General features: G+C 43.4%; 2 protein-coding genes across 2 annotated transcripts; one reads left to right on the forward strand and one right to left on the reverse strand.

Moving 5' to 3' along the window:
* Positions 1-27,818: 27,818 nt before the first annotated feature.
* Positions 27,819-43,476, forward strand: SNRPG (small nuclear ribonucleoprotein polypeptide G). Its single transcript, XM_061155112.1, has 4 exons — positions 27,819-27,956; positions 30,801-30,823; positions 31,513-31,637; positions 43,290-43,476. The coding sequence occupies exons 1-4, from the start codon at positions 27,925-27,927 to the stop codon at positions 43,338-43,340; spliced, it is 231 nt and encodes a 76-aa protein (XP_061011095.1). The 5' UTR covers positions 27,819-27,924; the 3' UTR covers positions 43,341-43,476.
* A 525-nt stretch (positions 43,477-44,001) lies between these two features.
* Positions 44,002-60,401, reverse strand: PCYOX1 (prenylcysteine oxidase 1). The gene is made up of 6 exons (XM_061155111.1): positions 60,218-60,401; positions 58,885-59,091; positions 57,685-57,859; positions 48,197-48,408; positions 47,715-47,867; positions 44,002-47,278 (listed from the first exon to the last, which is right to left on the reverse strand). The coding sequence occupies exons 1-6, from the start codon at positions 60,336-60,338 to the stop codon at positions 46,620-46,622; spliced, it is 1,527 nt and encodes a 508-aa protein (XP_061011094.1). The 5' UTR covers positions 60,339-60,401; the 3' UTR covers positions 44,002-46,619.
* Between the last annotated feature and the right edge of the window lie 547 nt (positions 60,402-60,948).

Raw genomic sequence — 60,948 nt, forward strand, 5'->3', positions numbered from 1 at the left:
CTTGCGTATACTGAGTACTGTCAGCCTTTTAACTAGGTCATCAGTTTCTGTCTAGGATATGCTCTTAATTCCTTTTGTCTTTTGATCTTTCCTTAAACTGCCTCAACATGAAAAGGACCAATTCTTTGGAAGTTAAGACAGTTAACAAACGTTTGCAAACATGGCAGACCATCTCGTACTCTTCGACGTGGTGTCAAAAGTCGAGGGAACCTGGCAGCTATCAGCCACATGCCTGACATTCTTATGGGATTGGTCAACCCAGAGCAGGAAGGGTCTCAGAGCAGGGTGACCTCTTCCTCATACTGGTGGCAGAAAGGGCAGGACATGCCCTGGTGCAGTCCTTCCAGAGCAAACATTTTACCACAGAAGTTAATTTGTTCACAAGGACACAGGCAGTCTTGGGCCTCCTCTTTCTGCCTTGGCCACCTCTGTGAGGTACATTAGGGCAAATGACCAATGAGCAGCCAGACGCAGGGACCCTGCAGCCACCTGGAGTCTTCCAGTAAAATTTCCTTTCACCTAACCCCAGGCTAGTTAACAAACAAGACCCAAAATGGGAAGGAACCCAGAAAGTCTCGTTCAACCTGTCCATGAGAAGTATACTACAAATCGCACCTATATTTTATTTATTCTTTTTTTGCACCTGTATTTTAAATATTCTAATAGCCACATTAGTAGAAAGCAACAGATAGGTAAAACTAATTTTAATAATACATTTTTATTTATCCCAATGTATCCAAAAATTATCATTTCAACATGTAGTCAATATAATTATTATTAATGATAGTTTACATTCTTTGGAACTGTCTTCAAAATCCAAGTGTGTTTTACACTTACAGTCTACCCTACCTACCAGTCACAGTTTAAGTGCTAGTAGCTGTTTGTGTCTAGTGGCCTCTGATTGAGAGCACAGGTCTAGGTAAGCCCTCTTATCACTAGAGATGAGGAACCTGAGGCTCTGAGATGAGAAGAGAATTACCTCAACAGGCAGATTAAAGCCCTGGTGTTTGCAACACCCTTTTGAAGTGAAGTGAAGTGAAGTTGCTCAGTCGTGTCTGACTCTTTGCGACCCCATGGACTGTAGCCCACCAGGCTCCTCCGTCCATGGGATTTTCCAGGCAAGAATACTGGAGTGGGTTACCATTTCCTTCTCCAGGAGATCTTCCCCACCCAGGGATCGAACCCGGGTCTCCCGCATTGTAGACAGACGCTTTACCGTCTGAGCCACCAGGGAAACATCCCAAACCAGAATAAAACAAATATACCCCTCAGCGGCAGATGAGGGGTTGGTTTATACAGTCCCCAGACAAAAGGCTAAGGGTACACGGGCAGATTACAAGAAGAAGTCATGTGACTTTTAAGTTCAAGCAAGCTGGGCATTGAGGGAATTTCTTCCTGCTCTCTGAGTGGGGTAGACATTTGTGCTACCATTAAAAGCCAAGCGAAGGCAGCTGCCCCGCAAAACAGACAGCTTCAGGCAAAAGGAAACCTGGAGAGCTGCCACTCAGCCAGCTGGCTGTGCCCACACTAGCGGCCACTGAATCCATTCACCTGCAGCAAGATGTTAAACGAAATATTGGTGGTAAAGAGAAAAGAGCTTGTTCTGGAATCAAGTTGACTCTAATTCCAGTCTCTGACCACCTCTACGAGCTTCTGCATTTTTCTCTGTATAATGGGGAAAATGCTGATGATATTTTAAAAGGATGGCTGCTAGGGAAACTGAACAGTCTGGTCCCACTAGTAGGCCCTGGGCCCACCGTCAGGCCTCAGTACCCTTTAGCTTTCCTTCCCTGGTGGCCCAGAGGCTGGTTCCTTACTGCAAATCAATGCCATTCGGCTAACTGCTTTCAGGAGAGGGGTTCTCTGGTTTAAGGGCCCCTCTTCGTTGGGGTCACTTAGCCAGCTATAAAGTACTTCTAACTGGACCTATCTCTGTGTCTTAACAGATGTCTCTGGAGCTTCATCCTAAGTCCAACCATGATGTGCACGGAGCATTGCCCTCCTAGAGTCACAGGTGGTCCTCCTGGCAACATTGTCACCTTGGGTTAGAGAGAAAATCAAGCTGGGATGTCACAGCCCTTTGTTATCTGTGACTTCTGGGGGCCAGTTTCAGAGGAAGCCAACCCCAGGAGGGAACCCCAGGACCATTGTTTGGGAGAGGAGCACCTCAGTAGGGGCATCAGTTCGTGCCCAGTTTGGATATGGGAGTGCCTCTCTCTCTCTCCCTGCTATATTTGTAATTCTAACATCAAGTAAAAATAGAATTTCCTGTTGATCTGATAAGAAATTCCTGTTTTCCCAAGGAGCAGGGCAGACTATATCGGGGGCATGGACAGCAAGGTTTACCAACTACTTCCGAGATGGATGACTACAGAAAGGAGGGGCCCAGTGGGCCCTGGTTCACATTTATTTATTTTTAAAGTGAAAAGACAGCTCATACCAAGAAGAATCACAGGGTGTGATTAATGAGTTCCTACATACATTGAAGACCTTGGCTGGCTTTGGAAAAGTTCTTTCTGCTGGTTCCCTGGAGCCTGGGTGTTTTTAGTTGCCAGATGCAATTTGGTCCAGATTCTCAGGCTGAGATGCTGAATCTCACACATGGAATGTGGAGTATCAGGGTGGCAACCTGCATAGGGTATGCGGGTACCAGGCCCCAGCCTTTGCCCCAAGCCTGTAGTCATCCCAACTTGTGCTCTACTCCTAGGGGAGCCCAGAGCCTACGACTCAGATGTCACCACTGCACTTGCTTCTGCATAAACAGTTCAAAGAGTTTGTCCCTATTGGACATTTGAGGCTCTGGGGTCTTCTAGCATCCACTTCCCATTCCTTCTGTTAATGGTTCACCCATTTCCACTTGGAAAATCACCTCTTCTCCCCAATGTGCAGCCTTGATGGAACTGTCAGTCAAGGATTCTTGCCCTCCCCTGCACAAGTGGCCCATCAATCAGACCCTCTCCTGGGGTTTGGAACCTTGAGTAGAGTGATGCAAAGACAGAAGAATGTCCATTACCCATTTACCCCAGCAGTCAGCCTCTGACCCCTAGACCCTGGGACCCTGTCTGGCACCTGCCCTTTAGAGTCTGATTGTTCATTCCTCCTGGGATTCCCAGGTGGCACAGAGGTAAAAGGTGATGCAGGTTTGATCCATGGGTCAGGAAGATACCCTGGAGAAGGGCATGACAACGCACTCCAGTATTCTTGCCTGGAGAATTTCATGGACAGAGGAGCCTGGCAGGCTAAGTTCATGGGGTCACAAAGAATCGGACACAACTGAGTGGCTAAGCACAGCACACACACATTCATTCCTACAATTCTATGGGCTTCCCAGGTGCCTTCTGAAGACCTCATTTTCTGATACTTATAAGTAAAGCGCTGCGATGAATGCACCAGTGTACTGACGGTGAGTCAGAGTTATCACTTTGCACATCTCCTAACAGGCAAGTACTAGTCACAGCACAGATAATGTGATCCTGGACTGACGTAGAAGCACCCCCACACCAGGCAGCTCCTCAGCCATTTAACAACTCCATGACGAAGGCAAGCAGCCATCACAGCACCTTTTGAGAAAGGAGGAGGCGGGTTTTCAGGGACCCACCCAGCAGCTACACAGCCTGGGAATGGCAGAGCCATCAGGTAAACGCTCGTCTGTCTCCTGCCCCCAACCTAGGATGTTCTCTGCCAGACCACACTCTCCCCCAGCCTCTTGAGATGAAGTGGAGCTATTTCTCCAGGTTGGGGGCTGCCTGCTCTTTAACCTCTTCTGCCTATTGATGCCAAGGTCCTGGCTTACCTGTAACTAAAACTGGGAAACTAACCCCTGAGATATATTTCCCAAAGTCTGACAGGCATCCAAGCAGAGAACCCATAAAAACACATCATCAAAGTCATCTTTAAAACATCATTGGGATCACATGTGCATGTTCCTATTGACTCTTCACAATAGCCAAAATGTGGAACAGTCCAAATTTCCATTAATGGATGAAAGTGAAAATTGCTCAGTCGTGTTTGACTCTTTGCAACCCCATGAGCTATACAGTCCATGGAATTCTCCACTCTAAAATACTGGAGTGGGTAGCCATTCCCTTCTCCAGGGGATCTTCCAGACCCAGGGATCGAACCCAGGTCTCCCACGTTGCGGGTGGATTCTTTATCAGCTGAGCCACAAGGAAAGCCCATTAATGGATGAACGGATACAGACACTTTGGTATATCCATACAATGAAACATTATTTTACCATTAAAAAAATAAAGTACTAATGTACTCTAGTGGATGAACCATGAAGATATACTAAGTGAAAGAAACCAGGCACAAAAGGTCGCATGTTATATGATTCCACATATATGTAATACTCAGAAGAGACAAACTCATAGAGAGAGAAGATGGTTGCCAAGTGCTGGAGGAGAGGCAAGGATGGGAAGAAACTGCTTAATGAGTACAGGGTTTTAACTTAAATGATAGAAAACTTTTGGAATAGATAAAGGTTGTGGTTGCACAACATTACGAATGTTCTAAATGCCCTGGATTACTCACTCTAAAATGGTTAGTTTATGTTATGTGAATTTTATCTCAATAAATCGTATAAATACTTTAGTGGAAAAAATGACAATAAAACAGATTTGAGCAAAACAAGAATATCATTGGAAGCCATCCCTTCCTTCTAATTCCTATTAATCTCCCTGACTCCTTTCCCTTCCTCAGTCAAGCGTTCACAGTCATTTGTCACCACAGGAATTCCTCACACCATGTTTTACTCACAACATTTGCGCTCTCAACAATGCCCAGTGACACTCCAGTGACTAGAGATGAAAACTCAGCTGGGTGTTCAAAGTCTTCCAACCTCCACATCTAAACTTCCAGCATCCCCTCGGCTTTAGCCAGACTGTTCTCCCCTCTGTCACTGGTCACTGATGTATCTGTGCTCTTCCTGATCCCAGCTCCCCTAAGAGAGATGATGTCTATGAACCTTCATCCACTATAAAAGTGAGTGATGATGATGATTTGATGATGACAATGAAGATGATGTAATTAAACCACTGCTGCTGCTATCAACAATAGCTTCTCATCTGCCCCAGCTCTCCTAGGTATTTTAGAGTGGAGTCTGGATTTGTTGTTGTTGTTGTTTAGTAGCTCATGTCTGCTCTTCATGACCCCACAGACTGCAGCCTGCCAGGCTCCTCTGTCCATGGGAATTCCCAGACAAGAATACTGGAGTGGGTTGTCATTTCCTTCTTCAGGGGATCTTCCAGGACCAGGGGTCAAACCCACATCCAGAAGGATTCTTTACTACTGAGGCACCAGGGAAGCCCAGGGTGAAGATGCTTCCCATCAAATTGAGACACTTCTCCTGAGCTGCTTTTGTGTGGGGTGGGCTCTAGTGTTAAGTGTTCTGGTGACTATTTCTTGCCTTTTTCCTTCTCCATTAGATATAGTGCAGCTTTCTCTCACTCTGCATTTCTACCACGATAACCTCTACTCCCTTTTGTTTTACATTTCCCCTTAACCTCTCCCCTGGTTGATATGTAAAATTCGGTATTTGTATGACTTATTGAGCCTGGACAATGGGGCATTGGAGCCAAGATACCAGGACAATCACCATCTATCAAGAATCTTCCTATGTGGTGGTGCAGTGTGTTAACAGGCCAAGAGGCCCTAAGAAGACGATAAAACAAGATCTCTGAGAACAAACATCTTTGATTTGTGGGCAAAGTGCCATGGATGGGCTGGCTTCCCCTCTCTGTTGTTGCTTGGAGGATGCAGCTGAATTAGATCATGGGAGGGGCTGGATGGAGCCAGTGGTGGTGGTGGTGCTTAGTTATGTTCGACTCTTTGAGACCCCATGGACTTGTAGCCCACCAGGCTTCTCTGTCCATGGGATTTTTCATGCAAGAATGCTAGAGTGGGTTGCCATTCCAGGGGATATTCCTAACCTTGGGATCAAACCCACATCTTTTGCATCTCCTGCATTTGCAGGTGTATTCTTTACCACTGCACCACCTGGGAAGCCCCAAATGTTGCAATGGGGGCATCACCAGTGGGGGTATGTAATTATTTGTTTGAGGTGTTAGCTGGTTGAATGGCTATATGTGTGTCTGTTTCCTCCTGATTGATAGCTTCTGTCAAATGTACACCTTTGCACAAGGCTGTGAGCTGCCCAGCCTGGGGTCAACAGGCATCTTGGAATCAAGGAGCACTAAGATTCTGAGAGCTGAATTTCAGGGACACAACCATCAAAAGAAGAAAGGGTATTCCAGGAACGCTTCCTATTCTCTATCTTGTATAGTATTGATAATAAGTGCAGCTAGAGAGAGATAAAACTCTCCACGTTAGAGGTGTGGAAACAGACTCAGAATTTTAGCCAAGCCACATACCTAGGGCCTGTGGAAGATGAACTGAATCCCAAGGTCTCTGCTCTCCCCTCCACTCTAATATCAGTTCCCCACTTCTCTATTTTCTTATTCATTCCTTGGAACTCTTTTGAAAATGATCTGGCCTTAGATTAGCTGCCCCACACGTAGGATCTCTTTTCAGGACTCCTAGAGTACATATAGTACAAGTGAATTGTGTTATTTACTTGAATATTTATTTTCTAATCTTCTAATCTATTCTCACCTGAGTCTCCTAATGAGTCAGAAAGGAAGAGGGCAGGGCACAACCTTTAAAAGAATGACACAGACATTGAAGACAGGACAGAAACTGGTTAGAACCAACCAGCCTCAAGCTGGCAGAAGATTTGACTTCCGGTAGATCTTGAACCTCAGTATATGCTCACTATAACACATTAGCATCTAAATGATATACCTACAGGTGCTGCGACAGTTCTGAAGTAAAACGCCAAGAAGTGAGACATGATGCAATTCCTGTAAATCCCTGCCCCTTCCCCAAAACTGTTGGAATAATCCTTCCACTCATTAGCCCCTGAAACTACCCAGCCCATTGAAACCAACCACCCCGTATTTCATGGCTGCTTTTTCTGAGACAGACCATACTCTCTGTCTATGGACTGCATCTTGCCCTCAATAAACCTGCTTTCACTTTACTCTGGCTATTTCTTGAATTCTTTCCTGCAGGAAGTTAAGGACCCCCACTTGACAGCTGGATCCCAGGGACTCACCCAATGCCTCTCAAACCCTGTGGTATTCCTACAATGTTATATTTTGTATTTATTTCAAGCACGTGTATCTATATCCTTGATAAAAGCACAGATTCCTTGAGAGGACAACTGCTCTGCTCCCCCCTACCCAGCCCTGCCTAGAAAAATACTAAATAAGTAGGAAATGATCACTCTGCCCTGGGATTGGAAATTTTAAATGGTCCTTAAAGATTGTTCTTACCCAGGACCAGACCACTCTAGAAACTCCTCAGTGACCACATGAGCAAATGAAGAATGAAATATATTGTTTCAACTGACTTCACTACCTCTAGTGCCTTTTGCCCTTAGATAGCAATCTATCATTTCTTCTAGGAGAAAAGAGAGTTATTCTTTACAGGGTTTTGACTCTCAAAATTCCAGAGTTGACAGTCACCACTAATGAAATTCATTTAGGGGACATACTGACTCTGCTTTTAAAAGCAATGGAGGTTCACAACCCTTTATCCTAAACTCTCAGAACCAGGTGTGTTTTAGAATTCAGAATTATTCAGATTTCAGGAAGGTGATGTGGTGCCTATACAGTATACCCTGTAATGACCCCAGCAGGCTCCAGAGCAGCACCTCATTAAAAGTGAAAGTGAATTGCTCAGTTGTGTCCAACTATTTGGGACCCCACAGACTGTAGCCTGCCTGGCTCCTCTATCCATGGAATTCTCCAGGCAAGGGTACTGGAGTGGGTTGCCATTCCCTTCTCCAGGGGATCTTCTTACCCAGGGATTGAACCTGGGTCTTCTGCATTGCAGGAAGATTCTTTACCAGCTGAGCCACCAGGGAAGCCCAGCACCTCATTAGTATTTCTAAATAAGGCTGTATCCCACGTCAGGAGAGGTTTTGCTTCCAATTGAGTTTTGACACCAACCACACAATTTTCAGAGCTCTTCAACTTCAGAATCATATGCAGACCTCTCATAGATAATAATTGTTCAGTGTTTATTATATGACAGACATCCTGCTAAATGCCTACTATGAGTTACTTCATATAATCCACCAACAGCACTAAGAGGTAGGTTCTCATTTTACTTCCATTCCACAGATGAGGAAACTGAAGCTTAAAGAGGTTAGCAACATGCCCAAAAATCACACAGAGAGTTAGCCTGGGAGGAGAGCCCCATGAGTCTGTAGTCCCCTCTAGGGGTGAGTAGGATGCTGGACCTAGCAGAAGCAAATGATTCCCATGGGTCCCAGGCTATGGGCCTAGGCAGATTTCACCCACAGGTCTGAAGAGGCAGAGCCTCAGGTCTTAAAAACAAAAGACAAGAGGAAATCAACCACCTTACTGAAATAACTAAACCCCAGCCTTGACCATAACTGAGACAAGCAAGACATGAGCCTCACCTGGCCAGGAGGGTCCTCAGAGCACAGGTTAAGAGCAGGAGGTCTGAGTTCAGCTCATGGCGGTCAAGCCCTGTAACTAGCTGGGGGATGCTGGGCAAACTTCCTTCCTTGTTCAGTGTCAGTTCCCTCTTTTGTATGATAAGATTTCGGGATGCTTCTTCACAAGACTGTTTGGAAGATTAAACGAAATAATTCATGGAAACAGAATGCCTGACACTGAGTGGGTCCTCAATATCGGCTTTAAATACAACCTGAAATAGAAGAAAATAGGATCATAAACTGAGATAACCCAACAGGATAGGCATGGATTCTCTGATCATTCATTATGCAAGTGCCCCACCTGAATCGTTTTGCTGCTAAAAACACCCTCGTTTCACAGTCCTTCACCACTCAGCCGCACTAGACTGAGGGTTTGAGATGGCAAGAGCAATGTCATGGGGGCCTCAGGAAGTCAAGCATATCCAGAACCAGCCACATAGAGATGGTGTGACTGTTTTACATGGGCTCAGGTGAAAGGTGGGAGTTACGGTGGCCTGGGCTGAAGCATAGCAGCTCCAGCCAAGACCTTGACCTGCAGTCTCTGAGCAGGCTCAAAGACAAATGGATCAGTCACTTCTCCTGTTAGTTCATTCTTCACAAACATCCTGGAAGTGGCCTTGATCACCCATGGTTTTCCTCCCGTACCCCTGAGCCTATCTGAAATAATGGTCAGTCGTCACTGATAAGCAGCTTGCCCTTCCCCCACCAAAGACAGGCCATCAGAAATGGCCACCTGGGGCAACACAGCCAGTTGGCCCTTCACCTGGCCCCTGAGGCACCAAGATTTGTCTAAAAGGGAAAGTGTTAGTCACTCAGTCGTGTCTGACTCTTTGCGACCCCAAGAACTGTAGCCCACCAGGCTCCTCTGTCCATGGAATTCTCCAGGCAAGATATTGGAGTGGGTAGCCATTTCCTCCTCCAGGGGATCTTCGTGACTCAGGGATCGAACCTGGGTCTCCTCCATTAGCAGGTAGATTGTTTACCCTCTGAGCCACCAGGGAAGCCCAAGATTTGCCTGAGGGGAAGCTAACAAAGCCACACTTCACGGGAGCTTCCAGAGCCAACCCTGACATCACCTCAGGGCCGGCCACGTTCTACAAAATGCTCACTCACTCACGGAGACTCTGTGCCTGAGAAGCCTTCGGCTCACCCACAAACTCACAGCCAGACATAGGCAGCAGGCAAAGTTCCAGGAAGGCGGGGCATTTGACCACACACCACTGGGTCCCCAGGGAAGAGGGCATTTGGCAAATGATACAGATGCTTAACAAATGTGTGCTGAGTGAATCAAGAAAAGGACACGCACCTTTGGACGGTGCAGCGTGCGGCTCAGCGTCCCCTCAGGGGGTGTCTCTGCCTGATCCTCTCCATCCTGGCTGCAGCTCCTCCTGGCCGGCCTGGGAGCTCTTCTGAGCACAAGGCCCCACACCTGAGGCTGGAGGAACTTGCACCAAAGCCGGAGGAGTCTGCCCCCACTGGCCGCTCTGACAGCTGGGGCCTGTCAAGCCCCTCTTTAAATCTCACAATGTCTCTCTTGTTCCACAGACAGACCTGCCATTAGGAGCATTCCAGACCAGAGCTCAGCTGCTCCGAAGAGCAATAATTAAATCAGCAGACTGTGACGTCTGCTTTGGGTTCCTTTCACACCTGTCTGTCAGCGGGATTACTGGCTAAAAGAAAGTCTTGGCTGGGCCCGGACTGGTGAGCATCCGACAAAAATATCCAGAAAGCCTGGGGCCAGTGGGGAAGGAGGCCATGTGCGGGCCAGCTTCTAAGACCCACAGAGCAACTCACTGACATTTCTGGGGGGCTGCCCTATGGCCCAGGGGAGCTGCAGGTGGGGTTGGAATGAAGGAAGAGAATCGCAGTAGGTTATGCATATAGGCCGGGAATATTTCTCCCTTCTTGAATATTTACTGGGTTCTCCTGAGTGCCAGGGCTGCACCGGCTTCTCTGTCTCTCGGTTTCCTCCTCAAGTGGCCCAGACTTCAGCAATGTCTACAGGCGGACGAAAGCACGGTGTGTGCCCACAAGAGACATTCCGGAAATACCTGCCAATTGGGCAGGGGCGGAAATGGGTTACAGCCCAGGTTAGGGGCTCTGCTGCTGAGTTCCCTCCCTTTCTTGCACAGCTCAGTGACCCACCCTGGACAGTGTCCTGGGTTTGGGGCAACAGGCTCGGGGGTGTGGTGAGCCAGAAGAAGCCTCTGAGCTCCCAGGGACTATGGAATTGGGGGTCAGCTTATCGTTTTCCTCTCTCAGGCCCCCATGGCCTTCTGTAAAGAACACTGTCAACTGAAAAAAGATGCACAACTTGAAAGTGGGTGAGTTGTTCTATTTGGGGCAAAATGAGGACTGCAGCCCAGGAGGCAGCACTTCAGATAGCTCTGAGATTGCTCCAAAGAGGCAGTGGGGGAAGATCAGTATATAAGATTTTGGTGAAGGGGGAGTTCAGTGCAATCAAGCACTCACTTTACAAGAGGTTTTCTCCTAGTCATGAGAATCTGATGTCATCATGAAGGGATTTAGTGGTTTTCTAGATATGAGGACATGCAAGGATCCGGATCATAAAATCAGTTCCTGAAAATATCCACCTATCTAAAGACCTGTCCCACCAGCTTCCCTGGAGCACAGAGTGCCTCACTCCACGCTGAACTCCCTCACGGGGTGCTGAAGGTCAACAGCTGCAGCAGCACAGAGTTCAGTTTCCACAGAGGCAGAGGGCAAATGCCCTTTTCAGTCATTGGCAGCGTGCTTAGCAAGAGCCAAATTGTGGTTGACAGTGCCCCCTTGTGGTCATAAATTAGACCATACTTGGGGAGGAAATTACATTTTGTCCCAAGTTGCCAGGAAGGCTCATTCCCAGCTCCGAAGAAGATTTTAACAGATGGGCCACTCAATGTGCTATTACTGGACTAGGTCTTAATTGTCAAAGATCTCTCTGGACACCTATCTTCTAGTTATGGTCCAGGAAAGTATTCCCTCTCGTTGCATCTTCCCATATATAGAGTTAGACAGTTACAATCATTGATCACATCAGTTCAGTTCAGTTGCTCAGTCGTGTCCAACTTTGCGACCCCCATGGACAACAGCAGTCCAGGCACATACTGAGCTATATATTTGATCAACTGTGTCAAGCCTAGTCATGATTATTTTCATTGAAGGCTCAGTCATACACTTGGTAACACAAGAAACAATAATCTTGTAAAATAGGCAAAATACATACAATATCGCTAATAACATTTGTGGAATTATAAGTAATTATTTCAGCCATGAGCCTCTCACGCCAAACCAGTTTTTTAAAAGGTTATCGAGACTAGGGAATGGGTCACTTAAGGCAGAAATCTGATTTTTTTCATATGGCTCATCAAATGTGTTACATTAAGTAAAAGTCACTCAGTCGTGTCCTACTCTTTGCCACCCCATGGACTTTGGCCCGCCAGGCTCCTCTGTCCATAGAATTCTCCAGGCCAGAATACTGGAGTGGGTTGCCATTACCTTCTTCAGGGGATCTTCCCAACCCAGGGATTGAACCATGTCTCCCAAATTACAGGCGGATTCTTTACTGTCTGAGCCAAGATTCATCAGGTATGAAAACAGCATTCAGTTTGAATTATAGTACAAGTACCTCCCTGAGATGCTGTTATGTGTTAAGGGTCTTGCAGTTTTGTAGCACTGCCTTTCTCATCATAGAGGTCTCAGAATTCGATAGGCTAATAGCCTGGTTACTACCATCTAAAACTTATGAAAGTTGTTAAGGTTTTGATATGGCCAATTGCATCCTCCAATCGCATTGAAGGAACAATAACAATAAAAAAAATAGCTGCTAAATGGTCTTACTGGTAGAATACAGATGTCTTAGCTCATCAAGCTCATATCAATGTTAAGATTGTCTCAAGTTACCTCTAACTTGTTAGGTCTACGACCTTGAGTACATGGGAATACCAGGCTACACCTTCCTATCCATCCTGTTAGAAGCCAAACCATAAATGAGTACCACAAATCCACTGAGTTCCTTACCACTCACTCTCTCTAAGGGTTATAGTAGGCATAGTTCATAAGGCACTCAGCCTAGTTTCATAATATTACTAGGGTGATCATTCTTGGTATGATTTAATTGCTCCCAACACAGAGGAAATATTTTTTGTTGTTTTGTTTTGTTTTTTGGTTTTTCCTTTATTTTTATTAGTTGGAGGCTAATTACTTTACAATATTGTAGTGGTTTTTGCCATACATTGACACAGGGAACATTAAGCACAGAGGAACTTTTAAATTTAAATGACTATAGGCCTAGTGTTAACCATATAGATCCATCCCAAAATTGTGGGAGTTTTCCTTTCAGTAGATGGGAGGTTACAGGTTTTTTTGATTGAGACTCAGCTTGTCGCTCTGATTGAGTTCGAATGTCCCTAAGAGAAAACTTAAATCTATGGCCAGGGTCAAAGCAGGTATTATCAACTGGCCACGTGAGAGAATCCCATCTAGTAATATCTTGAATAGACAGAACAGAACTAAACTCTCTTCTAAAATACATTTCCTAGGCGGGGGGTATCCAATCAGAGTCCTGGAGGGGAGAAATCCACCAAGGTAACCCAGAAGTACTAGACACAGGTAATTGGTCACAATGCAACAATTGGATTGAGTTTTAAACTAGCATGGAATTGTGTCCATGATAGAAAATATTTGATTGCTATGCAGATGTCCAAGAAATCAAGAAAGCATTATAAATGATCATATGAATCAGGTACAGCATCTTAGGCAAGTGGTCTACTCTTGATGTCATCTTCTCATCCTAGTGTAGTTCAGTTTCCTCTGTTTGAGCATCATTTCAAGGTGAGATTGAGGTCAGCACTCCTCTCTATAGACCAGACTGGTGTAGGGGCCTTTGGAAATGGGAATTAATCCAAGAGTCAATTTCCCTTCAATTTCACTGTTCATGAGCTAGTGAAGAGTATCTGAATAAAAGATCCTTCCATCCAGGTTGGAGACAGTTCCTTAAATTATGTCTTTTTCCTGCATAGAGGCAGATGGCAAATGCCCTTGTTGTTCAGTCATTGGCAATGCTCTTGGCAAGTGCCAATTTGTAGTAGACAACACACAACCTGGAATTTCGGACAATCCCAGCTAGTAGTCCAGGTAAAAGGAAGAAAAAAAAAAAAAAAACCCACAGATGGCCCACTGAGCTCTGCCCCATTCCAGGTCCCATAAACACAAATTATCAAAAATACTTGGGGCCCTGGAAAGGATGACTTCTGCACAGGGCCCAAGGGTGAGGCCACAGGCTCTGAGACAGGCAAGAGCAGCACCTAAAAGGGGAAGTAGAGGCAATGGTCACCTCCCATGGGGGCCTGGGAGTCTCTGGTCTGGGGGCCTCTGGGGAGGAAAGCTGGGAGCAGAAGCATTTCTGGAGCTCAGAAAGGCCTAGAAGAAAATGACAGATGAGGCCAGCTGATTCTCACTTAGAAAGAAGTCCAACTAAGGTCTGTCATGGTTTTCCCTGTAGCTCAAAATTGTAATGAAATAAAAAGCAGAAACCCTGTCATTATCAAGGGGGTTTTCTAAAGGGGAACTTCTACCTGGGACCATGGAAGGGGTTCCATTGCACGATTAGCCGCAGCTGCCAGCTGGGCACATTGAGTTTTTGTGTCACAAGGCTGGGAAGCAAGGAGTGGACTCATTGCCCTGGCAGGGTTGACTGACATGGTCACAGGAGGGGGTCAGGCAGCTGTGACCCAGTGGGAGCCAGGAGGAAGAGGTAAGGGCACCAGGCCATTCCCTCAGGTGCCGCTTGGTACTCTGTGCCCCAATCTTGACAGTAAATGAAAAATGAAGTAGTCATGGTCTTTGACGAGCACGGATGAGACTCAGACATCTCAGGGATAAGGGTCTCTCTGGGTCACACCACCAGGGAGGCTGCTGAGACCAGCAGAAGAGCTGAGTGAGGACATGAGCAACTAGGAAGGAGATGTGGGCATTAGATGCGGCCATGAGATCAGCTAGGGTTTGTCTCATTTCCTCATGGAAGTGTCCCCAGGGAAAGAGACCACCAGGATTCCAGAGGATCTGCTTCCAGAACTTAACAAGTGGGTCTGAGTGGTACAAAGCTGGACCATTGAAGCTGCCGTGATGAGCAGCCCAGATGCCCCTTCAGGGCTAAAGGGCTTATTACCTCAGCTGCTACAAGTGCTACCAGCTGAGAACCCCCTTCAGCATCACCTAGGTGGTAGAGGGTTGCCTCGCCCCAGATCACATCCTCTCCCTGGGACAACTTGCACCCAACTTGACTTGACTCGGGAGGATAAAATCCTGTACCATCACCGCCACTCGGGATGACTCTGAAGGTCCGAGCTCCCCACGGGGTTGGTGCAGTTGGTGAGGGCTTTGTTACTGCTGTACCCACCCCCACTTTCCCCTCAGCCCAGTCCTAACCCTTCCTTCCACAGACGTCCATCCCAAGAGCACCTTCAATCAACCTTCCACTCTGCACGCTGGTCCCACCTCTGTCTGGTATACTGGCATACAGCCAAGCACTCCAACACATGTCTGGTAAAATAAATACAGCCCCTGAAGTTTGTTCACTCCATATGCATTACCGACTGATACTAAAAACTTAAATAATATTATTAGAGCAGATTGAAATGATCCCCTCCTCTGTACACACCAGCCTCTGGGGGAAGGCCTGGAGTCACCTCCAGGAAGCCCTTGGGGGTTCTGAAAACCAAGAGTTTAGGTCCTCACTCAAGGCAGAAGGGAATCCCATGGGGATACTGGCTCAATGCCATCGTGTCTGCATCTGCCCTCGCTTCTGTTCTGTTCCGTGAGCTGAGGCGTCGGCCTGCTCCTCTCACTGCCCCACCCTCATCCATGTGAACCACCCCGCCTCCTCCCCAGGTGGTCTAAAAGCGCAAGTGAGATCTTCAAATATTGTATTTGGAAGGACACTTTAAACTGCAAAGGGCTATGCAAAAATAAGAGAATATCATTTAGCAGATGGCCCATGAACTCTGTTCACTCACTGTGTGCACGGTTGATTCTGGACACTCATCCCCTAGTGCTGGATTAAACAAGACATCAATATGACCTGCTCCCAATACATCCACCATCTTCTTCATCTCGTTTTAAGACTCAAATAAAATAACAAATGTGAGTGCATTGAATATCATCCTAGTGTGTATAGGTTTGCTAAACTGTGGGTGGGTTGGAGGGCTGCTGCAAAGGGTGGGTTGGAAGCAGAAGGGAAGACACTGAGTTCCACACCTTCTCCACTAACATGGAAAGTGAAAGTGTTAGTCATTCAGTTGTGTCCAACTCTTTGTGATCCCATAGACTGTAGACCGCCAGGCTCCACTGTCCATGGATTTCTCCAGGCAAGAATACTGGAGTAGGTTGCCGTTCCCTTCTCCAGCAGATCTTCCCAACCCAGAGATTGAACCAGGGTCTTCTGCATTGCAGGCAGATATTTTTTACCATCTGAGCCACCAGGGAAGACCCCGACTGACTTGGTGGCTTTGGGCAAATCACCTAAGTTTGCCTCCATGATACGGGACTGGCGGCGCAAGCTTTATTGTCCTTGTGTGGTCAGTCGCTTCAGTCAGTTCAACTCTTTGGACAGTTTACAGAGGCCTGTGGACTGTAGCCTACCAGGCCCCTCTGTCCGTGGGGATTCTCCAGGCAAGAATACTGGAGGGGGTTGCCATGTGATGGCCCAAGCTTTACCGTCCTTACAGAGTTTTAATTTTACTTTTTTCTTTTTTGGAAAGTCAGTGAAAATATGTGTTTGGAAGCATTTGGGATAAATTGAGGCCAAAAGAGGCCTCTTACCTCTTATAAGTGGAGAAGTTAAATTGAATCCAGGGCCTTGACTCCCAAGTTCAACCTCTTTCCACACTGGGTCAGATCTTAGGACTAAAAATAACAATAGGAACGGCAATTACCACTGTGATCACGACTGACTTTAAAATAACCTCAGGCCACTTGGCACATCTGTGTTCATTAGATGGCCCCCCTGAGCTGAGGGAGCACAGCCTAGTGGGAGTACCAAGGTCTCTATTTCAGACCCCGCTCACCACTCACCCGTGCTGCAGGTACCCCTTGGGCAGGGCACAACGTTGGCAGCCCCCGTGGTTATCACCTTAAGTTTTGAGTTGTTTCACACCACAGTGGCTGTGTGCTCAACCTCTCACTATTTCAAAGGCTGTCCCCTCGCAGAGCAGTGAAATAAGTGAGCCAAGAGAGAAACATGCCAACCTCACAGACACGGTTTCACCCTTCATCCCTGCCTTTCCTAGGAGAGAACAAGGGAAAGGAGGGCGGCCTAGAAGCAGAGGGAGGTGAGGAGGGGAAAGGAGAGCCCAGCAGGTGGTCGGGACTTCATCATGCGTGGGAAGTTCTCAGCTTACGGACGCCAACAGGGCATTGTCAAACTTCCCTTAGGGAGGGAACATAGGGACAAGGGAGTTTTGAATGTTCCCTGCATTTTGAAAGGGCATCTCCATTCCTGTTGTGAACTTTCCCCCACAGCCAGGAGGTCTGGCCACCCACAGGGCAGCCTAGAAGCCCATTACGCCAGTGGGAAGAGGAGCCAAGTCTCTGGGATGAGACGGGAGGTGCCAGGTTTGCTTCAGAACTTCCCAGCATACAAGCCCAGTGGCCTCCCTTGCCGTTTCTCTCTCCACGTATCACACACCCCTTCGTTCTGGGTGTGGACCAACAACATCCTGCCTTAGCAGAGAATGACCTAAGCAAGACCTGTGACACAGGGTTCCATCCACTGCCAGCCTCAGATGGAATAACTCGACAACTGGTGAATGTCACGTAGTAATTTGTAGATGACGGTTATCAGCAGGGATGCCACCCTGTGTGTTTCTAGGTCAGAATGAGTTTCTGGATCAGCAGGGGGGTGGGTCAAGGTGTTATCTGAGAACACAGAACTTAAATCAAGTTCTGACTCAGCTACTCACCCATCCTACTCGTGACTTAAGTAAGCTAACCTCTTGAAGTGTATTTTCTTATCTAGAAAATGGGATTAATGCTCACGTCATAGAGTCACTGTGAATTAAAAACAAAAGTATTTGTGACGTACAAAAGGCTGCACTGAGGCAGGAAGGAGTGAAGGTGAAGAACATGATATTTGGGGTTAAAGAGCTCTGTGCTGGATCCCAGTTTCACTGTTCACTCAGGCTGGACCTTGGGCAGGCACTGAATTTTTTTTTTTATGTAGACTTTATTTTTCAGAGTTGTCTTAGGTTCACAGCAGAGCTGAGCAGGAATTATAGAGACTTCATGTCTCCCATCTCCCCACTCCAGAGCCTTGCCATCATCACCATCATTCCCAACGGTGATACACCTGTTAGAAATGATGAGCCTACATTGTCACCCAAAGTCATTATCACTCAAAGTCTAAAGTTTACATCAAGTTTCACTCTGGGTGGTATGTCTTCAACCACTGTTTAATGACACAGGCACCAGTACTGTACCACACAGAATGGTTTCACTGCCCTCAAAATCTCTGCGCTCTGACTCTTCATGCCTCCCTCCTTCCAGCCCTGGAAACCAGGGGTCTTTTTACTGTCTCCATAGTTTTGCCTTTTCCAGAATGTCATGTGGTTGGATTCATATCCCATGGAATCTTTTCAGGTAGACTTCTTAGTAATGTGCTTTTAAGTTTCCTCCATATCTTTTCATGGCCTGATAGCTCACTTCTATTTAGCACTGAATAGTAATCCATTGTCTGGATGTGTGTGTGTGTGTGTGTGTGCATGTGATCAGTTGTGTCTGACTCTTTGTGACCCCAAGGACTGTAGCCCACCAGGCTCTTCTGTCCATGGAATGTTCCAGGCAAGAATACTGGAGTGGGTTGCCATTTCATTCTCCAGGGGATCTTCCCAACCCAGGGATCAAAGTCATATCTCCTGGCTAACAAACACATGAAAAGATGCTCAACATCACTCATTATCAGAGAAATGCAAATCAAAACCACTATGAGGTACCATTACATGCCAGTCAGGATGGCTGCTATCCAAAAGTCTACAAGCAATAAATGCTGGAGAGGATGTGGAGAAAAGGGAACCCTCTTAACACTGTTGGTGGGAATGCAAACTAGTACAGCCGCTATGGAAAACAGTGTGGAGATTTCTTAAAAAACTGGAAATAGAACTGCCATATGACCCAGCAATCCCACTTCTGGGCATACACACTGAGGAAACCAGATCTGAAAGAGACACGTGCACCCCAATGTTCATCACAGCACTGTTTATAATAGCCAGGACATGGAAGCAACCTAGATGCCCATCAGCAGACGAATGGATAAGGAAGCTGTGGTACATATACACCATGGAATATTACTCAGCTATTAAAAAGAATTCATTTGAATCAGTTCTAATGAGATGGATGAAACTGGAGCCCATTATACAGAGAGAAGTAAGCCAGAAAGATAAAGAACATTACAGCATACTAACACATATATATGGAATTTAGAAAGATGGTAATGATAACCCTATATGCAAAACAGAAAAAGAGACACAGAAGTACAGAACAGACTTTTGAACTCTGTGGAAGAAGGTGAGGGTGGGATGTTTCGAAAGAACAGCATGTATATTATCTATAGTGAAACAGATCACCAGCCCAGGTGGGATGCATGAGACAAGTGCTCGGGCCTGGTGCACTGGGAAGACCCAGAGGAATCGGGTGGAGAGGGAGGTGGGAGGGGGGATCGGGATGGGGAATACATGTAACTCCATGGCTGATTCATGTCAATGTATGACAAAACCCACTGAAATGTTGTGAAGTAATTAGCCTCCAACTAATAAAAAAAAAAAGTCATATCTCCTGCGTCTGCTGCATTGGCAGGTGGATTCTTTACAACTGAGCCACCAGGGAAGCCACGTCAAGATGTACCACGCTTTATTTATCCACCCACCTACTGAAGGACATCTTGATTGCTTCCAAGTTTGGGCAATTATGAATAAAGCTGCTATCAACCTCCATGTGCAGGTTTTTGTACGGAAATACGTTTCCAATTCATCTGGGTAAATACCAAAAAGCACAACTGTGGATCAAATGGTTGCTATAACCTTTCTGAGCCTCATCTTCATGATGTTTGATTGGGCTACTGCACATGAAACAGTTTGCACAGCATCCAGCACATAGGCAGTGCTCAACTAGTGGGAGCTTTGTTTGTTATTCCACTCAACTGTCAGTGAAAACACTAATGCTTGAATGTGAGTCCAAGCACTGTCTGAGCAAGATGACATATGGGTACATCATTGTCATGGATCATCTCTCTGGAGTCCAAGAAGGCACAGAGCAACACAAAATGCCGGAAGCCTGTTGGACTAAGGACTACCTCCCCTGAAGAAGAATGTGGCTGTCTCCTGCACTGTGGGAAGGGAGGAGATAAACCTTCTGTCCTACAGGGAAGTCTGTCTAGGTTTAGCAAATCGAGGTGTTGGGGGGATCACACAACCTTAGAGGTCTGCTGTCCTCCACTGTCTCCTTCCCAAGTTCCCTCTTCAGAAAGCTTCCCTCACCCGTGCCTCCACCTGGCTCATCCAAAGCGAAGCCTTGCCCATAGCCAGAAGGTCAGACGTGATGAACACAAGGACCTTTTTGTTTTCCCTTTTCACCTACTTCCTGTGTACTCGCTTCATTGTTCCCAGAATTTACCAGGTCACAATTACCAGGAAATTTCACTAGTGCAGTCTTTTTCTTTTCTTTTTGCTTTTCTGACCACAAGGTCTACTTGGGGTCTAGACTTGAGCCAATAGTACTTCTTTAGAAGACACATCTTTGGTATTTCTGTGGAGAGACTAAGTGAGGGGATGGGATTGAATGACAAAATGAGGCTCCGTGTATGGTGTGTGGTTTTCAAAAAGCAATATATACTTTACTGTAGAAAGGACTAAAGATGTTCTCCAAGCTTCCAGCCCTGGGTTATGCTAACTGGAAACAACAACGGTGATTATGCTTTGTCTGGGCTTCCTTCTCTGAACTGCTATGGAATGAATAAGTAATCTGAGTCAGAACTGGGCCTGAGCCTTCTAGGAGCTAGAAAGCTGGAGTTTTAGCCAATAATGCTTATATAAAGCAAGTCAGTGCAGGAGGCTGCCATGTGAGAGCAAGCCTAGTGTGGGTGCCACTCTAGTGATATCACCTGAGCACATCCAATACATCACCTTCAAAATGAGGGTGTCAAATGCGACAACTTCTTGATCTCTTCTTAGACCCATTTTTTAATACTTTTGCAGATGACCTTAGCACCAGCCAGTAGAAGTTATTGTCATGATGGACATGTTCACTAAAGCTACACAGTCCAGTAGTGGCAGCCAATAGCCCTGTGTGGCCACTGAACCTTTGAAATGTTCCTCTTGTGGGCAAACAACATTTTTTATTGCATTTAATTTTAATTACTTTAAATTTAATAGCCATAATGGGCTGGTGGCTACCATATTAGTCAACACAGGTCCAGCAACCTGGATTCTGTTTCTTTTAAACTACACAGTCTGTCAATTCTACTTAAAAATGGTATCATAAATGTGTCCCCTTCTTCTCCTTTCAGGTTTCCACCCTATGCTGAAACATCACCATCCCCTCCTCCCTGGTTTCTTTTTTTCCTACTTTCACCCTCTATGATTCTTTTGGTACAGTGAAGGGTGAGCTTCTTAAAACACAACATTTATCAAGATACTCCTCCACTCAAAACCATTCAACAACTTCCCCATTGCAGTAAAACTGAAAATCCCCCATGAGGTTTGGACACCCTGCTCCCCTCTGTGGCCCAACATTAGGCTCCAGGAAGCCACCTTTTCCAGCTCAGGTCCTTTGCACAAACTTTTCCTTTGTTCTAGAGTTGGGCTGTCCCATACAATGGCTGTAGCCATATGTGACTATTTTTTTTTAATATTTATTTATTTGTCTGAGCCAGGTCTTAGTTGCAGTACACAGGAACTTAGTTGCAGTAGGTGAACTCTTATTTGCAGCATGTGGGATCCAGTTCCCTGAGCATAGAGTCTTAACCACAGGACCACTAGGGAAGTCCCTATATGTGACTTTTTTATACATACACTTAAATAATTGAAATTAAATAAAATTGAAAATTCAGTTCCTCAGTCCCACGAGACACATTTCAAGGGCTCAATAATCACATGTGGTTCACTGGTACCACACTGGAAAACACAGATACGGAACATTCCTATCATCACAGAAGTTCTGGGACCTTCTTCCCTACACTGGAGCTTGGCTAATTCCTACTCACCTTTCAAGTTTCAGCTGAAATGCCACATTCTCAGAGAGGCCTTTTCTAATCTTCCAGTCAAAATAAAGAGTCCCTGCTTTCTTTTGTATAGAGCCTGCAGCTTTCCTTTTTACTTTCCTTACAACTTTCCCAACTTTCCTTACAACTGTTTGCAAAGTTGTAGTGACCTGTGTGGTTGTTTAATGTATGTGTCTATTAAAATCTAGAATAATATCTTGCTGGTTTTCCAGTCAATCCTTGGGCCCTACCTCAGTACCTGAGACTTAGTAGCAGCTCATTCATGTTGAGTGGATGAATGAAATAATGAATAAACGTACAGATGGATAGAGTGGCTTCATATAATTACTCATCTTTCAAAGCGCCAGGGGGACTTCCCTGGTGGTCCAGTGCTTGAGACTTTGCCTTCCAATGGGCAGGGTGCAGATCTGATCCCTGGTCAGAGAGCTAAGATCCCACAAGCCTTGAGGCCAAAAAACCAAAGCATAAAGCAGAAGCAATGTCGCAACAAATTCAGTAAAGACTTTAAAAATGGTCCACGTCAAAAAAAGGAAAAAAAGCACTAGGTAAAGAGCCAGAGCTTAGGAACCACATAGTCCTGGAATTAAATACTGACTTTCATCCTTATAGCCTGTCAGTTAACCTTTCCAAGCCACCCTCTGTCCACACGTAGGAGGGAATGCTGTTGCCCATCTCGGAGCATTGACATGAGCACAGAGTGGGCTAGATGAAAGCCTTGGCCCAGAGTCAAGAGCTGTATGGACCTATGTTCCTTCTTTTTTATCACTTCCCCTGGGTCCTTCCAGCCCTCTCTGGGGTCTTCTCCCCTCTCACACTGCATGTCTGGCCTTGACCTCTAAGTTTCTCATTCCTTGGTCCCATTCTCTCTAAGCAAACTTTAGCTCTCTTTAAGCTGCCACAACTCAAAGGATCAAACCAAAAGACTTCAACAAAGAGAGCCCACCTCACTCAGGCCCTTCTTCACTGCCCTCCCTGTCTCTGGTTGTAAAAACCAGTCTGACCTTCAGCACACCCTGGACTCATAAAGGCACACACCAGGCTGGAAATGCTCTCAGAATAGCAGGTACACAAGCATATGTCCTGGAGTGGGTCCACCCTAGTACTAGGTGTTCTTGGTCAATTTGTATCTACGAACCACCTACATCAGTAGCACCTGATTGTTTAAAATACAGATTCCTGGGCCCCCACTCCTGACCCATTTAATCAAATCTCTTTTGAGGGGGGCCAGTCCATCCTAAAGGAGATCAGTCCTGGGTGTTCATTGGAAGGACTGATGTTGAAGCTGAAACTACAATACTTTGGCCACCTGATGCAAAGAGCTGACTCATTTGAAAAGACCTTGATGCTAGGAAAGATTGAGGGCAGAAGGAGAAGGGGATGACAGAGGATAAGATGGTTGGATGGCATCACCGACTCAAGGGACATGGGTTTGGGTGGACTCCAGGAGTTGGTGATGGATAGGGAGGACTGGTGTGCTGTGGTTCATGGGGTTGCAAAGAGTTGGACACGACTGAGTGACTGAACTGAACTGAACTGGAAGCTGCATTTTCAATAGCTAGCTCAGGTGAGTCTATTGCTCTAGATTAAGTCTTCTCAGTGTATAATATCAAGCACTGGGAAGTTTCTTCTATAAGTCACTCACTGATCCTCCCTTTAATTTGTACACAATTTTATTTTTATATCAAAAGATTATTTATCAAATACCTACCAAGTGAGTTATTAAGTGAAGTACTATATATATACATATGTGTGTGTGTGTGTGTGAGTATATATATACTCATGTAAGCTCAGTTGCTCAGTCACATCTGACTCTTTGCAACCCCATGAACTGTAGTCCACCTGGCTCTTCTGTCCATGGGATTCTCCAGGCAAGAATACTGGAGTGAGTTGCCATTTCCTTCTCCAGGGGATCTTCCCAAGCCAGGAATCAAAGCCACATTTCCTGTAGCTGCTACGTTGGCAGAAGATTTCTTTACTGCTGAGCCACCTGGGAAACCCTATATAAATATGTACACACACACACACACACACACACACACACACATGTATATATAGGGCTTCCCTGATAGCTCAGTTGGTAAAGAATCCACCTGCAAAGCAGGAGACCCCAGTTCAATTCCTGGGTTGGAAAGATCCGCTGCAGAAGGGATAGGCTACCCACTCCAGTACTCTTGGGCTTCCCTTGTGATATATTATATACACATAATCCCTCTAAAATTTGCTTTACAATATCATAATCAGGTTGGTTTTACATGTGACAGTATAAAGGGCAGAGTTGGCCAGCTGGAGGCAGAGGCATTTAGCCAGCTCTACACTGCACACAGCTATCATCAGTCCTTCTTACTGGCTTTGCCTCCTTCCGTCAGAACCGCCCAGTCCTCAGATACCTGCTTTCTCCAAGTACAGAATTTCTCCACTTACCACTTTACCCAGGGCCCAGGCTGGAAAAGCACAGCCAGCAGTCCCAGGTGGGGGTTTCTCTGATGCTCAGAAATAACAGTCAGGAGCATCCCCAGCCCCTATCTTCTTGATTCTTCCCCATCCTATGCAAGAAATCATGGTGCATAGCAGCAGCCCAAGCCATCTAAAAGATCTCCCTGGAAAAGCTGTAGGTTCAGGATTGCTTCCTGCATGTTGTTCCCAGTCCTGCATCAGGCACCAGCCTGGTCTGTCACACAGGGGACCTTAGACTCTCACCACGGCACCAACTTGCACACGGGGTTGACTCTTGGGTCCTTCATGCAGGTGAGAGAGCAGAGGGTGGGAGCTGACTCAACTGAGCCTCCCAGAGGGACCCCTCCCCACAATCCCTCACGGGACATCATTCCCTGGACAGCCCCTCCCATGCCTTTCTTCCTATTTTTCCTCCACCTTATCACATTTCTGTTAACTTGCACAGAAACAGCAAGATCCTGCTGGTTTGCAATTGCAGGACACATTTAATTTTTTTTTTTTTTAATTATTGAGCATCATTTACGTACAGGCTCCCCAGGTGACGATAGTGGTAAAGAACCAGCCTGGCGGGCTGCAGTCCATAGGGTTGCAAAGAGACACAGCTGAAGCGACTCAGCAGGCACACATGCATTTATATATAGTGAAGTGCAGAGCTCTTGAGAGCACCGTCCCACCCTGTGAGTTTGACAGATGTCTGGTCCACAGCCCATTCAACAAACAATGTTCTCACTGCCCCAGAAAGATCCCCTGTGCTCTTTCCCAGCCAGTCCCCACCCTCCAGAGGAGAGTACGGAGGAATGCACTAAGTTTTAAGATCTCCTGGTTTGTTCCTGCAGGCATACACTCTAATTCTGTACAATTTTTTTTACTATGGGAAAAAACACTATGGCTGTTACTTGTCGTTAGGTTTCTTTTTGGATTTCTTTTTTTGTATAACATAAAGTTATACTTAATTACTTTCTGTAACATATAAATAAATGATAAGTATTAATAAATAATGATTAATCAACAAACAAAGAAAAAGAAATAGGGGAAGGCCAGCTGGGGGAAAAGCAGAGAAGCAAAGCAGGAGGTGGAGCCAGTGAAGGACTCTCAGATATCGTCACTGTCCCGGCTGAAGCCCTTGGCAAAGGTTCATTCTCCCTTCATCCCTTTGGAGCAATGTGTCTTATGCTGTTTTCCTTTTCTTTCCAAAGGAAACAGCCTCGAGAGAGGCTCTTGGGAAGCTCCAGCACATGTCTCTGGTGGCCTATCTTCCCAGGGCTCACAGCCTGCCCCCCTGTTCTGCTGCCCACAACACCTTGGGCTCACACCCCCTGAGCACCCACTATCCACAGAAACGCTCAATTGCTGCTCCAATGCCCGCACCTCATGCTGCAGCACAAAAGTCCTAACTGGAGCCCTGGGTACAGCTGGATCAAGTTAATCACAAAACAAGACATATGTGGGAACAGCCAAGCGGTCCCGCTGAACGCCAAGAAGTCCCACTGAAAGCATAGGCAAGAAGCCGTTCATCCCAACAGTTATGACTGCGCCCAGACTCCTCTCTACATTCCTGCTGGGAGTCTGAGCACATCCTGTCCAACATGTCTGCAAAAACAACCCTTGTTATGCTCATCTCAGCCCTGTTTATGATGGTAAAACCTCTTGGGAGCAAGCCAAATGTCAACATTGGGGGATTCATTAAATAAACCATGGTGCCATCCATACAGTAGGAAACTACATACCCACTAAAAATAACATCGAGGAAGAATATTAATAGACATAGAAGCTGACGGGGTATATTGCTAAGATTTAAAGGCATCTCACAAACAGTGTTAACAGTGTTCTGAGTGTTAGGATGATACGGGTGATAATCACATTCTTCTGCTGATTTCTCAGTACTTTGTGCAATGACTGTGCTGTGTGCTGGGCTTAGTTGTTCAATCATGTCCGACTCTTTGCAACCACAGGGACTGTAGCCAGGCCCCTCTGTCCATGGGGATGCTCCAGGCAAGAATACTGGAGTGGGTTGCCATGCCCTCCTCCAGGGGATCTTCCCAACCCAGGGACTATGGAATATTAATTTTATTTATTAAAGATACACAGCTTTATACTGTTAAATATGAAGGAACAAAGCATAGACAGTAAGTGTAGAAATGCTACAATAGCAATTTCACTTAAACACTAACAGCGAGAAGTAGGAAAGACATACAATTATTACCCCTCTAGAGAAAATGCAAGGACTAGGATTTTGAGTACCAAGAGAACACAAAATATATGATGAGTTTAAGTCCTTATTATCACTGGAATTTAAATACAGTTATTTCTGAACATTAGAAATGAATCTTGTAGAACCATCCGCTACTTAAAACCACCAATGCTTTTCGATTTTGGCCTAAGTCTTCTATAATCCCAATTGTATTTGATTCATAAATGTGGATATATCTATCTCTAGTAACTAAACAAGGAACAAGTTGGAGACCACTTGTTACACCTACACTCTTGTCTTCAAAATCAGTGCCTCAAATTAGAGCTCATTTGCGTGCTGTACTTCATGTTGTATATAGAGGGGCAATGTACCTTAAATGGGGTCTTGGAGGCATTATTAAGCATTGCAGGACTGATCATAGGAAATACACTTCTAGCTCTAAACCGAGGCCTGGTCACTCTGTTCTCTTAACAGTGCAGAGGTCACTAATTGAGCTGTTTCCAGAACACTTGGCTTAGCATGACATTATCCTGTGGGAGTAAAAGCAAACCTCAGAGACACAGAAGTTCGGTCGGAGACCACCAAAGTGAAACAGATATCTCAATAAAGCATGTCACATGAGTCTTTTAGTGTGATACTATAATAATAACCAAAATGACACAGAGACACCAAATGAGCAAATGCTCTTAGAAAAAAAAAAAAAATGGCACCAAGAGATTTGTCAGACTCAGGGTTGCCACAAAACTTTCATTTAAAGAAAACAAAATGAGGTATCTGCAAAGCACAACACAATTCAGTTCAGTCGCTCAGTCGTGTCTGACTCTTTGCACGCCAGGCTGCAGCACGCCAGGCTTCCCTGTTCATCACCAACTCCCGGAGCTTGCTCAAACTCATGTCCATCAAGTAGGTGATGCCATCCAACCATCTCATCCTCTGTCCTCCCCTTCTCCTGCTGCCTTCAATCTTGCCCAGCATAAAGGTCTTTTCAAATGAGTCAGTTCTTCACATCCAGGCAAGAATACTGGAGTGGGTTGACATGCCTTTCTCCAGGGGATCTTCCCCACCCAGGGATTGAACCGGCGTCTCTTTCGTGTCCTACAGGCGGCACAGGCAAATTCTTTACCACTAGCGCCACCTGCGGGCTGCCGTCTATAGGGTCGCATAGAGTCGGACACGACTGAAGCGACTTAGCAGCAGCAGCAGCAGCGCCACCTGGAAAGCTCACAGAATAAGGGAATGAACGGGCATTTCTGAAGGCCTCTCCGTCCTAGCCAATCACTAGCTACACAACCGGAAGCTTGGGACTGACCGACAAACGCATGCTTTCCCTAAGTATCGCGAGGTAAAGCGGGAAAGCGACCGACCATCAATTGGTTAACGGGATCAGTGACGTCAGACGCAAAGCCCCGGGCCTGCCGCTGGAGCGTGAGGGACCGCTCGAATTCCGTTTGGAGGCTTCTTTGAGCTCGCAGAGTAGACATCATGAGCAAAGCCCACCCTCCCGAGTTGAAGAAGTAAGTATGCGGGGGGCCCGCGCCCAGATGGCCGCTTCCTTGTGTGCCTCGAGTTCCTTAGATCCTCCGCCATTTCCCAGGAGTGTGCCTGGCGTGCGTATTCTAGTCCTCGGACGCCGAGATCCGGGCCAGTGTCGCGCGCCTCGGGGCCTGAGACCCGCGCAAAAGTAATATTTCGGCAGGGTGGATACGGTTACCAAAGCCAACAAGGCGCCACCATCTGCTGACTTACTTCCCGTGCCCGAGCTCCCTGCTCTGTCTCCTGGACCCTCTGGTTACTTGAAGGTCTCGAATGCCACACTTTGTTGAACATCTTAAGTAGCAGCATGTTTTCGATAAGGTGGCTGGAGAGTGATTCTATAAAGGAACCAGGGAGATGGGTGTTTGATAGTATCTGAGGAATCAAAAGCCACCTTAATCTTAGACTGTGTTTGTAGCTGTTTCTTTGAGCTTTAACTTAGAAATTGCATTCCTTTTTTCTTGATTTCTTGTTCGTAGGTTAAACTTGAATGTCGTGTGATATCTACTCTGTTAACAAAGCTGTGCGAGAATATTCGTGTTCCTAATTAGAGAAGGCTAGGTTGTTAGGGGGGTGGTGCGGTTGAATCCAGTAAAATCAACTCCCAAGTAGGTTATTCCTACTATAGGTAACACCCAATTTAAAATTTTAGCGTCCTGAAACACTCTTGGCTGAACTTAGCATGTTCCATGTTTCCTGAGTAACTTCTCTGTCTTCTTTGTACTATGTAATGCCAGAATTCTGCATTTATTAGTTGGCTAGCAGCAAGGATGGAAAATTGATCCAGGGGTCAGTTTGTGAGGCAGCCACCTGGTCTGCCTTGTGTACAGTTAATTTATGCTTGCCCCATAAAGAAGTCAGACTTAAGGGAAAGTTCATATTTAATGATTTTGCATTTAAATGCACATTTATATTGAAGCCATATTTTGTGCAGAATCTCCGTGTATATTTTAGTCTGTTAATTAGGACAATTATGAAGTCATAAGCCTGACATTAAGAAAAAGAGAAATTGCAATTAGTGAGCTGGTAAAATCTTAAATGTCTTCTGAATTCATCATGAACTGGTGAAATTATTTTTTAACGAAGGACCATTCTCCACTTGTAAGACTTCCTTTTGATTAAGACATTATTTGAAAATTTCAGAGGATGAAACTGGTTTTAACACCTTTCTCTGCTTATCTAGGTTTTATGAGTTGTGAGATCCTGTCAGGTCGACCTCCAGAATGGCTTTTAGTCTTTTTCTTCCTTCACATTTCTCGCAAATACCATCTTTAACAAGTGTATACCCTTCTAGTTTAGCATGACTTAGTGGTTCTTAACTGCAGGAATGGGAGTCTGCTTCTGCCGGAATCTAGTAGGTAGAAGCCAGGGTTGCTGCCAAACATTCTACAGTGCACTGGACATCACTCAACACCAGAATTATCTGGCCCCAAGTGTCAGTATGCTGAGGTGGAGATACCCTGGCCTAACCAGATTGTTCCTAGTGCTCTTAAAAATGGATGACAGAGTAGTCTCTAGTTTTTTTCATTCCAGTTTTCTTGCGATATAATTGACATATAGCACTGTGTAGGTTTAAGGTTATATAGCATGATGATTTAACTTACACATGCCACAGTTGTCTTGCCCGCAGCTGGTTCTGTTGCAGTAACTTACTGCTGTATGCATAACAGAGTGCAGACTTCTTAACCTAGCATTCAGGGTCCTCCATCTGAAATCCAGACACCAGATTCTACACACATTAATAGTTGAATACTGTGTTCTCCAGCCAAACTGACCATTTGATTTTATCAGACTTTTTCATTGCTGTGTGACTTAAAATATTTTATTTAAACTTTCTGAGCTTCAGTTGCCCATCTATTAAATGGTGGTAATTATTAATTTATATGTATGTAATTTATGGGCTTGCCAGGTGGCCCTAGTGGTAAAGAACCTGCCTGCCAGTGCAGGAGACATAAGAGAGTTGGGTTCGATACCTGAGTTGGAAAGATCGCCTGGAGGAGAGCATGGCAACCCACTCCAGTATTCTTGCCTGGAAAATCCTATGGACAGAGGATGCTGACAGACTACAGTCCATGTAATTGCAAAAAAGTCTGTCTTCTTACAACTTTTGTCTGGCCGTTTATCTTATTTATCTTTGAATTCTCCCATGACATACATTAAAATTGAATGAAGATTCATATTTTTTAGCTTGTAACTGGAAGAGGTAAAAACTGGTTTGACTACATGTCTTCATATTCTATGCTGCTGATACGGAATTTTCTCGTTTAATTCAAATTATTTAACTTCAAAATATGTATTTTGCCAAAGTGAACTTACGTGTTGAAGAATATCCTGAACAATTAAGATTGATGTTTAACACTAAATAAACAACACTACTTATTGTCTCAAATATAGAATAAAATACCTGTTGGATTGGGTATGGTTCGATTACCTTCTGGTTTCTTCACAACTTTGTTTGGTTTTGGAAATAACCAAAAATATAACCAAATCTTTGTTTCTCTGTTAAGCCTGTAAATCCTGTTGTTGAAAATTAGGTCAGTATTGAACAACAAGAATGTTATTGTAGTTTGCATTAATATAGAGACTCAATTTCATGTACATTAATATGTTCTAAACTCATTCTGTTTTTATTATCTTCCCCGTCACAAGTTACATTGCTCAGTTAGTATAAGTACTAACTGAGGTAGCCCATCATTCTCATCCTGTATAGCAGTGCAAAGCTTTTAATTTTTTAAATTTCATTATTCCTGTTATGTAAATTTAGCAGATTATATTGACAGTATCTAAAATTAGTTATATAATCTTTACCCCTTTTGCTTTTTCAGATTTATGGACAAGAAGTTATCATGTAAGTCTTTTTGGTTTTTTATTTTCAGGGTGCTTTTTAAATATTAGTTTTTATATCTGCTTTGGTAGTATAATATATTTTATTGTTATATTAATAATGTTTGGAGAAACTTTATAAAAATTCAAAGCACAAAGATCTCTAATTCACATCCATTAAGCAAGCAGGTTTATCAAAACTCTTAACTAGACAGCTTTATTTACTTAATTTCTGATATTTAGTAAGTTTCACAGTATTTCAGACTTTTATTTCATATAAGCCTTCTCTCACTTTGATGAAAATTAACAGAATTTTCTATTTTATATTTGAAAACTTAACCTTTTCTCCTTTAAACAAAGAACAGATAGGAGTAAAAATCTGACCGGCACAGAACTCGAAGTATGTAGGGGTTAAGACCAGCTTTAGAAACAAGCAACCTTCAGTTTGAATTCCAGTTTTACCCTACAGTAATTGTGTAATCTTGAATCAGTTACTTAAAAATACTATAATTCAGTTGCTTCATAAAAAGTCAGGATGATTCTACTTTATAGGATTCCTGTAAGTTTAAATGTGTAGGTAAATGTAAAATGTTTAGCCCAGTGCTTGGCATATAGTAAAGATATATCAGGGTTTTCTCTCACTTTATTTTTAATGAGTAGTTTAGTTGATAGTTAATGGTCAGCTTTATTAAATTCCTTTTTCCTTTTACATAGTGAAATTAAATGGTGGCAGACATGTCCAAGGAATATTGCGGGGATTTGATCCCTTTATGAATCTTGTGATAGATGAATGTGTGGAGATGGCAACTAGTGGGCAACAGAACAATATTGGAATGGTGGTAAGTACAAATACAAGATCTTTCTTAGAGATTTCATTTTTCTTTTGGATTAAACATTAGCATCCTTTCTATCCAGCTCTTGGATTAAACTGAAGTTAGGTAAATTACAGGCAAGATTAGACACTCCAACCCCCTTTTAGTTTAACTTATGGAGGTTATTCAGCTGTGGTAATAACCCCAGTTACCTGTAGGTTAGATCTGAATCTTACACAGAACCCACTGAGGTCCTTGGACTTGAGATAGCTGTTGGAATTATTTTTGTGCTTTATTCTATAATGAGGCCCATACTTGTTCCTTCGTTAGAGCCATAGTGAAGTCACTCAGTCATGCCCAACTCTTTGCGACCCCACAGACTGTAGCCTGCCAGGCTTCTCCATCCATGGGATTTTCCAGGCAAGATTACTGGAGCAGGTTGCCATTTCCTTCTCCAGGGAATCTTCCTGACCCAGGGATTGAACCTCCAGGTCTCCTGCATTGCAGGCAGATGCTTTATCATCTGAGCCACCAGAGAAGCCCCTTCATTAGAGCAGTGGTATAGAGGGTTTTCAAGTTCCCCAGGTTATTCTAATGTAAGCCAAAGATTAACTGTTGATCTAGAGCTTTTACAATCAATTAGTCAATGAAGAGTTTTTGTTTTAAGCAAGCAAATAAAAATTATTCTGAGTCCACCTCAAAGCAGTTGAAACTAAGGGTGCTGTTTGTGTTTGTGTGTGCTGTTACAAGATCTTACATAATTTTAATCTGTGCTGAGGATTACTACTTATCAAACTTCAATGTGCTATGCATTCCCAGAAGGTTAATTACCCTTTCCAAGGCTTGTGTTATTGCTTGTTTCAAGTATATTTCCATTATTGCATTTTGAAAAGCAAATCAGTCAGGGTTGGAAAAACAACTTGGGAGTCCCTAGATATGAGTCTCCCTGGCCTCTTGCACACATTTCTTGTAGATGGACCTTCTTTTCAGGTACAGTCCCCTTTAGATTCTGTTGAAAATGAATACAAGTCTGGCAAATCATTAGCATTTTCTTAGAAAAGAGAGTTTTAAAAATACCCCAAGATTTCCCTCTAGCCCTTCCTTTTACAGATTAGGAAATCTTCATTCTGATAGAGGGTAGATTAGGGTTTTGGTTCATATATCAACAGATTAGCAAGAAAAAAGAATTAAAAAGGGAATTGACATTTAAAGTTCTAATTTGAAAAAAAAAATAAACTTCTAATTTGAGGAAATAACTTTTAAGAATGTGTGGCACTTTTCAGAATTTTTATTAGTGAAGGTATTGATGTTTTTTGTAATTTTCCCCCTTATTTTGATGGGGTTAATTTTCCTTACATGGAAATTGGTTAAAAGCAGTGCCATCACAAGTCATTCAAATAGTGAGCTCCAACTTATTGTGATAGGCAGTCTGTTCTTCCATCTCTGATGCATGTTCTATGACTAAAACTTAAAGTCTGTTAGTAGGTGCTAATTCTTATGGCTGAGTTAACACTTTGAAAATGAAATAATGATAATATATCAGTTTTCTTTAATTAAAAAACAGCCTAAAGAAAATGCAAGAATGGTTTTTCTAAAGGAAAGAAGGGAAACTCATTACTATTTTGTCACAAGCTGTTTGGCTAAAGAGACAGTTTCGTTGGCTTCTTGTTCCCTTGTCCAATCAGTGACCCATTGAGACCATTGAAACTACTTATTACAAGACTTCCCTGGCAATCCACTGGCTCAGACTCTGCTCCCAATGCGTGGGGCCCAGGCTCAATCCCTGGTCAGGGAACTAGATTCCCAAAAGTCACAACTAAGACCTGGTGCAACCAAATAAATAAAAATAAGTTTGTGGTTTTTTTTTTCTTTTTTTTAAAGAAATTACTTAATACAGGATCTGTCATGTGGATAATTACCTAGTGATGTCTCAATTAGCCTCTTCTGAAATATGACCAGAGTAGTCAGTAGCCTCACCTCTGTCTTATTTCCATAAGATTCCACTCTACTCCAAGGTTCCCCTAAGAATGTAGTAAAAATTGTGTAGTTTTTCTTTTTTTTTTTCATTTATTGTTATTAGTTGGAGGCTAATTACTTTACAGTATTATAGTGGTTTTTGTCATACATTGACATGAATCAGCCATGGATTTACATGTATCCCCCATCCCGATCCCCCCTCTCACCTCCCTCTCCACCCGATTCCTCTGGGTCTTCCTAGTGCACCAGGCCTGAGCACTTGTCTCATGCATTCAGCCTGGGCTGGTGATCTGTTTCACCCTAGATAATATACATGTTTCGATGCTGTTCTCTCGAAACATCCCACCCTCGCCTTCTCCCACAGAGTCCAAAATTCTGTTCTGTACATCTGTGTCTCTTTTTCTGTTTTGCATATAGGCTTATCGTTACCATCTTTCTAAATTCCATATATATGCATTAGTATACTGTATTGGTCTTTATCTTTCTGGCTTACTTCATTCTGTATAATGGGCTGCAGTTTCATCCATCTCATTAGAACTGATTCAAATGAATTATTTTTAATGGCTGAAAAATATTCCATGGTGTATATGTACCACAGCTTCCTTATCCATTCATCTGCTGATGGGCATCTAGGTTGCTTCCATGTCCTGGCTATTATAAAGAGTGCTGTGATGAACATTGGGGTGCACATGTCTCTTTCAGATCTGGTTTCCTCAGTGTGTATGCCCAAAGTGGTATTGCTGGGTCATACGGCAGTTCTAATTCCAGTTTTTAAAGAAATCTCCACACTGTTCTCCATAGCAACTGTACTAGTTTGCATTCCCGCCAACAGTGTAAGAGGGTTCCCTTTTCTCCACACCCTCTCCAGCATTTATTGCTTGTAGACTTTTGGGTAGCAGCCATCCTGACTGGTGCGTAATGGTACCTCACCGTGGTTTTGATTTGCATTTCTCTGATAATGAGTGATGTTGAGCATCTTTTCATGTGTTTGTTTGCCATCTGTATGTCGTCTTTGGAGAAATGTCTGTTTAGTTCTTTGGCCCATTTTTTGATTGGGTCATTTATTTTTCTGGAATTGAGCTGCAGGAGTTGCTTGTATATTTTTGAGATTAATCCTTTGTCTGTTTCTTCGTTTGCTATTATTTTCTCCCAATCTGAGTCTTTTCACCTTGCTTATAGTTTCCTTTGTTGTGCAAAAGCTTTTAAGTTTAATTAGGTCCCATTTGTTTATTTTTGCTTTTATTTCCAATATTCTGGGAGGTGGGTCATAGAGGATCCTGCTGTGATTTATGTCGGAGAGTGTTTTGCCTATGTTCTCCTCTAGGAGTTTTATAGTTTCTGGTCTTACATTTAGATCTTTAATCCATTTTGAGTTTATTTTTGTGTATGGTGTTAGAAAGTGTTCTAATTTCATTCTTTTGCAAGTGGTGGACCAGTTTTCCCAGCACCACTTGTTAAAGAGGTTGTCTTTTTTCCATTGTATATCCTTGCCTCCTTTGTCGAAGATAAGGTGTCCATAGGTTCGTGAATTTATCTCTGGGCTTTCTATTCTGTTCCATTGATCTATATTTCTGTCTTTGTGCCAGTACCATACTGTCTTGATGACTGTGGCTTTGTAGTAGAGTCTGAAGTCAGGCAGGTTGATTCCTCCAGTTCCATTCTTCTTTCTCAAGATTACTTTGGGTATTCGAGGTTTTTTGTATTTCCATACAAATTGTGAAATTATTTGTTCTTGTTCTGTGAAAAATACCGTTGATAGCTTGATAGGGATTGCATTGAATCTATAGATTGCTTTGGGTAGAATAGCCATTTTGACAATATTGATTCTTCCAATCCATGAACACGGTATGTTTCTCCATCTGTTTGTGTCCTCTTTGATTTCTTTCATCAGTGTTTTATAGTTTTCTATGTATAGGTCTTTTGTTTCTTTAGGTAGATACACTCCTAAGTATTTTATTCTTTTTGTTGCAATGGTGAATAGTATTGTTTCCTTAATTTCTGTTTTCTCATTGTTAGTGTATAGGAATGCAAGGGATTTCTGTGTGTTAATTTTATATCCTGCAACTTTACTATATTCGTTGATTAGCTCTAGTAATTTTCTGGTAGAGTCTTTAGGGTTTTCTATGTAGAGGATCATGTCATCTGCAAACAGCGAGAGTTTCACTTCTTCTTTTCCTATCTGGATTCCTTTTACTTCTTTTTCTGCTCTGATTGCTGTGGCCAAAACTTCCAAAACTATGTTGAATAGTAGTGGTGAGAGTGGGCACCCTTGTCTTGTTCCTGATTTCAGGGGAAATGCTTTCAATTTTTCACCATTGAGGGTAATGCTTCTTGTGGGTTTGTCATATATAGCTTTTATTATGTTGAGGTATGTTTCTTCTATTCCTGCTTTCTGGAGAGTTTTAATCATAAATGAGTGTTGAATTTTGTCAAAGGCTTTTTCTGCATCTATTGAGATAATCATATGGTTTTTATCTTTCAGTTTGTTAATGTGGTGTATTACATTGATTTGCAGATATTAAAGAATCCTTGCATTCCTGGGATAAAGCCCACTTGGTCATGATGTATGATTTTTTTAATATGTTGTTGGATTCTGTTTGCTAGAATTTTGTTAAGGATTTTTGCATCTATGTTCATCAGTGATAATTGGCCTGTAGTTTTCTTTTTTTGTGGCATCTTTGTCTGGTTTTGGAATTAGGGTGATGGTGGCCTCATAGAATGAGTTTGGAAGTTTACCTTCTTCTGCAATTTTCTGGAAGAATTTGAGTATGATAGGTGTTAGCTCTTCTCTAAATTTTTGGTAGAATTCGGCTGTGAAGCCGTCTGGTCCTGGGCTTTTATTTCCTGGAAGATTTCTGATTACAGTTTCGATTTCCTTGCTTGTGATGGGTCTGTTAAGATCTTCTATTTCTTCCTGGTTCAGTTTTGGAAAGTTATACTTTTCTAAGAATTTGTCCATTTCTTCCAAGTTGTCCATTTTATTGGCATAGAGCTGCTGGTAGTTGTCTCTTATGATCCTTTGTATTTCAGTGTTGTCTGTCATGATCTCTCCATTTTCATTTCTAATTTTGTTAATTTGGTTCTTCTCCCTTTGTTTCTTAATGAGTCTTGCTAACGGTTTGTCAATTTTGTTTATTTTTTCAAAAAACCAGCTTTTAGCTTTTTTGATTTTTGCTATGGTCTCTTTAGTTTCTTTTTCATTTATTTCTGCCCTAATTTTTAAGATTTCTTTCCTTCTACTAACCCTGGGGTTCTTCATTTCTTCCTTCTCTAGTTGCTTTAGGTGTAGAGTTAGGTTATTTATTTGACTTTTTTCTTGTTTCTTGAGGTAAGCCTGTAATGCTATGAACCTTCCCCTTAGCACTGCTTTTACAGTGTCCCATAGGTTTTGGGTTGTTGTGTTTTCATTTTCATACATTTCTATGCATATTTTGATTTCTTTTTTGATTTTCTTCTATGATTTGTTGGTTATTCAGAAGCGTGTTATTTAGCCTCCATATTTTTTAATTTTTATTAATTTTTTTTTCTGTAATTGAGATCTAATCTTACTGCACTGTGGTCGGAAAAGATGACTGGAATGATTTCAATATTTTTTAATTTACCAAGGCTAGATTTATGGCCAAGGATGTGATCTATTCTGGAGAAGGTTCCGTGTGCACTTGAGAAAAAGGTGAAGTTGATTGTTTTGGGGTGAAATGTCCTATAGATATCAATTAGGTCTAGCTGGTCCATTGTGTCATTTAAAGTTTGTGTTTCCTTGTTAATTTTCTGTTTAGTTGATCTATCCATAGTTGTGAGTGGGGTATTAAAGTCTCCCACTATTATTGTGTTACTATTAATTTCCTCTTTCATACTTGTTAGCGTTTGCCTTACATAATGTGGTGCTCCTATGTTGGGTGCATATATATTTATAATTGTTATATCTTCTTCTTGGATTGATCCTTTCATCATTAAGTAGTGTCCTTCTTTGTCTCTTTTCACAGCCTTTATTTGAAAGTCTATTTTATCTGATATGAGTATTGCGACTCCTGCTTTCTCTTGGTCTCCGTTTTCATGAAATTTTTTTTCCAGCCCTTCACTTTTAGTCTCTATGTGTCTCTTGTTTTGAGGTGGGTCTCTTGTAGACAGCATATATAGGGGTCTTGCTTTTGTATCCATTCAGCCAGTCTTTGTCTTTTGGTTGGGGCATTCAACCCATTTACATTTCAGGTAATTATTGATGGGTATGGTCCATTGCCATTTACTTTGTTGTTAAGGGTTCACGTTTATACAGCCTTTCTGTGTTTCCTGTCTAGAGAAGATCCTTTAGCATTTGTTGAAGAGCTGGTTTGGTGGTGCTGAATTCTCTCAGCTTTTGCTTGTCTGTAAAGCTTTTGAATTCTCCTTCATATCTGAATGAGATCCTTGCTGGGTACAGTAATCTAGGCTGTAGGTTATTCTCTTTCATTACTTGAAATACGTCCTGCCATTCCCTTCTGGCCTGAAGGGTTTCTGTTGATAGATCAGCTGTTATCCTTATGGGAATCCCTTTGGGTGTTATCTGTTGTTTCTCCCTTGCTGCTTTTAATATTTGTTCTTTGTGTTTGATCTTTGTTAATTTGATTAGTATGTGTCTTGGGGTGTTTCACCTTGGGTTTATCCTGTTTGGGACTCTCTGGGTTTCTTGGACTTGGGTGGCTATTTCCTTCCCCATTTTAGGGAAGTTTTCAGCTATTCTCCTTGAGTATCTTCTCATGGCCTTTCTTTTTGTCTTCTTCTTCTGGGACTCCTATGATTTGAATGTTGGGGCATTTCACATTGTCCCAGAGGTCCCTGAGGTTGTCCTCATTTCTTTTGATTCTTTTTTCTTTTTTCCTCTCTGCTTCATTTACTTCCACCATTTTATCTTCTACCTCACTTATCCTATCTTCTGTCTCCGTTATTCTACTGTTGGTTCCCTCCAGAGTGTTTTTGATCTCATTTATTGCATTATTCATTTTTAATTGACTCTTTTTTATTTCTTCTAGGTCCTTATTAAACATTTCTTGCATCTTCTCAATCTTTGTCTCCAGGCTATTTATCTGTAACTCCATTTTGTTTTCAAGATTTTGGATCATTTTTATTATCATTATTCTAAATTCTTTTTCAGGTAGATTCCCTATCTCCTCCTCTTTTGTTTGACTTGGTGGGCATTTTTCATGTTCCTTTACCTGTTGGGTATTTCTCTGCCTTTTCATCCTGTTTAGATTGCTGTGTCTGGAGTGGGCTTTCTGTATTCTGGTGGTCTGTGGTTCCTTTTTAATGTGGAGGTTTCGCCCAGTGGGTGGGGTTGGACGATTGGCTTGTCAAGGTTTCCTGGTTAGCGAAGCTTGCATCTGTGTTCTGGTGCGTGGAACTGGATTTCTTCTCTCTGGAGTGCAATGGAGTGTCCAGTAATGAGTTTTGAGATGGGTCTATGTGTTAGGTGTGACTTTGGGCAGCCTGTATGTCGACACTGAGGGCTATGTTCCTGCGTTGCTGGAGAATTTGCGTGGTATGTCTTGCTCTGGAACTTAATGGCTCTTGGGTGGTGGTTGGTTTCAGTGTAGGTATGGAGGCTTTTGGATGGTCTCTTATTACTTAATGTTCCGTGTAGTCAGGAGTTTTCTGGTGTTCTCAGGTTTTGAGCTTAAGTCTCCTGCCTCTGGATTTCAGTTTTATTCTTCCAGTAGTCTCAAGACTTCTCCAACTATACAGCACTGATAATAAAACTTCTAGGTTAATGGTGAAAAGAGTCTCCACCGTGAGGGACACCCAGAGAGGTTCACAGAGTTACATGAAGAAGAGGAGAGGGAGGAGGGAGATAGAGATGAGCAGGAGGAGAAAAGGGGGGACTCAAGAGGAGAGAGACAGATCTATGCAGTTCTCTGTTCCCAAAGTGTTCTCCATAGCCCAGACACCCACAGAGATTCACAGAATTGGATTGGGAAGAGAAGGGGAAGGGAGGAAATAGAGGTGTTCTGAGGTAGAAAACGGAGTCAAAAGTGGGAGAGAGTAATCAAATCAACACACTCCTGAGTAAAAATGGGTACTGAATATTGGATTCTTAAATGTCCAAAACTTATATCACATACTGAAAAACAAAGATTAAAAATCTAGAGTAGAGGTTAGACTTAAAAATACAATATTAAAAACAAAACCACAAAAAGTTTTTAAAATATATATGAAGTTCAGTTTAAAAATATGGCTTCTCCTTTTTTATTTTTTGCAAGGTTATAGTGAAATGAAAATGAAAATTAAGGAGTAATAGAGGAGGAATAGAGGATTTTAAAAGAAAATAAGAGAAAAAAGATAAAACAGGAAAAAAATTTTTTTTCCTAATTAAAAAAAAATAGTAAAAATATATGAAAATGAAAGTTAAGGAGTAGTGGGGGAGTAATAGGGAATTTTAATAGAAAATAAATGAGAATAAAAGAAAAAAAATTTTTTTAATTTAAAAAAAAAAAGTAAAAATATATCTAGGAATTTCTCTGGAGCTGTTGCGGTCAGTGTGGGTTCGGTTCAGTTTCAGATAGCTCCTTGTTCCAGCTTACACTTCTCAATATCTGTAGGTCCCTTCTGGTGTAGTCGGTGTTACCTACAGGGATTTTAATCTGTTGCACTGGTCCCTTCTGAAGCAGTTCCCTTTGTTTATTTAAATGGCTTCTGTTTGCCCGTCTCTTCAGTGTCTAATTTCCGCCCTGACACAGGCGGGCGGAGGTGGTCTCTTGTTCAGGTTCGCTAGTTCAGTCGTGCTGCGGGGAGGGAGGGGCGCTGCAGACAGCGCTGTGTGTGGGGAGCACTCACAGTGTTCGGCCACACTGGGTTACCCCCGCTCACGGGTGTGTGCTCTCCGTGTCTACACTGCTCAGGCTCCCGGCTGCTCTATATGGAGCGGGCCCTGCGTTGCGTGCGGTTCCAGTTTTCCGGTACTCCACGAAAGCGCAGATTCGGTTGGGCCTGCATTTTGTGCCTTCCCCCGGCCAGAGCAGCTCCAGCAGCCAGGAGCTTGACGGGCGCACTCTCCCCGGTGCGGTGTGCCTTCTCCCCTCCACGGTCCTAGCCTCAGTTTCCGCGGGCGCGCGAACCAGTCAGATGCGTGCGCCTTGTGTCTATTCTTGGGAGCTGGCCTCTAGCCGCGACCCTCCCAGAGGATGTCAACCATCCAGAATCTCAAGAAGTCTTTGGTTAGAAACTGGAGGCCTGTTTGCAGTTGGTAGGGGTACTGTCTTTGGGGCTGAGTTTGCCCCTTTCCCCTCACCCCTGCCTCCTGCCTCCGGGGATGGGCCGGTCCGCAGCTGGCTAGCTCTTCTCTGGAATTGCTCAGTCCCTTTGTTCTGAAAACGGCCGGCAGTGTGTTCTGGCCAGTTAATTCTCTCTCTCTGTCTCTTGCTATCCTACAGTTTAAGTTGCTCTCACGTTAGCTCCCTCCGATTGCCCTCAGGGCATTCGGGCCTGGTCCTTAACCTAAGCAATGCTGCCTGCTCCTCTCCATTCTGCCCCCACTTGCTGGTTGCAGATGCAGGCGTCTGGGAAACTTTTCTGCTGGGAGTTGCTTTTAGGCATGTAATTTGTGAGTTTTATTTATTTTTCCTCCCAGTTAGGTTGCCCTCCGAGATTCGAAAACTTCCCCCAGACCCGCCCATGAGAGGGTTTCCTGGTGTCTGGAAACTTCCTCTATTACGACTCCCTTCCTGGGACAGGTCTCCGTCCCTAACTCTTTTGTCTCACTTTTTAATTTTGTCCTACCTCCTTTTGAAGACGATGGGCTGCTTTTCTGGGTGCCTGATGTCTTCTGCTAGCGGTCAGTTGTTTTGTGAAGTTTGCTCAGCGTTCAAATGTTCTTTCGATGAATTTGTAGGGGAGAAAGTGGTCTCCCCGTCCTATTCCTCCGCCATCTTGGCTCCTCCTCAATTGTGTAGTTTTTGATGCTGTGTGTTTCAGGAGTTCTTACTGGCTTTGTGCTTCTGTAGCTCCAATTCAGGTTTGTATTCTTTATTAGACAGTTATGCCCCTTCATGAAAAGGCCTGGGCAACACTTTGCCAAAACTTAGTATTAAAGCCCAATCCAAGCAGTATGGGATTCTGGACCTGATGGTTCCAGTTTGATCTGGAATATGGGGCGTCCAACACAATGGGAAAAGAGGAAGAGCCCTGTGAAGCAGAGGCGTTCAGGACAAGCCTTAGTTCCTGTGTCTTATGTGAGAAGGCAAAGTGTGTGATACCATTTTAGAAAACGTTGAGGAAGGTGGCAGTTTTATTTTTTTTAATGATGCCAAAAAGAAAAAACCCACAGATCTGAAAATCTTAGTTATCTAAAATAACTTCTCTTCAGCACCCTCCACTTCTGAGGAAAGTGTCACAAATGGACAGGTTTAGGAAGGAACTAGGAAGAAGGCTACTTGGTTTTTAAGTTTCGATTGGTGAGAAGTCATGTTCATCTTCTATTGCAAATAAGCCAACAGTTTAAAACTTGAACACTAGGAATCGTGTTGTTCAGGTGTCTTCATCTTTTTCTAATTTGTGAGCAGAGTGTGAGTCTGTCGCTTCTTTCAGTCTCCATTGTCGTTTTCAGCACAGCTCTTTAGTTCTTTGCCACTTTCTCACCATAGTCATTGCTGTTTGTCTCTGCCAGGCTCCCCAACACTTTCCCACCTGTCATGGTCCTTCCCAGTCTGTCACCTGTGGTAATCAGATGCAGGTCATCTGTTTACTTGAGCCTTTGTGAGTCTGCCACTGCTTTAGGCTCTGAGTAGGTGCACCAAGCAAGTCCTTGCCCTCATAGAAATGACACTTGAGTGAGGAAGACAGTACATAATAGTGTATGTAATAAATAAAGCAAGTAGAATGAGAGGAGCAAGGAACAAGTTGTAGCTGTTTTTATGCCAGCTGCCTCCCAGCATAGCTCCACTTTGACTCTTACTACTCAGTGAAAGTCACTCAGTCGTGTCTGACTCTTTGCGACCCCATGAACTATACAGTCCATGGAATTCTCCAGGCCAGAATACTGGAGCAGGTAGACATTCTCTTCTCCAGGGGATCTTCCCAACCCAGGGGTTGAACCCACGTCTCCCACATTGTAGGCGGATTCTTTACCAGCTGAGCCACCAAGGAAGCCCATGAATACTGGAGTGGGTAGCCTATCCCTTCTCCTGCAGATCTTCCTGACCCAGGAATGGAACCAGGGTCTTCTGCATTGCAGGTGGATTCTTTACCAACTGAGCTACTAGCAAAGCCCCAAATCTCACTCAGGATGCCTCCATTTCTAATAAATGGTTCCGCTTCCCTTCATCCCACTCCTGTCCTTTCACCTGTCTGGCTCTATTGAACTGATTTCTGGTTGCATTACCTACAATCCACTAGGGGCTCCTTATTTTCACAGTCCCCTTCCAGTTTGACTTTTCTATCCCATTTTACCAGCCATTTCACCTATGCTTCATGAGTAAGATCCCCAGGAGTAGGAAATGGCAACTCGCTCCAGTCTTCTTGCCTGGAAAATCCATGGACAGAGGAACCTCTAATGGGTTATAATCCATAGGGTCTCAGAGAGTCGGTCACAACGGAGCATCTGAGCACTCACACACATTAACTAACACATTTAATACCTGAAAAAACCATTAATGAGTTGATGAAAATTCTTTAAATCAACATTGATAGATCTATTGAACAAATTGTATTCTTTTCAAATTCATTTTCTCTTCTTAGGTAATACGAGGAAATAGTATCATCATGTTAGAAGCCTTGGAACGAGTATGAACAAGGGCTGTGTTCACCAGGGAAATCAACTGCTTCCGTGTGTCCCCTTCTCCACATTTTACTACCAGAAAAATTGGGTTGTGTACATTTTCTTACTGAACTTTTTTGTTAAATAAACTTTTGTAATAGCCAAGAATGCTTTCTTAGCTGTTCTCAACTTATAATATTTGCTCTTATTCTGATTTTTTTGTCATGATCTGTTATTGGTTGAGAATGATTAGTTCAGAGGTTTTTAATGCATTAAATAGAAAAATCTTAGTAAATATTAAACATTGGCAAGATGCCCTTTTTCCCTATCTTTTACTGCTGAACAAAGTTAAAGAAGCTGCAAACCTGAGTGGGTTTCTTCTAAAACATAACTGGAATTTTCAAAGTTCTTGCAGTAACTTGGACAGACTCTGACTTTTTCACATACATCTACATTCCAAGTACAGTTTCACTCAAACAACATGGGTTAAACTGTGCAGGTCCACTTATATACGGGTTTTTTCCAATAGTAAATACTATAGTACTACACCATCCATGGTTGAATCTATGGATTCCAAACTGAATACAGGAACTGCATATGCAGAGACCTGATTGCTCAAAGGGTCAGCATCCATAACCCCCACAATGTTTTAAGAGTCAACCATATAGTACAACAGAAGTAAAACACAGCAAGTAATGATGTCATTGTTTTTATTTTGAACATAAGTGGGGAAAAATGTTGAATACAAGAGTAGAAATACAATTCCAGAGGAAAACATTCCAGTGCATTGTGGTTCTTTGTGGAGTAGGAGATGGTGATAATGCTGCCTGTAATATACTCACCTAGTTTGTAAATTTTATGGTGCACAAACTCCAATAAGAGATAATATTACAGACAGATATCATAAACCTAACTTTAAAAAAATCTATCAAGCAAATGCTTAAGTTTATTTTTGTGAACCCGTAGAAAGCCTACAAATCATGAGTCACTTTAAAACTAGAGTGGGATATACACAGTATGTGAGGTACTTGTAAACAAGTATGTAAAATGGTATTCCCTATTTATAGGAAATGTTTACAGAAAAAATACAGCTAGAGGGATCAAACTAAAGTTGATGTGAAGGCCATACATTTTTATTTTTCCATTCTCCTCTTTATGTGGTTGCAATGTTAGGGAAGGTTTAAAGTTGAATTTTAGAACTGGTAGAATTTCTAAGTGTGGCTCCTACCCGGCAGCATCATGTAGGAACATAACAGAAATGCAGTCTTTTGTATGCTACTCCACACCTACTGCAACATTTCTAGGGGTGAGGCCAGCCATGTTTTAACAAGACTTCCAGTAACACTGGAGCAGAACTTGGCCTTCCTTCAGCCTGTGCATACTCTTTACCAGTCTCTTCTGTAAAAATTTCACTTGAGTAGCCTCCTGGAATAATGGGCCCTGACAGGTCTTTCTTCCAATTAAATCTTTTTGAATTCTGTTAAGTTGCATTAAAATTAATACGCTTACTATATGGATAACCTTTTTGCTCTTTTAACAACTGCAGATGCCTCGTTGGAAAACAGAGTTGGGTTTGATAACAACAGCAATACTTAAAAACTGCTGTTCTAGAAATAATTTGCCATTGCAAAACAAGTCTGCAGACGTTAGAAATTATTCCACTAGAATTCACCCACTCTTAGCATATACACAACAGTACTATACTCTACATATTATCTTCTTTAAAACCACAAGAGGAAAAAACTACGAATGCCTCTTAACATACTTGTTAAGAATAAAAATAGTAAAAAGCTAACTCTGACAAACTATAAATTTAATTACTGCCTCTACATCAAATATCTTGGCAGTTTTATCAGCATATTAATATTCACAATTGTAGAGAATAAATCGCTTTCAGAATCAATGTTCTCCTTTTTGCTAAAAGGAACAACTGCTATAATCTGGAGGAGGACTTTTTTAAAAAGACAATATATGTTAACTTGGTTGCAGTTCAGTTACTTTTAGAATTCACAAGTTTCTACTTGTTTTGTCCTTCCAGTGACTATAAGGACACTCATGATCTTTGTACAGGTGGAGAACTGGGTCTCAAGTTTGGCTACATCCTGGAATCATTCTGGAAGCAGTCCTACAGGTGATTACAATGCACAGCCAAACCACCACCTCAAAACAAGATTTCAACAACCAATTTCTCAATCAAAATGCTGCAGTACCTTCAGAAGCATTTAACAGTTTGAACATAAACTGGATCTTATCAAGTGTGGGGTCACTGAATATATTCTAGTGCCAGAGGCTCTAGAATCATCTAAGTTGCCTCTGCTGTCAAACTGTCGATGCTTCTTACTACCAAGACTACTAGAGTTCTCACTGAGAGAAATCCTTTGCAACATGGATTTGCTTTGATAATGGATTGGGTTTCTTCTTAGGACTTTTAAGGCACTAAAAACCCTTTGAAAACATCATAAACCCCCACATCAGTGACTCTAAACCCCAGTTGTCCATTAGGAACTCCAAATAAAAAGCTACAAAAAGCTGAGGTCCTATCCTCAGTCCATTAAACCAATCTCTGTTGTGGGGCTCTGTCACCATTTTTCAAAGCTCCTCAGGTGAGGGTTTGATAATAGAAGACAAATTTAAGAAATTTCTTAAATCAGTAGCCTATACTTGCTTTTCATTTTACTTGAGATTTTTGTGTGACATCTTTATACTACACTAAGACTTCTGAACTTCACCCCTAATGAAATAGAGACAGAAGCAATCAAAAGAACATTCTGAAAGTCAAGGCTTTAAGCATGGGCATATGTCATTTGCAAAATATAAGTTACTAAAGCCAGGCATAAGATACCAATTCCCATGGTTATTTTACCTGACTGAAGATCACATCCAACCGTGAAGCGCAAATGAACTAGTCCTGAACTAAAAGGAAGTCTTCCTCAAGGGCTCAGCTTAAAATGCTTTAAAGTTTCGCTCAAAATCCAGGGCCCCATCCCAGACCTATTAAATCAGAACCTCCAGAGGAGCTAGAGAATTCATATGTCTAACAAACTCCAGATGATTCTTATGATCAGACAAGTTTGGGAAATGCTGCTGATGGATATTCAAGAAAGAGTTTGATTTTGGAGATGAAATAGTTTTACCTTCATGCTTAATTAGAACCTTGCATTTCTCAGGACTCTGGGATTACTTTTGTTAAATGATAATAATGGCAAAATATGATTCAAAATCATCTCTGTTCAGACTATGTTCTTTTTTTTTTTTTTTGCCAGTGATATTCCATTTGGAACCAGGAAGGGGATAAAAGAGAGAGTGGTACTTCATAGTTCCGTTTTAAGTCTCTCATATAAGTCCTCTTGGTCAATCATGTGTGTGTTCCCATTCCAGCGGTGATAGGCAAGGAGAGCAGCATTGTAGCCTGCAATGGCACTCATTTCCATGGCACTCGCTGCAAACTCTATGCCGTTGAGGTAATAAAGTCGATCGTGAAGTATGATGGAGGGGCACTTCTCTGGAGGTGTATAATGAGGGTATGCAAGCCATGACTGCTTCACAGCATAATCGTAGGACACAAAGAGCTTTAAAATTTGTTCTTTACTAAGTGGTGCTGCAGAAAAGATCTTCCAGACATGTGCTATATCTGCTTTTGGCTGAGGATTACTGTCTTCTTCTACAGGGGACACAAGCCCAATGCTGTTAATGAATAAATCTGGATTATCAGTGGTTAAGACTGTACCAAGATGAAACTCATTTAAGGCTCTAGAGCTAAAGACAGTTGAATTCAACTCCCCTTTAATTAAAGTTGTCACTAAAGGTTCGTAGTGTTGATGGAATTCCTCAATTGGAGGATCGAAGTTGAGAAAATTTATGTTGGACATTTTCCGATTCAAAGGAGTGGCCACCAGGACAATATCATAGAAGTCTGAATGGGTCTCAGATCCAGTTTGGTAGACCACTTCATACACCTTTGAGGAATTTCCTAGAGGAAATAAAAAAGCATATTTTTTTTAAGTGTTTCTAACATATTTTATACCTTCTAAAAGTAATTCTATACCTTAATAGTTTCTCCATAATTCTAAGGTCTTAAACAAGTTTTATCCCTTAAGATAACTGGCCCCTGCATTTGTATTACACTGAGGCCAATTTTCTACTTGGAATGGAAATAAAACCTGTCAACAGGTACAAAATACAAAATGTTTACTTTTGAGGATGAAATTCTTTTTTAAATCCTAAGAGTCATGCCACTGTACTTGAGCACATGTGCATCTATTTCCACATGACACACAACACTTAACCTCCAATTTAAAATTTCATCATCTGGAACTGAGCGAGAGCTGGAGAAACAGGCTTTTCTCCCTGAGCAGCTATTTTCTGCAGGGGAAATCAGGAACAATAAAACAGAAGTTCAAGCTTACCCGTCTGCCTGGTCCTTGTTTTCTCCTCTATGGACATTACTAAGCCCGAGACAAGATTGCTTCTGGAAGCCTGAAGGAGCCTTGAGCAAACAAGTTTATTGCCACCTTTTACTGCCCAAAGGCCAGGATCAGTACCAGCCATTGACACTGCCCCTGTCAGCAGTAGGATGAAATGTGTTAATTCTGACTCTGTAAGAGGCCCTCTACCCTCTCCCCCTTCCCACACAGCTGCATCTGGCTCCAAACCTAGACACTGCCAAATGACCCAGTTGAGGACCATTCAACTAATAAAAACCAGATTCTGTTCCCATAAAAATGCTCATCTACACATGCACAATGTTGCCAAGATTTTCATTATGTCTGAGGTTTCACAAAGGAAGGTAGTCATCTCCAAATCATGGCCTAAAGTAAGGAGCCACCAAAGCATCAGGTAAACCATGCTGTCAACTAATGTCCGTTAACTATTCCAAGCCCTGACTTACCTACAAAGCCATTGATGTTTGTAGTTTGGCCATAATTTACCCTCATGACAGGAGTAATAATTTCATCAAGGAACTTCTCAGAGAAGCTTGCTTTCTGCAAGGTTTCAAGAAGTGACCGGTTAAATAATCCAAGATAGTCGTCCCCTCCTAGGGAATGCAGTAACTTTTCTACGCTACTGAAGGCATAGTCATGAGACTGGTAGCGGTAGATCCTTTTGAATAGAAGAGAAATGGCCATTAAACACCAGATAGTGGGGAGGGTACAAACAAAGAAGGAAAACAGCATCCTAAGACTCCAAGTGGCTTTCCTGTTTCCTTTGGACGAGTCCCTACCAATCCTGTGAGATGCGTCTTCCACATGTATCTCAGAGGCTCCTGGCCTCCCTTTCCCTCTGTCTCCTCTGGAGGAAGTCCACTGTCCTTTGAATTCACTCTTCTGCATGAATATGGTCACTGGGATCACCTTTCAGGAAGTGGGTTTGTCTTGTTCTCATTCATCTTCCAGCACACTTAGACATGTCTAAAATTAAACTTTACCTTTCCACTAAGCTTGATCCTCTGCTCCTAACCCGAATTTCAACCAAAACAATGGGTTACTCCTAATATCCTACACATCATCCTCAGTTCATTTAGTTTTAAATTTAAACATTTCATTTCTGGGGAAGGAGCCAAGATGACGGAGTAATAGGACGGGGGTACCACTTTCTCCCCTACAAATTTATCGAAAGAACATCTGAACACTGAGCAAACTTCACAAAACTTCTGACCACTAGCAGAAGACATCAGGCGCCCAGAAAAGCAGCCCGTCGTCTTCAAAAGGAGGTAGGACAAAATATATAAGATAAAAAGAGACAAAAGAGCTAGGGACCTAACTGGGAGGAAAAATAAATAAAACTCACAGATTACATGCCTAAAAGCAACTCCCAACAGAAAAGTACCCCAGACGCCGGCATCTGCCACCAGCAAGTGGGGGCAGAATGGAGAGGAGCAGGTGTCATTGCTTAAGGTAAGAACCGGGCCTGAATGCCCTGAGGGCAATCGGAGGGAGCTGAAGTGAGAGCAACTTAAACTGTAGGATAGCAAGAGACAGAGAGAGAGAATTAACTGGCCAGAACACACTGCCGGCCGTTTTCAGAACAAAGGGACTGAGCAATTCCAGAGAAGAGCTAGCCAGCTGCGGACCAGCCCATCCCCGGAGGCAGGAGGCAGGGGCGAGGGGAAAGGGGCAAACTCAGCCCCAAAGACAGTACCCCTACCAACTGCAAACAGGCCTCCAGTTCCCCGACCAGGGATCAAACCCATGCCCCACTGCATTGGGGGTGCAGTGTCTTAACCACTGGACTGCCAGGGAAATCCGTCTAGTTTCTCTTCTTTGAAATATTTATGAATCTCCCAGAAGCACTAAAATACACTTCTTGTCAACCACCCACGTATTCAAAAACATCTTACCTATTACTACTACTTACTAAAGTTCTGACATTTTAAAAAATTACAGATTTTTAAGAGCCAAACTCATCAACTCCTTTGAGCCAATTGCAAATAAAGAAACAAGGGAGAGGTTAAAGAACTTGTCTAAAAGTGACATGGCAAGTAGAAGGCTAAGAATCACTATTCCCCCTCTGCCCTCTACCACACACACACACACACACACACACACACACACACTCATACCTCACACTTGAACACAGCTGACTCAGTACTCTCTAAATATGCTCTGGGTATTGCTCCTAAACATTTTCACTAGCTCTTCCCTCCACCTGGAATACACTTCCCATCCGTAATCATAGAACAGTTAACTACACATCCTTCAGAGCTTAAATCCCACCCACTTTACAAAGTCTTTATTTTAAATTTGTTTTTGGCTGCACTGGGTCTTCATTGCTACGCATGGGCTTTCTCTGGTTGAGGTGAGCAGGAGCTACTCTTCAGTGTGGTGCGCAGGCTTCTCCTGTCATGGAGCATGGACTCTATAGAGTGCATGGGCTTTAGCAGTTGCAGTGCACAAGCTTCGTTGCTCTGCTGCATGTGGGATCTTCCCGGACCAGGGATCGAACTTGTGTCCCCTGCGCTGGCAGGCAGATTCTTAACTACTGGACCACCAGAGTCCTCCCTTTGCAAAGTCCTCCCCAGATTCCCAGTCCACAGTGGTACCATCATCTCCAAAAGTCCCGTAAAACTTAGCACTCATGTTTAGCACTTAAATACTACTTTGTACTATTTATAGTAGTATATTAAATACTACTTTGTACTAAAATTAACTATAACTAATTCTTAGGAAATATCACCTGACATTTCTCTATACTTTATGAACTTGAAAGAATGTCCACATAAATCAGTTCATGCAATAATTCAATATATATTATTTTGGCTGCAAGTGAGGATACAAAAATGAGGAAGTCATGGTTCCTTTCTCTCAAGGAACTTACAATTAGGGACAGCAACTCCGGTACACACATAGCTAAGTCTATGAAGTAAAGGAAGAAATAAATGCCAAGGAACGATCTCTATCAGTGGCCACAGGAGAAGAGTTTCTACATCAACTTTCTTCTCTCAAAATAAACTGTAAACTTTTTTAAAGAGCAGAGATAATGTCATACACATTTCAACATTACCTACTCTCTAACAGAGTAGTAATGGGCTTCCCTGGTGGCTCAGAGGTAAAGAATCTGCTTGCCAATGCAGGAGAGCTGGGTTCTATCCCTGGGTCAGGTAGATCCCCTGGAGAAGGAAATGGCAACCCACTCCAGTATTCCTGCCTGGGAAATCCTATGGACAGAGGAACCTGGCAGGCTACAGTCCATGGGGTTGCAAAGTGTCAACACTAGCAACAACAGTGTAGTATATAAAATACTGAATAAATTTTTGTGGGAAAATTCTCAGTGCCAAAACTGAGAAATTAAAATAATTCCTTGCAACCATATCATTTGGCCTGTAGTGCCTAGAAAGTTGGAAAAAGTAGGATGAAAACACTGAGTTCTTCAGAAAAGTAATAAACTAAATACCTCATAAAACAAAGAGTGATCTTTGCTAATGGTCAGCATGACAAAACAGTAGCCAATTAAGTAAGTTATATATGATGTTACGGATTCCCAGGTGGCGCTAGTGGTAAAGAACCCGCCTGCCAATGCAGGAAACACAAGAGACAATGGTTCAATCCCTGGGTTGGAAAGATCCCCTGGACTAAGAAATAGCAACCCGCTTCAGTATTCTTGCCTGGAAAGTTCCATGGACAGAGGAGCCTGGGGGGCTACAGTCCATAGGGCCACAAAAAGTCATACACAACTGAGTGACTAAGTGCACACACACATATGTGATGTTATAAAAAATTACTCCTTGCCTCCTCCTGCCTGAGCCAACCACACTCAAGTAAGCCTCCTAAGTAAAGGCCTCACGGAGACACTATATACCAATTAAACAATGAGCACTGTAAGTGCATTACAGTACATATTTAGTAAAAAGCAAGGTGTAAGTAACTAGTAGTTTATAAAAGCAATCTGATTAGCAGAAACTATTTTTTTCTCTTTAAAAATCTGTATAACCCTTAACCATTTATTCACTCATTCATTCATTTATTCATGCAACAAATATTTATGGAGCATCAGTTTGAGCCAGACACTGTTCTAGATGCTGAGATACAGAGGTCAATACAACACAGGAAAAAAAAATATCGCTGCCATAACAGAGCTTTTGTTTTAGATGGGACAACAGGCAACAAAATAAACATAAGCAACTTACATAACAGTTTGTGCTAAATTGCTTCAGTTGTATCTGACTCTTTGGGATCCTATGGACTGTAATCTTTCAGGCTCCTCTGTTGGTGGGATTCTCCAGGCAGTGGGTTCCTCTGCCCTACTCCAGGGGATCTTCCTGGCCCAGGGATTGAACCTGTGTCTCTTACATCTCCTGCACTGTCAGACAGGTTCTTTTATCAAGGAGAAAAGTAAACCAAAAGATTGAAAACACCTGGAGCTGGCAGAGTTGCAACTCTACAGCTGAAGCAGAGAGATCCAGCAGAGCAGGAGGAGGCCCAGACAGAAAAAAGTAGAGGAGGTGGGATGAAGGACTTTTAAACTGGAGTAAGGACCTTAGAAAAATCTGCCCCTACATAAAAGCAATGAGAACACTGGCAACCACTGTCAACATCAACTTTTTTGGAACTCTGGAAATAAACCAAAGACTTGCTAAAATCCCAGGAATATTAGACGGCTGACTGTAAGAACAAATGAGCCCTGTGGTATTTGAACTTTCCCTAATCTCATTCCCATCTTGCTAGCAACAAGGTAGCCTTCAAAATCAGCAGCCTTCCAACCACAATACCTGTGAAACCAGCAAGCTGGCAGCCACAGAGGTGATAAGACATGTTTAGAGCATCCCCAAATTCCCATTGTCAGAGAAGTGCCACTATTTGCCTTATCTGGCAGTCCACTCAAAGCTCTATCCTCAGGGTTTGTTCTTTTTTATTAAAAATTTTAAAGGATATACTCCATTTACAAATTTGGGAAAGGAGTACATCAAGGCTGTAACTGTCACCCTGTTTATTTAACTTATATACACAGTACATCATGTGAAACGCTGGGCTAGATGAAGTTAAAGCTGGAATCAAGAGTGCCAGGAGAAATATCAGTAACCTCAGATATGCAGATGACACCACCCTAATGGCAGAAAGTGAAGAGGAACTAAAGAGCCTCTAGAGGAAGGTGAAAGAGGAGAGTGAAAAAGCTGGCCTAAAACTCAACATTCAAAAAACTAAGATCATGGCATCCGGTCCTATCACTTCATGGCAAATCGATGGGGAAACAATGGAAACAGTGACAGACTATTATTTGGGCTCCAAAATCACTGCAGATGGTGACTGCAGCCATGAAACTACAACACACTCACTCCTTGGAAGAAAAGCTATGACAAACTTAGCATATTAAAAAGCAGAGACACCACTTCGCCGACAAAGGTCCACATAGTCAAAGCTATGGTTTTTCTGGTAGTCATGTACTTATGTGAGGGTTGGACCATAGAGAAGACTGAGTGTTGAAGAATTGATGCTTTCAAACTGTGGTGCTGGAGAAGACTCCTGAGAGTCCCTTGGACTGCAAGGAGATCAAACCAGTCAATTCTAAAGGAAATCAACCCAGAGTATTCAATGGAAGGATTGATGCTGAGGCTGAAGCTCAAATACTTTGGCCACCTGATGCGAAGAGCTGATTCAGTGGAAAAGACCATGATGCTGGAAAGATTGAAGGCAGGAGGAGAAGCGGACGACAGAGGATGAGATGGCTGGGTGGCATCATTGACTCAATGGACATGAGTTTGAGCGAACTCCAGGAGATAGTGAAGGACAGGGAAGCCTAGCGTGCTGCAGTCCATGGGTCGCAAAGAGTTGCACATGACTGAGCAACTGGACAGCTCCACGTACAATTACGAAATACTGGCTACATTCCCCATGTTGCACAATACATCCTGGAGCCTATGTCACACCCAATACTTTATACTTTCTATGCCCCCACCCCAACATCGTCTTTCCCCCCTCACCACTGGTAACTACTAGTTTGTTTTCTGTATCTGTACTTGTTCTCTGTATCTGTGAGTCTGCTGCTTTTTTGTCATAGTCACTAGTTTGCTCTATTTTTTAGACTGTTTATGTGTATGTGCTCAGTCGTGTCCAACTCTCTGTGACCCTATGTACTATAATCCGTCAGGCTCTCCTGTCCATGGGGTTATTCCAGCAAGAACACTGGAATGGGTTGCCATTTCCTTCTCCAGGGAATCTTTCTGAACCAGGGATCGAACCTGTGTCTCCTCCATTGGCAGGAGGATTCTTTACCACTGGGAAACCTTTTCTTTTTAGATTAGGGCTTGTCTTTTTTTACCTCACTGTATACAAACAGCCCATCCTGAGCACATCTGTCAAAAAACTTTTGTTGCCTGAGGCTGTGACACCAAGTGGGGCTAGCAAGAGGCTTATCAGAAGATTTTAAAAAGAAATACTGGGAAATGAAAAACCCCAATTCGTTTCTAGGGACTTAGAAGGCCATGCCCATGTACAAGACAGTCACATGCCCAGGAAAGACCTGAGAAGGCCCTCATCTGTCACCTTCAGCTGACCTTGAGGCTCTGAGCAAGCCAGAAGGAAAGGCTAGAGCTACAAAACCTGCCAGAGCACTGCAAGCAATCCTCACACACACACACTTGAGCAGCCAAACATGACAAAGAATACCGACTTCACAGAATTAGTTCCAGAGTCACTAACAAACAAACAGCAGCAGTAACAAACCCCGGGGTGAGCGGATTTCCGATGTCCAGAGTTACTAGTCAATATTATTTTAAATGTCCAGTTTACAACAAAAATCAACAGAAATCCTCCCTAAGAAAATCCAGACATTGGACCTGCCAGACAAAGACTTTAAATCAGCTACTATAAATATGCTCAAAGAAGTAAAGGAAGCCATATCTAAAGAACTAAAGCATGTATGAAAACAACATAGATTATGGACTTCCCTGGTGGTCCAGTGGTTAATACTCCGTGTTCCCAATGTAGGGGACAGAAGTTCGAGCCCTGGTTGGGTCCTGCATGCCACACATCTTGGCCACAAAGAAAGAAATGTAGATTAGAACAAACATAGACTGCTAATAAAGAGAAAGAAATAACAGAGAAAAACAAACTGTGGAGTTGAAAACAGTAGATAAAATTAAAAATCCCCTAGTGAAATGTAAGGGAATTCACTGTTCCTGACTCCTCTTTGGCAACCTCTGTGGCTCCTAATCCTGGTTTTTGTGACATAGGTGATACGACAAGTATTTAACAACTGGATTGAGGTCAACAGGAAAAGGGGCAACAGAGGATGAGATGGTTCAGTGGCATCACTGACTCAACAGACATGAGTCTGAGCAAACTCTGGGTAATAGTGAAGGACAGGGAAGCCTGGCATGCAGCAGTTCATGGGGTTGCAAGTAGTCGGAAATGACTTAGTGACTGAACAACAACAACAGCATTAAACAGAAAGTCGACTGATTATAGCCCTGGAACTGAATCAAGACTCCCTGCTGAGGGCAAGGAAAGAGATTCCTGGGGAAGAGAAAACATGCAAGCAGAAGCTATTTCATAAGACCAGCAGTATTTCACTATTTAGCAACTGGAACATGATGGCTCAATACTTGCCCTTTATCCAACAGGGTATGATGGATATGATAAAATTATTAAAATAAGATCTGCATGTTCTTATTGAAAGGAACAGTAATGTGTGGCCCTTTAAACAACATAACGGTCAGCACTCTATAATCAAGTATCAAAGATACATGGCAGGGCCGGGGGGCATAATTCCATGTTTGGGAATTGTGTTCTAAAATCAAAAATATATAATTATATATATAATATAATATAAAATATAATATACAGAGAACTATATGCAATGTATGTGTATATGCTTAGTCACTCAGTTGTGTCTGACTCTTTGTGACCCCATGGACTGTAGCCTACCAGGCTCCTCTGTCCATGGGATTCTCCAAGCAAGAATACTAGAGTGGGTTGTCATTCCCTTCTCCAGGGGATCTTCCCAACCCAGGAAGATAGATTCTCTACTATCTAAGTCACCAGGAAAGCCCACTATATGCAAAACCTTGTGATAAATCATAGTGAAAAAGAATATTAGAAAATAATGTATATATATATTAATAAACCACTTTGCAGCAGAAATTAACACAACATTGTTAATCACTATACTTCAATAAAATAACTTTTTTGTAATTCAGAGGATAGCTGGTTTACAATGTTGTGTTGGTTTCTGCTGTACAACAATGTAAATCAGCTGTAAGTATATACACATATATCCCCTCCCTTTTGAACCTCCCTCCCACCCCCTTATTCCACCCCTCACATTTTAAAAAAGTAGTATAATCTATGTATCCCCTCCTTGGGCCTTTTTCACAGTTCTGTAATACACTAAATTCACTTCAAAAGTGATTTCTTAATTTCTCAAAGGGCAATTCTCTACATGTCAAGAAAACTGATTCACAAAGGCGAGGCTGTATCGCATGCCATGTGAACTTGATTTTCCTGTTGAGAATGCAGCAACATGCCACCTTTCTTTAAAAAGTGACTGGCTCTACACAAATTCTATACATTTTCCTAGTGAACTGCTTGTCTCTCTACTAGAATATATATTCTTTAAGGGCAGGGGTATGTTCTAGGTTCTACATCTTCAAGACCCAGAATACTACCTGGCACATACTAAGCACTCAATATTTCATGAATGAATAAACGAATGAATGCCTACTTTAGAACAACCTGCACTATAGCTGACCTTTCCAGTAGCTGGAAAGATGTTCAAGGAATTGACCTCAGAATGATGCTTAAAAAGAAAGAAATCTCCAACACTACAAGTTGCAGAAACTAGAATATATTTATCCTATTCAACTCTTACAAGATGAATTTCTCCAAGATCTAAAACTGTAAACCAGCATAAAAATTAGCACATGCCAACAACCTTAAAAAAAAAATAGGTTCTATCATAAATGTACAGTTGAGTCCCTTCACTGTCTACCTGAAACTATCACAACATTGTTAAACGACTATACCCCAATACAAAATAAAAAGATTTTTTAACAAATAAGTTATAGTTTTCAAAGTCAGAATGGTTTTTGTTTTAATATTCTCTTGGCTGAGCCGTATAGCATGTGGCATCCTAGTTCCCCAACCAGGGGTCAAATGTGCGCCCCCTGCATTGGAAGTGTGGAGTCTTAACCACTAGTCCACCAGGGAAGGCTCTAGACTGGTTATTTTATGTTATTTTTCTTAATTACCAAAGCAATGCATATTCATACGTAAAGAACTTTTTGAAAATACAGAAAAACAAAGAGAAGGAAAAGAGGCACCTATATTCTCACTATGCAGGACAGTGTGGGAAGATAATACCTTAATTTAAATTCTTGGGGCACAGAACTGATATGCTATTTCAGGCTGCTGGCTCACTGAAACATCATGTCACAGTTAAATAAAGCTCATTTAAGTTTTCTACAAGCTCTTGTACGTATCACCTCATCCATCTACACACAACACTAAAACAGTTCAGAGATTAAAAGGGAGGACTCTGGAGCCAGATGGCCTGGGTAAGAACTCCAGCTCCACCAGTTACTAGGCAGGTGGACTTGCATACCTAAAACCTCTCTATGCCTCCACCTTCCAGTAACCTACAAAGCTAGTAACAGCACCTACCCCAGAGAGCTGTCGTAAGACTTCAAGGAGTTAGTATGTGTAGAGCATGTAAAAGTGTCTGACAACATTAAACAAGCATTTGCAAAGTATGTTTTCAGAAGCAAAAATAAATGACCCCTTCACATTCCAAGTGGATAAAAGCCCTGCATATAATATACAAAACATTTTTCCTAACGACCTTACAAATAGGCTTTGTGGTTAGGTAGAGAACTGTTCCCAAAACTGTAATTCCTACAGTTTATTTAATAAAAGGTCTTAGGTTAAATGGAAGAGAAAAAATTACCTCATAAACTTGTCTAATATATCCTCTACCCACATGTGCATTCGGAGGGACTGAAATCCATAGTGCCAAATTAGTTTAATCATGTTAATTATAAACCAGCTGCTCTCCTCATATACCAGGGTCTCTCCATTATACACCCCCACTAGGCCACTAGGGCTCTGAACAGCAGAGAGACCTGCAAAAACAAAGAAAGGGGAACTAAGTCAATGGTTTCTGTACTGATCAAACGAGAGCAGGTAATCTGAAGCTATGGGGGACACTCTGAAATGAGTGCATCTGGGCTTCCCCCAGTTCTCAGAAGGCATGTTAACAGAGCTCTATCTTTAGAACAGTGTGTGATACTCTAGACATCACACTGTCCAAAAGCAGATTCCCTTAAAGATGGGTTGGATGATCATGCAGCTATATCAAAATTAGAAACTGGCTATATTTAGTCTCAAAAGACTAAAAAAGGCAAAAGAAAAAGCCAAAGGACAGCTGAATTCATCTTAAAATCAGACATGTCAGACATGACTTTTGCAGCATAAATTGCTCCTGGCACACACTTGCCCTTGTGGAGTGAAGAGGCCCTGGAAGCATCCACAGGAAATGTGGAAAGCAGCTAAGGAAAATAGGATTTCCATTCCTGTGCAAATCCTATTCTGCGTTAATTCAATACTTCTCATAACTGGAAGGAGGCCAAAATTACACAACATTCCCTGAGGAGGGAGCCTGCAGAGGCCCCCCAGGCTTCCCCCACAACCTGTCCAATGCCTCTGCTGGTAGCAAAGCAGCCAGATGTCCCAAGTTCCAGGAACATGTTTGCCCCTACAGCTGTGAGTGTCCTTAAGTCAGACACCTCAACTCTCTGGGCCTCATTTCCCCAGCTGTAAAATGAGCATGCTAGGTTTTGCTAACTCAAACTATTCTTTGATTCTTTAACACAAACCCAGAACATTTAAGAATCAACAACAGCAACCATCCCCAACCCACGCCCCATGGCTGTAATTCCAGATAACTGAAGATACAGATAATGTAGTGTCCCATTACAGCAGAGCAGCTCCTAAGGCAGTGCCAATTACTAGCAGGAAAGTGAGGAAAGCAGTTTTACCAGCTTCACTGTAAAAGACAATTAATAAGGCAGAAAAGTTTCAGTTCCCTATCTGATAACAATATCCATGCACTTTGAAGTCTGCTTTGCTTTCAGACCAAATTACATACCCAGATCCTTGACAAAACGTTTCATGTGCAGATTTAAAGGATGGATGACAGAACCTCCTGACTCAAATTCTTGCCCCTGCACATTCAAGGTGGCCAGACGGCCTCCCACCTTTCCTTTTTCAAAAACGTGAATCTTCACATCCTTCCCAAATTTCTGCCGCAGATAATAGGCTGCTGAAGTGCCACCAATTCCAGCTCCAATAACCGCTATGGTGGGGGAAAAAAAAAAGGAACAGGGTTTTTTCTCTTACCAGCTTCGCATGTTTCGTTTTTGAAAGGCTGTAAATCAACAACCGACATTACCTAAAGCAGTTATCGACAATTTAGGGAAGCCTGGGGAGGGGGAGGCATTCGGGACAGTGGCAGGGAAGACAGAAAGAACTCCAAATCTGGACAGACATTGCCCCCAGACAACAGTAGTAGTAGATTGTTATTTTTTATTTTTCCCCCAGCCAGATGCCCCAAGCCTCTCAGTTCGTTGCGGAGGCCCCAAGTGGCCCGGACAAGCTCCTTTGTGCCCAATGCAAGGGAAGAGAGGAGGTTGGGCCTTTCCAGCACGCATTTTAAATAAAGTGGCCGCCATTTTTGCCTAGATTTGTTCTGTCTCGTTTATGTAAATAGCTTAATGATCCCAAAGAAAACGGGTTAAAATGAAATAAAAATAAACAACAACAAAAAAAAAGCAAAACAAAATAAACAGGGAGCAAACCACCAAAACGAATCAAACTAAAAGAGTGACTGTTTCCGCTGGGTAGTCGTCCTAGGTAAAGTACTTGTGCAAGCCAGGGGCCTCTGCAAGCCGGCCGACTTCAACAAAGCAGACGGGGGAGGGGTAGCCCCCAGCCCATCGCGGGAAGCACACGCGGTCAGCGCCGTCAGCCTGTTCGCGCGGCCCGGCGTGCTGCGCCGGCGTGCGCCTCTCATCTGCAGAGCGGAACTGGCCAGTAGCTCCGAGCGGCCAGAGGACCGGCCTCCGAACAAGTGCAGCAAGCGAAGGCCGCGGCCCCAGGCCCCTGAGACAGGGGCTGCAGGGACGCCGGGCGCCCGCCCGCGGACTGGTCCGGGTCGCCCCCACCTCCACTGCCCATTCCTCAAGTGGGCATGTCTCCACGCCCGAGAAAGGGCGTTCCCTGGGGGCACTACAAGCGGTTCGGAGGCGCGAACCGGGAAGAGCGCCACATTCGCAGCGGGCTGGTTCCGCGCGAGGCAGCGGGCTGGTTCCGCGCGAGCCAGCGGGCGTCGCGGGCGCCCGGCCTGCAGCAGCTGGCAGCGACCGCCCGGCGCGGGGCTCGCTCTCGCCACGCCCGCAGCGCGCCGCCTCTTCCTCGCCTACCGATCTTCTCCGGCGGGGCCCGCGGCTCGGCGCTCCCAGGGTACCACCAGCTGCATAGCAGCAACAGCCCCAGCCACAGCCGCAGAGTCGAACACTCGAGGCCAGAAGCTACGGGTTCCATGGCTCTCCAACCGCTGCGGTCGGACTGGAGCGCCGGGCTGCCACCCGCATTTGAGTCTGCGCGCTCCGTCCGCCCGGCCCCCTGGCTGGCCTCACCCCTCCAAGCCCCGCCCAGGTCCGCTCCCACCCTACCCCCACTCTTCAGCGCAGGCCCCAGACACCCCAGGGATACACTTCCCTCCTGGAGTTCCCAACCGGGTGGTCTGGGTACCCCAAGCCGGTCCTGCCCCACCCCCGGAAACTCACCCTGCTTCAGGGAGATACCAAAGGCCCCAGAGGAGGCTCACCCCAGCTTTTAATTTCTTCAGCTGTGCCCTCTTCTGTCCCTACAATCGCTCTCGCTCAAACAATCGTCACAGCTAATCGCTGCCAAAAACAGACCAGGGGTGCAAGAAATACTTTACTGAGTGATTGCTAGGTTCGGAACTGCTGGGTATGGGATGAATGCGTATGCCAATGAGAGTGACAGTCTCTCAGTCGTGTCCGACTCTCTGCGACCGCGTGGGCTGTAGCCTGCCAGGCTCCTCTGTCCATGGGATTCTGCAGGCAAGAATACCGGAGTGGGTTGCCATTCCCTTCTCCAGGGGATCTTAAAAGGAAAAACGGGGGAG

The sequence above is a fragment of the Dama dama genome, chromosome 11 (genome assembly GCF_033118175.1).
Source record: "Dama dama isolate Ldn47 chromosome 11, ASM3311817v1, whole genome shotgun sequence".
In the NCBI taxonomy this organism is placed as follows: Eukaryota; Metazoa; Chordata; class Mammalia; order Artiodactyla; family Cervidae; genus Dama; species Dama dama.

Excerpts from the sequence above, each read along its gene's own strand:
- SNRPG (XM_061155112.1), top strand. The coding sequence starts at position 27,925 with ATGAGCAAAGCCCACCCTCCCGAGTTGAAGAA. Across the intron at positions 27,957-30,800 it reads CACCCTCCCGAGTTGAAGAA|ATTTATGGACAAGAAGTTAT; the intron begins GTAAGTATGCGG and ends TTGCTTTTTCAG. Across the intron at positions 30,824-31,512 it reads TATGGACAAGAAGTTATCAT|TGAAATTAAATGGTGGCAGA; the intron begins GTAAGTCTTTTT and ends CCTTTTACATAG.
- PCYOX1 (XM_061155111.1), bottom strand. The coding sequence starts at position 60,338 with ATGGAACCCGTAGCTTCTGGCCTCGAGTGTTCGACTCTGCGGCTGTGG. Across the intron at positions 57,860-58,884 it reads ACGTTTTGTCAAGGATCTGG|GTCTCTCTGCTGTTCAGAGC; the intron begins GTATGTAATTTG and ends TTGTTTTTGCAG. Across the intron at positions 47,279-47,714 it reads AACAAGGACCAGGCAGACGG|GAAATTCCTCAAAGGTGTAT; the intron begins GTAAGCTTGAAC and ends TATTTCCTCTAG.